Raw genomic sequence first — 67,614 nt, 5'->3', positions numbered from 1 at the left:
CACTTTTGAATACATGTTCTCTATACATTGTGAACTTGATGTTGAATAGCTTCATTCGTTTTCCCATGTTGTGACTTTAATTTGTATATTACTTAATTTCAAAGTTTCCAAACATTAATAGATATCAGGAAATAAAGTTTCCAAACATTAATAGATATCATAAACGTGAATTTCCTTAGTTTTTGAGGCTATGGTTTTTAAATAAAGTTTGAATTTTTTAACCTTTGATAGTTTACAAGTAAAAAGATTGAATATTTTAACCTGAAGTTTAAGATTTCATTGATTTTAATCTCATCAAGACTCTTCAACAATGGATGTAGGAATACTTATAAGTTCTAAACCACTATAGAACTTATGTTTCGTGGTTGTATTTTATTTTCTCAGTTTATTGGCTCTTTCATCTTGTTTACTTTACGTGTGAGTTCTTCAATTGAGAAGAAACTTGTTGCTGCAAGTTTAAAATAAGTTAATTTCCACTTGGAAAGTCCACTCTTTCTTAAAATTACAATTGAATACCACCAACTTGGATAGTGCACATCAATATATAAGATATGGTCATATGTGCAAAGACAATTAATTAATGCTCATGTAGAGTGGAGATACTGGGATCTCATGTGTGAACAAATTGTCTAGCATTATATATACATCAGTCAACTTAAGATGCTTATGTTTTGAGTACACCGAATGGTACATTGTATATGTTTTGAGTACATTGTTGATCTTCAGATAAGGTGGGTTTACTGCACTTTCATAAATATTTTGTGGAATGCGTTTACAATATTTACGCTAAATGTTTACATTTTGATTAAGGAATTTTATAATATTATATTGTTTGTCCATTTTATATCTTTTGAGCATCCATTCATGATATTAATTTGAGGTACAAGTTTGGGTTTTGTGAAATGATTTTTAAACGGGAAACTTTTCAAACGAGTGGAATGAGAGGTCTTGAGAGAAAGATTTTTTGGAAATAAATTATTATTTTTCTATTATACTATGCCACTCACTGAGATTTCTTTATCTCACATTTTATTGTTTTAAATTCATTCCTGTAGGCCTAGGCAGCTAATAGCAGTCTACCTCGCATACAACTTATCGCTTTGTTCCTCCCACAACAGCAGCCATATTTATTCTTTATTTATTTATTATTATCTTCTGGACTTATTTATTACTTATTTGTACTCCTAGACTTCGTTGACACTCTTAGAATGCTCTGATTTTAAATATGGGACTCAGTAAAGACCATGGTACTTATGTGTGTAGTTATGGCGTATAATACAGTAAGTTGGTTGTGGCCTTTATGCTGTCGTCGATTTATTTTTATATTTATATATATTGAGGTATTTTTGATAATGCTTGTGATTGATTGTCCATGTTTCAGGTGAGGTTCTATTGGATGTCCTCTAGGGATTCTTTAATAGGACTTCACCAGGCGGGACCACTCAGGAGATCCTAGGAGGGTTCCCGGGGTGGGTCCTGTCAATAACCCCATAAGTAACATCATTTGGTTCAATCCCATCTTCATCCATTTCATCAATTATCTTAATAGCATCAGCCAATCTCCCTTGCTTAATATACCCAACCATCAAAATAGTTGAGGAATAGGCATCAGGCAGCCCTCATCCATCCAAAATTTCAGTAAAAACCCTTTTGGTACCAACACATCACCTCGTGGAACATACCCACCCATAATAGTAATGTAAGTGACCACATTAGGAACCATTCCCATGGTAGGCATTTCATCCAACAACTTGAGAGCACCATCTATGTTATTCCTATTGCATAAAGCTTTAATCGAAATTTTACAGGTAAACACATTGGGCACCACACCAAACCTTTTCTTGCAATTCACGAACACGAAGTGCACCAAATCATAGTGCTTGTTTTGAACTAATGCATTTAACAGTGTGTTTAAGGATCTCATAGAGAATTGAAAACTGAAGGATTCAACGTGTAGAAAGGTTTTCAATGATGATTTTGGTCGACTTGCAAAGCCGTAATTACAAATGACAGTGATAAAAAGTTCTTCACTACATTTTAATTGAGATTTGTTTAGGCAAGAGAGCAGGGACTTAACATCTTCAAAAGCACAAGCATGTGAGAGACATTGGATGATGAAATGGTAATTGTCATAGTTATGGGAGGAACCCAGGTGGAAGTTTCTAGCATAATGGAAGATTTGGAGGGCAAGGTCAAGATTTTGTCGGCTGGTGATCATTGACAGAAGGCGCTTTGGGTAGAGGCATTGGGGCTAGAACTTGATTAGGGGAGTGATAGTGTATGATTCAATGGATAAGAAACAGACATTGATGGTGACACCAGTAATCAATGGTAGAAGTGAAGTGGCCAATATCTTAAGGAAGAGGATGGGGTGGTGGTGGAGGTGGTAACGATAACACAACATACTAAGTCCCTGGTTCATTAACTTTGCCTATTTCTGAACAATCTATGAAAATCAAACCTCAAGATCTGGAGGGGAAAAAAAAAAAAAGGAAGGACAATTATTATTTAAATCCACAAGCACATCTTAACACGAAGAGAAAAAGTAAAAGGATCATAAGACCTACCGATGCATTGTAGTCAAACATGCTAAAAGTAAATTTAAATGGGTGAATCATTAGAACAAGGCATTCTTATTAGAGAAATGACTTAAGAGTTTTTAAACTTGGACAAGAATTTTCGCAAAAGCTGGACCAAGTAATGGGCAAATTGTATTCACACAATACATTAGCTTTGTGGCATATAAATTAGAAGTCTAAATCCTCCTCCCATGGACAATTAAGTTAATGCAGGAATAAGTAAGAAAAATAACAGGACAGAACTCCATTTAATTTGTAATCTATGATTATGTCAAGCCAAACACCAACCAAAAATGGTGGCAACAAAAAAAATTGAAGCAATTGCTACTAAAAAATAATAAAAATAGAATAGAATAATATGCAAATAAATAAATTTTACATAAGCATAAAGATTTAAATACACAAATCATAGTTGGAGGCATATATTTGTTGTAATTCTGCACCATAGCTCCTCAAGAAAATCATAGCTCCCATAACAGGATTTATAAAATCATTTTCTCTTATGTTGTTGTTGATAAAAGCTTAAGGGATAATAGTATCACAACTAGCATAGTAGCTTGCATACAGAGTTAATTTCCCTATGGAAGCTGAAGTGGATTGAATTTCATAAACATACTCATTTACTCTAGAACAATTTACAAGTCCAATGCAAAATATCCTTTTTAGGAAATAAAAATCTAAAAGAAGTATATATATGCTATTATATGGTTTTACCATGGACTACAAATCTAGTCATCACCACATCTTTCACTACCAACTTAAAACGTAACAATCACGGCCGTACTACCATTGCTTCACCGCATTTATAGTTTTATCTACACCTGTTTCTAGTTCATCACTACTCAGTCTACACTCACCATTCACATAAATCATCTCCTTAACAGTTTTGTAGACGTTTATAGTAATTATAACAACTAATTTGAACCCAAATGTACAATTGTTATTCTACATATGGTTTCTACTGCTAAATACATAAATACCAGATACACATATAAGAAGAAGATATTAGAAAAATATGTTAAATTTTAGTCAAGGAAAGAATTTAACTCTTTGGCCTTAAGACAATTTTCACCCCACACTGGTGCTCAACGGTTTAATAAATGGCGAATGTCTCCTAAGATACGACTACTTAATGAGAATAGTAGCACTCCAACTTCCCGGAAACAACGAGCAATTTTATTTTTCACTCTCTCTCTGTTTTTATATGAATAAATGATGAGAATAAAATAACGAATATTTCTTTCTGTTCTTATGTTTTAGTCATAGAAATAATTGTTATTATAGTAATGATTACACCTATATGAAGAAACTCAATTCTTCAGAATATATGAAGCATTAAAAGTTGCTTCGTTTCCAATAAGAGGCACCTTTCCACTTTGAACTCGTGTTCTTTCACTATAACATTGTTTCTTATTGTTTTATTTATTTATTTATTTATTTTAAAATAAAATTCTAGTATTTTAAGTATTATGGCAACTAAATAAACAAATAATTTTCATAATTTTTATTCACAAAATTCCTACAATCCTCACATGAATAGAAATTAATGCAAGATGACTATTTAGACACTAGAGAGAGTTTAATGAAAAGAAACTACATCAGGATAGATAGCTTTTGGCTTTGAATCTTCCATAGTGAATAGGTATCGAGTTTACTAGTTGTTCAATATGCATAGTACTTTGAATTGTCAACTTTTGATGTAAACTAAGACAATAACCAACAGACAATTCCTTTTTTGCACAAAATTTATTCTCATTGTTGTGTTTGTTTAGGCCTTAAACAACTTGGTTTTCATAAGTGCTTTAAAGAATTACACCTTTTATAATTCTCATAGAAGCGGCCCCACTTACACCTTTTAATATTTCACAGTATTACTTGTGTATCATACATAATTATGTTGTCTCGTTGAACCTAAACCTTGGGATATCCATTCAACTGGGTTGGGTTTCTGTTTATGATGATTCATTAGAATTAAGCTTTAGTCCCATTCCCCTCGATGGTTTATAAACTTGCTCTCTAGACAACCTTTAGTAAGTGGATCCGCTAGGTTGTCTTTGGATTGTACATATTCAATATTTATGATTCCAGTAGAGAGAAGTTGTCGAATATTATTATGTCTTCAATGTATATGTCAAGATTTACCATTATACATATTATTTTGTGCGCTACCAATTGTTGATTGACTATCACAATGAATACATATAGCAGGCATAGGATTTGACCAATTTTGAATATCTTCTAAAAATTTCTAAGTCATTCAGCTTCTTCTCCAGGTTTATCTAAAGCTATAAATTCAGATTCCATAGTTGATCTCGCAATACAAGTCTGTTTTAAAGGCTTCCATGACACAGCAGCAACTCTAAGTATAAACATATATCCACTTGTAGACTTTGAGTCTTTTGTGTCTGATATGCAGTTAGCATCACAATATCCTTCTAACACAGCAGGATATCTTGTATAGTGTAACCCGTATGTCATTGTATATCTTAAGTATTTCAGAACTCTAATTAACGCTTTCCAATGATTTTTATTTGGGTTACTAGTAAATCTACTTCACTTATTAATAGCATAAGCTATATCTGGTTATGTGCAATTTGAGATATACATTAGGTTTCTTATAATTCTGGAGTATTCCAATTGATATACACTTCGACCATGATTTTTAGCTAGGTGTAAAGTTATGTCAACAGGAGTCTTTGCTGGACCTCTATTATACTTATCAAATTTCTCATGTACATCTTTAATGTAATGAGATTATGACAGAACTATTCCATCTAATGCCTTAGTAATTTTAATACCTAATATCACATCAGCTTCACCTAGATCTTTTATAACAAACTTATTAGTTAACATTTTTTTTAGTAGCTTTAATAATTTCCATAGTGCTATCTATTATTAGCATGTCATCTACGTATAAGCAAATCATGAAATACCCTTTTTGAATGCTTTTATAATATACACATTTATCACACTCATTAATTTTGAAGCCATATGTCATCATTACCTTATTAAATTTCTCATGCCATTATTTTGGTGCTTGTTTTAATCCACACAATGACTCAACCAGTTTGCACACTTTCTTTTCTTCTTCTGGAACTGTAAACCACTCTGGTTGTTCTATATAGATTTATTCTTCTAGATCTCCATTTAAAAATGCAGTTTTTACATCAATTTGATGTATTTCAAGATTATACAAAGCTGCTATTGTAATCAAAATTTGAATTGATGTAATTCTAGTCACTGGAGAACAATATCAAAATAGTTCAAGCTTTCCTTTTGGTTGTAACCTTTAGCCACCAGTCTATTTTTGTATTTATCAATGGTACCATCTAGTTTTAATTTCCTCTTAAAAATCCATTTATAACCAACAGTTGAGTACCAGGTGGAAGATTTGCCAACTCCATGTATGGTTTTGCATTATGGAATCAATTTCATTATCAATTGCTTCCTTCCAAATGGAGCTTTAGGATTCGACATTGCTTCTTTGAAGGTTTGAGGTTCATTTTTCGACAAATAAGTCATAAAATCAGGACCAAATGACTTAAATGTTTTAGTTCTCTTCCTATATCTTGGTTCAGCCTCTTTCCCTTCATTTATGTCTTTTTGAGTTTGATTACTAGTAACCATATTCTCATGCGACCTTTTTAGTGAACTATCTATTTTTCCTATTTTGTAAGGAAAAGTATCTTCAAAGAAAGATGCAGTTCTCGATTCTATATGGTGTTGACATGTATGTCAGGAATATTAAATTTATATTTTGTGCATAGCCAATGAAAATACAATCAATAGTTTTAGGTCCTATTTTGACCTTTTTAGGAAAAGTTATTGCAACTTTATCAAGACATCCCCACATTTTCATGTACTTATATGTAGGTTTTCAACTTTTCCATAACTCATATAGTGTTTTATCTAATTTCTTATGAGGTAACTTATTTAGAATTTGATTAGAAGTCAATAAAGCTTCTTCCCACAAATTTTGTCATAAACTAGACATAAGTAATAAGGAATTCATCATTTGTCATAATACCATGTTCTAAACAAAATTCCTTAAAAGGTAATTCATACTCACCTCCTCTATCACTTCTTAAAGTTTTTATTTTCTTGCTTAGTTGGTTTTCTACCTCATTTTTATAATGTTTAAACATTTTAATTGCTTCATCTTTGCTTCGCAATAAATAAACATAACAATATCTTGTACAATCATCTATAAAAGTAATAAAATACTTTTTTCCACCTTTAGTTTGTATATATTTTAAACCACATGTATCGGAATGGATTAATTCTAGAGGTTCTGCACTCCTTTGTACATTTTGAAATAGGGTTCTAGTTAATTTAGCTTCTACATATGTTTCACATTTATGACTAAAGTCAATCTCAAATTTAGGTAATAAGTCCATGTTCATTAATTTACGTAATGCATCATAATTTACATGTCCCAACCTACCATGCCATAAATTAAATGACTCCAAAATATAAGTAGAAAAGTTAACTTTATTATTATTAGTAGGAGGTACAATAGTCATTACATTCATTTTAAATAGGCCACTAGTCAAATACCCCTTTTCCACATACATCCCATTTTTAATGAGTACAAATTTGTTAGCCACAAAGACTAACTTAAATCCAATTTTGCTAAGCAAAGATCCAGAAATTAGATTCTTTCTTATTTCAGGTACATGAAGAATATTGTTAAGAGTAAGTTCCTTGCCAGATGTCATCTTCAAAACTATTTTTCCTTGGCCTTCAACCTTAGATGTTGAGGAATTTCCCATATAAAGATGTTCTCCTGTGTCCACACCATGATAAGTAGTAAACATGATCCTATTTGAACACACATGTCTAGTAGCACCTATGTCTACCCACTACTCTTTGTTATTACAAGCCAAATTTACTTCAGAAATCACAGTAGCAAGGTTCATTTCTTCTATGTCAATTGATAATTTATCATCCTCTGTCATGTGCGCTTGAGAGTTGTTCTTCTTGTAGTTACTTTATGCTTTCCAATTTCAACATTCATTTGCACGATGACCTTGCTTGTTGCACACAAAGCATTTCCCTTTGAATTTCTTTGCATTCCCTTGGCTATTATTTTGCCCACAGTACTTTCTCTTTTTCCCATTTTTCTGTCCATTTTCAATCACATTGGCTTTGGCTTCAAGGTAATGAGTTTTAATCTTCTTTTAAGAGCTTCGATTGTCTTCTTCAATTCTAAGATGTACAATCAGATCTTCAAGACTCATTTCCTTACGTTATTGCTTCAAATAGTTCTTGAAATATTTCCAAGAAGGTGGCAACTTTTCTATAACAGCAGCAACTTGAAAAGACTCACTTAAAGTCATCTTTTCAGCATGTAATTCATGAAGAATCAATTGGAGTTGTTGTACTTGGTTCATAACAGTTTTAGAATCTGGCATTTTGAAATCTAGAAACCTTCCAACCACAAATTTCTTCATGCTAGCATCCGCAGTTTTATATTTCTTATCCAAGCATTTCCAAACTTCTTTGGAAGTCTCAATTGGACTATACACATTATATAGTGTGTCGTCCAAACCATTGAGGATGTAGTTTTTGCATAAAAAATCTTCACGTTTCCATGTATCCACGGCTGCTACAGTTGTCCTATCTGTTTCATTCTTATTAAGGATGGGAGCCTTCTTATTAAAAAATTTAGCCAAATTTAGAGTTGTGAGATAAAAGAGCATTTTTTGTTGCCATCTTTTAAACTCTGCACTATTGAACTTTTCGGGCTTCTCTACATGATTCACATTAGCAAGGATAGAATTTTGGCTTGTATTTGCCATTTGTCTGTTAACAAAATTTACAGACCAAGTTACTTTCAAAAGTATACTTTAAGAATTTTGCATAAAATAAAGTAACCAACATTATAATAAGCAAACTAAAGATTCAATAATCAAAATATATAAATGAATCGGAAGAATGACTACATAGGTTAAAAACCAACAGATTCTAAATCTAATCAATTGAAAGTCATAACAATTGAAAATAAAAAGCAATTTATACAAATGTAATCACCAAGGGACATATATCTAACGTCAATATGTATTAAGTAATAACAAAGCATATAAAGAATAGAATTGATGTAAATAAATTTTCCAGATCTATGAATATATATATATATATATATAAATATAATTTTATCAAAGAAAATCAATTAAAACATAAAACTGAAACAAACAAGAAACCATTGAAGACCTTTAATTCACGGCTCTAATTGATGTCAAACAGTGATGATATATGTATATATGCATATAATTGTTTATGATAAGTGAATCGGATTGCACATTGCCAATTGATTAATAAACACTATACTACTTTATGATAAAAGAATCGGAAAATAAAACAGAAACAAGATATTTAGGTATGTATATATGTGCCAATTAAAAGAAAAACAGAGACGAACATGTTTCAATTGGCAATTAAAAGAAAAATATGGAGTAACACGTTTCAGTTGGCAATTAGTACAAATAAGAATTGATTTAAAGAAAGAAAGCATGAAACCTGAATAAATTAATCAATTTAAAACTATATATATAAAGGCAAATAAAACAAAGGTACGAATAATATATATGTATATATATATATATATATGTATTTATATTTCATATGTGTGTATATAGCCTTGTTTCTTAATTTCACAGATAGAAGTAGTATTAAAAAATTAATATACCGCAAAGACCTTATAAAACTAACTAATTGTAATCAGTTAAGAAATTGAAAAGTCCTGATTATTACATAAAATAAGCAATATATATGAAAGACGTTTGTGTATGTGAAAACAGAGTACAAGAAGCAAGAAAACGTCAATGGTCAATTTAATTAATACATATACCAGATGGAATCAAATAAATTGTATGAATAAATTAATATGCAAAGGCAACCAGTAAAGAAAGAAACTATATGAATAAATTTATATAAATAACAGTACGACAAAAAACTGGAAACAATGTATAACATATGGCACTATTTGAAAACACTATGCAATCAAATTTTGGAACGTGACTCACCCAGGACCACAAAGATATTAGAGAATCCGAGCCAGTAAGTAAAAGTTTGAAAAGCAAATCTAAGGTGCTAAGTAAAAACTGCTAGTTCGTAAAATTAAGAAACAAGTTTATTCACACTGTGTCAGGATCCATTCAAAATTCCTCACCGAAACCCTAGACAAGTCCTGGTTCTAGGGGAACACCACCGAACCTTCCAGTGGAAAATCCAACAGCATCTTCCCTAAGGGTAGGACTTATCACAAAATTTCCTACATAAAAAACACACTTCTATATGCACCACCTTATCCCTCCCACATTACAACAAGTTGTTTCCATAAGTTTACAGCACTTCAAATAAATAACAGGGAATTAGTGCATAATTAAATAAATAAATGTCCGAACAGTATACAGAGCTTTATAAAGATACAAGTAAGCATGAAATTTACTACCACAAAGATAAAAGAAACAATACAAGATAGAGAGGAAAAGAAGGGAAAGCTCCTTGGACTTTTAGCAACGAACAAAGACATCAAGCTACACTCCGGACAATCAACATCTACTAACCTGGGTCTAGGGAAACGAATTTTAAAATGTGAGATGCTAATCATCCCAATGAGTGACCCTAACTACATAATTATAATAATAATAATAATCATAATATAACGATAAGATAAACTTGATTAATTAGTAATAAATAAGTAAATATATAAATACTAAGTATTTTAAATAATATTTTCTCTCAAAGCCCTCACAGCTCACTCAATTGGAAATGTCCCACTTTTAAAACATTTCATAAAACCCGATATCTATTTACCCCAAAAATCAAGAAAATAATTAATCAAATAAATTGAAATATATACAATAAATTAAAGAACTAAACTTATAATGAAAACTAAAAATAATTTCCATAGCATTTATTAAATTGTAACACATTGTCATAAATAGAATAAAACAACTCACAATAAAATTTATATTAGAAATAATCAAGGAAATGTTAAATAAATAAAATGCAATAAATTAAAATGCACAAACAATACAATTGATAATTTAGAACTCAAAATTTACATTGGAACATTTTATAAATCTAGTATTTAAATTAAAATAAGATATCATTAGATAAAATAAAATAAAGTCATAAACAGACTTGTATTGAAGAAATTTGGCGTAAAGACAAAAATAAAGTCAATATATAAATTATAAAATTTATTAATTAAATCAATGAAATAATCAAAGAAACATTTTAAATCAATTTAAATGTCTATTTAAAGTAAAGGATAAAAATATAATAGAATTTACCTTAAAATATAATAGAATTTATTTCAAAACACCAAATCAATTTAAATAGTAAAATTGAGGTACAATGCATTTTAAAACATTAATACGAATAAGTGATGAAAACATAATTAAATACATTTTACTTTTAAATACTCTTAAAAACATTATTATTTTGGAAATCGTATCGGGAAAACTATATGATGCACCAAACTATATACTAATGGCGCCGACGGTACTCAGTGTCCCAAGCACCACCAGACAAGGGGTTAAAGAGAGAAACCGGCATACGATCGCGTGGTGTCCCACAGCACCACTGCTAATAGGGGTCCTGGTCATGGAGGGGGGGGCTATAGCCAATATCAAACTTGCCTACCTTCGGTTCGATGGCAATCACAGGACAATCCCATAAATCACCTGCATGGTTATATTGTAAGCTTGAACTTATTTGTATTTTATTTATTATTTACTTCATTGATTTTGGGGTATAATAATATTGGGTTTTGTTAAAATGTTTTAAAGAGGAGGACTTTTCCAATTGAGTGGAATGGTGAGGATTTTGAGAGAAAAATGTGAATTTTACTTATTTACAATTATATACTTATTTATTTATTATTAATTAATCAATTTAATCATTGTATTATTACTATTATTATTATTACTGTATAGTAGTATATAGTACACTTGGTCACCCACTAAGATGATTAGTATCTCATGTTTTCAAATTCATTCCCCTAGATCCAGGTTAGTTGATGTTCATTGTTTGAGGCGAGCTCGATGTGTTGGTGGGTTGCCGAATTCCAAGAAGCTTTTCTTTCTTTTCCTTCCATTCTACTTTATGTTGTATTAAGTCTATACTTTGAATTCTATAAAAATGCTCCGTATACTATGTGGATGCATTTATATAATAGTGCATTGGTTCCCTATTAAATTTTGAAGTGCTGCAACTTGTGGAAATAAATTGTAGTAAGGTGGGAGGAATAAAATGGTGTATATAGAAGTGTGTTTTGTTAGGACCCGTCCAAAATTCCCCATCGAAAACCTAGACAAGCCCTGATCCCAGGGAAAACTCTACCGGATCTTCCAAGGAAAATCTGGCAGCATCTCCCCTAAGGGTTGGACCTACCACAAAATTTTCTGCACAAAAAACACACTCCTATATGCACCACCTTATTCCTCCCACCTCACTATAATTTATTTCCACAATAATCAGCACTCCAATAAATTAAACCGGGAATTAATGCAGTATTTAATAAAATATATCCAATATAGTATATAGAGCATCATAAGGTACAATTAAGTATGAAAGTTAAACAACATAAGGTAGAAAGAAATATTACAAATAGAAATAAAAAAAAAGAAAAGAGAACTCCTCGAAACACGACAGCAATGAAGATCAAGCTCATTCCAGACGAACGTCTACCAATCCTTGTACTTAGGGGAACAGATTTAAAAATATGAGATACTAACCATCTCAGTGAGTAACCCTAACTATGACACAATTATAATAATAATAATAATCATAATATAACGATAAGATGAACTTGATTAATTAATAATAAATAATCAAATAAATAATAGGTAGTTGAAATATTGTTTTCTTTTAAAACTTTCACAGTTCACTCAGTTAGAAAAGTTCCCCCTTCTTAAAAAATTTTCACAAAACCCAATATCTATATACCCTGAAAATCAAGGATTTATTAATTAAATAAGTAATTAAATAATCAAAATACAAATAAAATAAATAAAATAATTTTAAAATACTTGTATTAGAGGATTGTAATATAAAATTGAAATTCAATAAATAATTCGTAAAATATGAATAAACACATTTTAGAAAATACTAATTGGAAATAGGTGATAACATAAATTAAATACATTTAATTTAAATACGACTTTAAAACTTTGGGATTTGAAATTTATATCTGAAAAATACTTGACGTACAACACTATAGACCAGTGACGCCCTACGATATCCAGCGTCCAGAGCACCGTCTGACAGAAGGTGAAAGAGAGAAATTTGCACACGGTCACTTCAATGTCCCAACAGCACCGCTGCTTAAATCATGATCACGGCCATAGAGGGGGGCGGCTTATGTGCACTATATAAAACTTGCCTGCCCTCAGGTCCATAGCAACTCACGGGAGATATTACAACCTGCGCGCTTATCCACATATACAATACAGAACATCAATACTATATGAATGCGTCTAAAAATCAATTACTAAATTTATTATTAAAATACCAAGTTTTCCAAAAGTCACCATGGGAATTATACCATTTTTCAAACCCACATTCTCTTAAATCCTCATCTTAAATCCATCAATATAACTATACAATTTTTTCAAATGCTATAAAATCAATCAATTAATAATTTAAGCGCATAAACATTTATATTTTGGAAGCACGAACTTGAACAAATAGTTTTCTTGAAATCATTAAAAACCACTATGTCAAAAATAATATTAAAATTCATATAAAATTCAAATACAATTAATTTAATGGAACTCCTTGATTATGCATAATAAATTCAATTAAATAACAACAATAATAATCAAGGATTTTTTTTAATAATCCAAACCTTAATTTAGCATCAATATGTATATATATATATATATATGAAAAAAAAATCACCAAAATTAAGAATACAAATAAACTAAAACTATATATAAATTCCACCATATGAACATATTTTCTAAATATTAAATTAACACAATATAAATATAACTAATCACCCAAAAATAGTTTTAAAGGTGGGTCACTCACCTCAAGCATGTGTATCAATCAAGATCCTCTGCAGGATCAACTCCACTACCCACACGTGCACCTAAAATATCATTATTACACAAAATTGATTAATCTAATATTTTAATCAGATAACTCACAAACGGGTACCCAGGGGAGCGAACACAAACGACTACGCAGGGGAGCGAACACAAACGACAACCAAAATTTACGATGATATACTAAATCGAAGCTTGTGAAGTGAGGATTACGGACATGGTCTTACTTTCCAGATATCGGACCTGTGGTGGCCGGAATCTCATCGGAAAGCTCTCAGATTTTAGGCCCTCGATTCTCGTAATCCATTAAGAATTAGGGGAAAAGGACACCGGATTTGAGTTCAGGAGGTCAGAATTAGTGGGAGAAGATGGGCAGTGTGACTGGGAACTCACCGGAAATCGATTTTCTGACGAGTTGCCATGGTCACCGGAAACCATCACTGCCGGCAAAGCGTTTGGTGGCCACTGGTCGTGATTTTTGGAGGAAAGGTAGATCAAAGGATGGGTGAATGGATGGGACCAACAGTGAGGCAAACGGAGGCCGAGATAGGGAGAAATCTACCATGGAAGGTTTCGACGCCGCTGCAGGAAAATGCCCTAACCCGGGCGCGTTGGCGGTCAACTGGCTGTGGGATTTGGTAGAATGGCCGAAAATGGAAGGGGCAAGGTGGTGGTTAGGCACGCATAAGGAAGAAGGGGCCAGAGGATGATGAACGAAGAGTGGCCATGGATTACGTAGCATGTAGAAGGTGTCGTACGTACCTCCATTACAAGCGTGCATATTTTATTTTATACTATGGATTTTAAGATATGATTTTATGCATTTATTCGTGGTTTTATTATTGTTCCAATGTGGAGTTTTAACAATTGCCTATGCAAGTTAAGAGCGATTTAAGGGTTTAAGTATCGCCAATTGGGAATCCAAGAGTAGGATATCTTTGAGTTCGAAAAGGAGATCCTAAAGGAAGCACGTGATTCAATGTATGCGATACACCCCAAGGGTACAAGATGTATGGAATGCTCACTAGATGACATCATGGTTTGGCACGATAAAGGAAGTTGCAGGATTTGTTACGATATTAACTCCCAAGCAAGCATCGAGATGTCTTCGTATGAGATTCTTTATGGAAGGCAGTGTCGAACCCCACTGTATTGGAGTGAAGTATGTAAGGAGAAGCACCGTACGACGACCAACGTGAATTGGATGCAAGCACCTACGAATGACTACGAATAAGGCGGAAGTCATCCAAGAGAGTTTGGAAGCCGCTCAGAAATCGACAAATGAGTTAAGCCGACGTACATGGAAAAGATGTTGAATTCGAAGTCCGAGATTGAGTTTTCTGAAATTATCTCTGTAGAAGAGAATCGTACGCTTTGGTTGATAGAGAAAGCCAAGTTCTTGTTACATTCGTTCTACGAGGTTATTGGAAGAATTGGTTTTGTGGCATGCAAGTTAGTATTTTCGGGAAAGCAGACATGGCTATGCAGTGTAATTCACGTATTGTTACTATGAAAGGACATCGAAGACCTGTTACGTAAGGAGCGACCAGTGCAAATTTTAAGTCATGAAGAATGCATATGGGTCAATAAGACTACTTTCTCAGTCAAAAGTCTCGTGGTGAATTAATCTAGTCGAGAAAGCGACGTGGAAGCTCGAGGCATAAATCCGCAATCAATATTCTTATGCGTTTCAGTGACGTAAGAAATTTCGAGGACAAAATTTTTGTAAGGGGGGAAGATTGTAACACCCCGTCCCAAAGTACAACGGAAAATTTTCAACTTTAACAGTTGACCGTTGACCTTTGACTGTGACCGTTGACCAGGGGGTCAAAAGTTGACTTTTTGTTCCGGTTGGAATTATAGGTTGACTGAGGTACCGTTACGAAATACACATTGGCACGAGTTCGTAGACTAGTAGCACGTTGAAAACGGAGCTACGGTTTGAAAGTTACGAGCAAAACAAGTTGAGGTCCAAACTGTTCAAAGGGTGCCGGAATTGACTTTTTATTCATGTAAAGTTGAGCTTTGACTCATGCATGGTTGTGAAATACTAGTTGATACGAGTCCGTAGACTAGCGGCACGTCCGATTTGGACATGTGGTTTGGAAGTTATGAACCTGTAGAGTTTTTCAAATACTGCATTATTTTAATATTATTTTTAAACGCGTAACGATGTGCCACGTGTGACTTAATAAATGTGACCATGTGTCACTATGGTGAAATGCCACATGTCAACCATGTTTAATATCAAATTATTTTATTATTGTTGCTCTATGTAATAATATTATTTTTAATATTGTTTAATTAATTTTAAATTATTTCTTTTTATTTCTTTTTCTTTTCTTTTTTTCTTTTTTTTCTTTTCCCCACGTGGGAAAACACCTTCTTATCTTTTCTTTTCCTTTTCTTCCCTTCTTCTTCCCCGAGCCCGACAAAGACAAGAAACACACAGAGACTTCTCTCTCTCTCTCTCTCTCTCCTTTGACTCTCTCCCTCTCTCTCTTTGACCGACCTTTTGGCCGGATTTCAGTTGCCGGACGGCCGGTGAAGTCCACGACCCCTCTAAGTCCATTTCCGGGGTTAGATTGCCCAAAATCCCCACCGTTTGAGAGATCTCTCAAGTTTAAATTCGACCGAATCTTTCCGACCAAATTCCGGCCACCGCCGTTCGAATTGAACTCAATGGAGGTCGGTAATGTGATCCTCATCTCACAAGCTTTCCATAGACATATAATTTGTCAATTTTGGATAACGTTTGTGTTTGACTCCCCGGGTACCGGATATTATTTACCCGAATAAAATATTATTTTATTTGACTGTGTGTGAATTGTGTTCTAGGAGCATCGGTGAGTCGTGGACTTGATCCCACGGTGGATCATGGTTTAATTGCGTGCTCCAGGTGAGTGACCCACCTTTAAAAATATTTTGGGCAATTAATTATGTTTAATTGGTGTTTAATTGGTATTTAAATTATGCTCATGTGGTACAATTTAATTATGATTTTATTGTGATTTAATTTAATTATTATGCATGAGCAAATTATATTTCAGTAATAATCGTATGTGGTTTTAAGTATTATTTTTTCGGGCATAATTGGGTTAAATATTTTATGAAAATATTTGTTTAAATTGGTGGTTTAATTTTATAAATTATGCCCGCGGTATTTGAATTGTTGAACCTCGTATTACGAGAAAATTATGGTTTTATTTGTTATCGATGTTTTCGTACCAGTTTGTTAAATAAAAATATGTGGGATGGTAAGTGTGAAATTTTGATATATTTCCCACGGTAATTTTGGAAAACGGTACAGTTGGTTTAATAATTATTTTAGACGCATTCATACAGTATTGGTGTTCTGGTATATGTATATGTGGTTCAGCGCGCAAGTATTATTATTTCTCCCGTGAGTTGCCATTGGACCGTGGGCCGGCAAGTCTTATATAGTTCACACAGCCGCCCCCCTCCTTGGCCGGGATGATGGTTTCAGCAGCGGTACTGTCGGGACGCCAAAGTGCCGTTTGCAAGTTTCTCTCTTTAATCTCCCCGCAGTCGGTGCTCAGGATGCTGGGTATCGGAGGACATCACTGGTATATGGTGTGGTGCGTCAAGTACAAATTTTTTGGATAGAAATTTCAAACCCAAAGAGTACAAAAATTATTTATTATAATTTATTGCATTTTATTTATATTTGGGGTATTTATTTATTTATTTGTTGTTTATTAAATTATTTGATCCCTTGGTTTTCGGGAGGTATGAATATCAGGTTTTGTGAAAATGTTTTAAAAGGGGAACATTTCCAACGGAGTGAATAGTGAGGGTTTTGAGAGAAAGTATTACCTTTAAATGTTTATTTATTTATTTATGTAATTGTTCGGTATTGATTAATTAAATTCCTTTATTTTTATATTATTAATATTAAAGGTGTTCAGTAGTTAGGGTCACTCATTGAGATGATTACCATCTCACATTTTTAAGTTTCGTTCCCTTAGGTGCAAGGGGTGGTAGACGTTCTTCCGGAGCGAACCAATTCTCCACTGCTATCGTGTTTCGAGAAGTACCTTTGTACTCGTTCATTTCAGTTGTATTATTTCTTTCATCTTTGTTGTATTTCTGTTGGTTAGAACTTCATAAAGCTCTGTATACTATTTGGACACTTATGTTTTATTTATGCACTGGGCTGCTGTTATTGTTGTGAAGTGCTGTAAATTGTGGAAACAACTTGTAGTTTTGCGGGAGGAATAAGGGGGTGAATATAGAAGTGTGTTTTCAGTGCAGGTAATTTTTGGTAAGTCCTACCCTTAGGGGAGGTGCTGCCGGATTTTTCGTTGGAAGGTTCGGTGGTATTTCCCTGGGATCAGGGCTTGTCTAGGGTTCCGGGGAGGAATTCTGGACGGGTCCTGACAGTTGGTATCAGAGCTGTAGGTTCTAGTATTCCTAAGGGACTGTGCATTGTTGTGCATCCCATCCGTGTCTATTCTCTCGTTTTACCTGTTTTAAAGCGTTCTTTCCGTTTGTCTCGCAGCAAATTCTTGGTCCGAGTTGAAATAACTCTAATCTTCGAGGGTGTCAATTAGAATCACCTATCCTAACGGGGAATTCCTATGGCCTAGTCGATGGTCGAGGATTGCCTTTTCTTTTGAAGATCAAGTAGTGGGGGCAGATCCAATTCTGTGAATCTTTTTGGGAATCGAAGTGGTCCTAGATATGGATTGAGTAGTTCTTATGTTTATGGACCGCTAGCATAAAGGAGTAAAGTTAAAGTGTTTCAGCTTACCTGAAGTGGTGCTTCGTGGAGGAGTTAGGAAGTCTTTACGGAGGTTAATTTCTGCCGTCATTGTAAGGAGCTATCGGAGAATGGTTGTTAAAGGTGTATGGCCCAAATGGTTGATGCCAAGGAAGATGGTGAGCGTTGGAACCGCTAATAGTGGGAAGCAATTCGAAAGTATTTTCCCAGCAAGTTATCTGGATTACGACCGTAAAAGTGATATCGAATCATTATTGATTTGGCTTTGGACATCGATTTATTTCAGTACCGCCATGCCGTGCGACTCCATTAAAGTTAAAGGACTGAAAGGGTCAGCTGCAAGATTTGGTTAGTAAAGGTTTTACTAGGTCAAGCTTATCATCGTGAATGGCATTTGTTTCACTCATGGAGAAGAAGGATGATTGCCTAAGGGTGTGTATTGGCTACCAATGACTTAACAAGATCACCACCCATAATTGATACTCGTTGCCGAGTATGAATGTGTGTCGATCAATTTCAAGGTGTCAAAATATTTTTTCCGGTCGATTATTAAAAAATTAAATACTTTTCAAAGTGGTATTTGAAATTAAAGGTATTTTATTCAAGTATTTTTTTTTTGTTTATGTTCGTACATGTATTTATATGTTATATTGTTTGATATTATACTGCACCATACGGAGGCGGCGAATGTGGTCCATGTAGAGCTAGCCCCATAATCATGTTGCCTACGAGTCCAGGGGATCGGACGGCCAATATAGGCAACCACCTTGGTTTGTATTGGTAGCAGAGTGTCGGCGACAGTTGGAATCATGGATTACGTAGCATGTAGAAGGTGTCGTACGTACCTCCATTACAAGCGTGCATATTTAATTTTATACTATGGATTTTAAGATATGATTTTATGCATTTATTTGTGTTTTTATTATTGTTCCAATGCGGAGTTTTAACAATTGCCTATGCAAGTTAAGAGCGATTTAAGGGTTTAAGTATCGCCAATTGGGAATCCAAGAGTAGGATATCTTTGAGTTCAAAAAGGAGATCCTAAAGGAAGCACGTGATTCAATGTATGCGATACACCCCAAGGGTACAAGATGTATGGAATGCTTACTAGATGACATCATGGTTTGGCACGATAAAGGCAGTTGCAGGATTCGTTACGATATTAACTCCCAAGCAAGCATCGAGATGTCTTCGTATGAGATTCTTTATGGAAGGCAGTGTCGAACCCCACTGTATTGGAGTGAAGTATGTAAGGAGAAGCACCGTACGACGACCAACATGAATTGGATGCAAGCACCTACGAATGACTACAAATAAGGCGGAAGTCATCTGAGAGAGTTTGGAAGCCGCTCAGAAATCGACAAAATGAGTTAAGCCGATGTGCATGGAAAAGATGTTGAATTCGAAGTCCGAGATTGAGTTTTCTGAAATTATCTCCGTAGAAGAGAATCGTACGCTTTGGTTGATAGAGAAAGCCAAGTTCTTGTTACATTCGTTCTACGAGGTTATTGGAAGAATTGGTTTTGTGGCATGCAAGTTAGTATTTTCGGAAAAGCAGACATGGGTATGCAGTGTAATTCACGTATTGTTACTATGAAAGGACATCCAAGACCTGTTACATAAGGAGCGACCAGTGCAGATTTTTAAGTCATGAAGAATGCATATGGGTCAATAAGACTACTTTCTCAGTCAAAAGTCTCGTGGTGAATTAATCTAGTCGAGAAAGCGACGTGGAAGCTCGAGGCACAAATCCGCAATCAATATTCTTATGCGTTTCAGCAACGTAGGAAATTTTGAGGACGAAATTTTTGTAAGGGGGGAAGATTGTAACACCCCGTCCCAAAGTACAACGGAAAATTTTCAACTTTGACCATTGACCGTTGACCTTTGACTTTGACCGTTGACCAAGGGGTCAAAAATTGACTTTTTGTTCCGATTGGAATTATAGGTTGACTGAGGTACCGTTACGAAGTACACGTTGGCACGAGTTCATAGGCTAGTAGCACGTTAAAAACGGAGCTACGGTTTGAAAGTTACGAGCAAAACAAGTTGAGGTCCAAACTGTTCAAAGGGTGCCGGAATTGACTTTTTATTCATGTAAAGTTGAGCTTTGACTCATGCATGGTTGTGAAATACTAGTTGATACGAGTCCGTAGACTAGCGGCACGTCCGATTTGGACATGTGGTTTGGAAGTTATGAACCTGTAGAGTTTTTCAAATACTGCATTATTTTAATATTATTTTTAAACGCGTAACGATGTGCCACGTGTGACTTAATAAATGTGACCATGTGTCACTATGGTGAAATGCCACATGTCAACCATGTTTAATATCAAATTATTTTATTATTGTTGCTCTATGTAATAATATTATTTTTAATATTGTTTAATTAATTTTAAATTATTTCTTTTTATTTCTTTTTCTTTTCTTTTTTTCTTTTTTTTCTTTTCCCCACGTGGGAAAACACCTTCTTATCTTTTCTTTTCCTTTTCTTCCCTTCTTCTTCCCCGAGCCCGACAAAGACAAGAAACACACAGAGACTTCTCTCTCTCTCTCTCTCTCTCCTTTGACTCTCTCCCTCTCTCTCTTTGACCGACCTTTTGGCCGGATTTCAGTTGCCGGACGGCCGGTGAAGTCCACGACCCCTCTAAGTCCATTTCCGGGGTTAGATTGCCCAAAATCCCCACCGTTTGAGAGATCTCTCAAGTTTAAATTCGACCGAATCTTTCCGACCAAATTCCGGCCACCGCCGTTCGAATTGAACTCAATGGAGGTCGGTAATGTGATCCTCATCTCACAAGCTTTCCATAGACATATAATTTGTCAATTTTGGATAACGTTTGTGTTTGACTCCCCGGGTACCGGATATTATTTACCCGAATAAAATATTATTTTATTTGACTGTGTGTGAATTGTGTTCTAGGAGCATCGGTGAGTCGTGGACTTGATCCCACGGTGGATCATGGTTTAATTGCGTGCTCCAGGTGAGTGACCCACCTTTAAAAATATTTTGGGCAATTAATTATGTTTAATTGGTGTTTAATTGGTATTTAAATTATGCTCATGTGGTACAATTTAATTATGATTTTATTGTGATTTAATTTAATTATTATGCATGAGCAAATTATATTTCAGTAATAATCGTATGTGGTTTTAAGTATTATTTTTTCGGGCATAATTGGGTTAAATATTTTATGAAAATATTTGTTTAAATTGGTGGTTTAATTTTATAAATTATGCCCGCGGTATTTGAATTGTTGAACCTCGTATTACGAGAAAATTATGGTTTTATTTGTTATCGATGTTTTCGTACCAGTTTGTTAAATAAAAATATGTGGGATGGTAAGTGTGAAATTTTGATATATTTCCCACGGTAATTTTGGAAAACGGTACAGTTGGTTTAATAATTATTTTAGACGCATTCATACAGTATTGGTGTTCTGGTATATGTATATGTGGTTCAGCGCGCAAGTATTATTATTTCTCCCGTGAGTTGCCATTGGACCGTGGGCCGGCAAGTCTTATATAGTTCACACAGCCGCCCCCCTCCTTGGCCGGGATGATGGTTTCAGCAGCGGTACTGTCGGGACGCCAAAGTGCCGTTTGCAAGTTTCTCTCTTTAATCTCCCCGCAGTCGGTGCTCAGGATGCTGGGTATCGGAGGACATCACTGGTATATGGTGTGGTGCGTCAAGTACAAATTTTTTGGATAGAAATTTCAAACCCAAAGAGTACAAAAATTATTTATTATAATTTATTGCATTTTATTTATATTTGGGGTATTTATTTATTTATTTGTTGTTTATTAAATTATTTGATCCCTTGGTTTTCGGGAGGTATGAATATCAGGTTTTGTGAAAATGTTTTAAAAGGGGAACATTTCCAACGGAGTGAATAGTGAGGGTTTTGAGAGAAAGTATTACCTTTAAATGTTTATTTATTTATTTATGTAATTGTTCGGTATTGATTAATTAAATTCCTTTATTTTTATATTATTAATATTAAAGGTGTTCAGTAGTTAGGGTCACTCATTGAGATGATTACCATCTCACATTTTTAAGTTTCGTTCCCTTAGGTGCAAGGGGTGGTAGACGTTCTTCCGGAGCGAACCAATTCTCCACTGCTATCGTGTTTCGAGAAGTACCTTTGTACTCGTTCATTTCAGTTGTATTATTTCTTTCATCTTTGTTGTATTTCTGTTGGTTAGAACTTCATAAAGCTCTGTATACTATTTGGACACTTATGTTTTATTTATGCACTGGGCTGCTGTTATTGTTGTGAAGTGCTGTAAATTGTGGAAACAACTTGTAGTTTTGCGGGAGGAATAAGGGGGTGAATATAGAAGTGTGTTTTCAGTGCAGGTAATTTTTGGTAAGTCCTACCCTTAGGGGAGGTGCTGCCGGATTTTTCGTTGGAAGGTTCGGTGGTATTTCCCTGGGATCAGGGCTTGTCTAGGGTTCCGGGGAGGAATTCTGGACGGGTCCTGACAGTTGGTATCAGAGCTGTAGGTTCTAGTATTCCTAAGGGACTGTGCATTGTTGTGCATCCCATCCGTGTCTATTCTCTCGTTTTACCTGTTTTAAAGCGTTCTTTCCGTTTGTCTCGCAGCAAATTCTTGGTCCGAGTTGAAATAACTCTAATCTTCGAGGGTGTCAATTAGAATCACCTATCCTAACGGGGAATTCCTATGGCCTAGTCGATGGTCGAGGATTGCCTTTTCTTTTGAAGATCAAGTAGTGGGGGCAGATCCAATTCTGTGAATCTTTTTGGGAATCGAAGTGGTCCTAGATATGGATTGAGTAGTTCTTATGTTTATGGACCGCTAGCATAAAGGAGTAAAGTTAAAGTGTTTCAGCTTACCTGAAGTGGTGCTTCGTGGAGGAGTTAGGAAGTCTTTACGGAGGTTAATTTCTGCCGTCATTGTAAGGAGCTATCGGAGAATGGTTGTTAAAGGTGTATGGCCCAAATGGTTGATGCCAAGGAAGATGGTGAGCGTTGGAACCGCTAATAGTGGGAAGCAATTCGAAAGTATTTTCCCAGCAAGTTATCTGGATTACGACCGTAAAAGTGATATCGAATCATTATTGATTTGGCTTTGGACATCGATTTATTTCAGTACCGCCATGCCGTGCGACTCCATTAAAGTTAAAGGACTGAAAGGGTCAGCTGCAAGATTTGGTTAGTAAAGGTTTTACTAGGTCAAGCTTATCATCGTGAATGGCATTTGTTTCACTCATGGAGAAGAAGGATGATTGCCTAAGGGTGTGTATTGGCTACCAATGACTTAACAAGATCACCACCCATAATTGATACTCGTTGCCGAGTATGAATGTGTGTCGATCAATTTCAAGGTGTCAAAATATTTTTTCCGGTCGATTATTAAAAAATTAAATACTTTTCAAAGTGGTATTTGAAATTAAAGGTATTTTATTCAAGTATTTTTTTTTTGTTTATGTTCGTACATGTATTTATATGTTATATTGTTTGATATTATACTGCACCATACGGAGGCGGCGAATGTGGTCCATGTAGAGCTAGCCCCATAATCATGTTGCCTACGAGTCCAGGGGATCGGACGGCCAATATAGGCAACCACCTTGGTTTGTATTGGTAGCAGAGTGTCGGCGACAGTTGGAATCATGGATTACGTAGCATGTAGAAGGTGTCGTACGTACCTCCATTACAAGCGTGCATATTTAATTTTATACTATGGATTTTAAGATATGATTTTATGCATTTATTTGTGTTTTTATTATTGTTCCAATGCGGAGTTTTAACAATTGCCTATGCAAGTTAAGAGCGATTTAAGGGTTTAAGTATCGCCAATTGGGAATCCAAGAGTAGGATATCTTTGAGTTCAAAAAGGAGATCCTAAAGGAAGCACGTGATTCAATGTATGCGATACACCCCAAGGGTACAAGATGTATGGAATGCTTACTAGATGACATCATGGTTTGGCACGATAAAGGCAGTTGCAGGATTCGTTACGATATTAACTCCCAAGCAAGCATCGAGATGTCTTCGTATGAGATTCTTTATGGAAGGCAGTGTCGAACCCCACTGTATTGGAGTGAAGTATGTAAGGAGAAGCACCGTACGACGACCAACATGAATTGGATGCAAGCACCTACGAATGACTACAAATAAGGCGGAAGTCATCTGAGAGAGTTTGGAAGCCGCTCAGAAATCGACAAAATGAGTTAAGCCGATGTGCATGGAAAAGATGTTGAATTCGAAGTCCGAGATTGAGTTTTCTGAAATTATCTCCGTAGAAGAGAATCGTACGCTTTGGTTGATAGAGAAAGCCAAGTTCTTGTTACATTCGTTCTACGAGGTTATTGGAAGAATTGGTTTTGTGGCATGCAAGTTAGTATTTTCGGAAAAGCAGACATGGGTATGCAGTGTAATTCACGTATTGTTACTATGAAAGGACATCCAAGACCTGTTACATAAGGAGCGACCAGTGCAGATTTTTAAGTCATGAAGAATGCATATGGGTCAATAAGACTACTTTCTCAGTCAAAAGTCTCGTGGTGAATTAATCTAGTCGAGAAAGCGACGTGGAAGCTCGAGGCACAAATCCGCAATCAATATTCTTATGCGTTTCAGCAACGTAGGAAATTTTGAGGACGAAATTTTTGTAAGGGGGGAAGATTGTAACACCCCGTCCCAAAGTACAACGGAAAATTTTCAACTTTGACCATTGACCGTTGACCTTTGACTTTGACCGTTGACCAAGGGGTCAAAAATTGACTTTTTGTTCCGATTGGAATTATAGGTTGACTGAGGTACCGTTACGAAGTACACGTTGGCACGAGTTCATAGGCTAGTAGCACGTTAAAAACGGAGCTACGGTTTGAAAGTTACGAGCAAAACAAGTTGAGGTCCAAACTGTCCAAGGGGTGCCAAAGTTGACTTTTTATTCATGCAAAGTTGAGCTTTGAATCATGCATGGTTGTGAAATACTAGTTGATACGAGTCCGTAGACTAGCGGCACGTTCGATTTGGACATGTGGTTTGGAAGTTATGGACCTGTAGAGTTTTTCAAATACTGTATTATTTTAATATTATTTTTAAACGCGTAACGATGTGCCACGTGTGACTTAATAAATGTGACCATGTGTCACTATGGTGAAATGCCACATGTCAACCATGTTTAATATCAAATTATTTTATTATTGTTGTTCTATGTAATAATATTATTTTTAATATTGTTTAATTAATTGTAAATTATTTCTTTTTATTTCTTTTTCTTTTCTTTTTTCTTTTTTTTCTTTTTTTTTTCTTTTCCCCACGTGGGAAAACACCTTCTTCTCTTTTCTTTTCCTTTTCTTCCCTTCTTCTTCCCTGAGCCTGACAAAGACAAGAAACACACAGAGACGTCTCTCTCTCTCTCTCTCTCCTTTGACTCTCTCCCTCTCTCTCTTTGACCGACCTTTTGGCCGGATTTCAGTTGCCGGACGGCCACCGGTGAAGCCCAGCTCCCCGCGACCTCAGCCTCCAATTTTCCCGGCCAGTCGCCGCCGGACGCGCCGGTGAAGTCGGCGGCGGCCGGTTAAGTTTTTCCGGTGATTCTCGCCGTTTCTGACCAACCCAGCCCGACCCCTACCTCTATCCCACCATTTTCGACCCCTCTGAGTCCATTTCCGGGGTTAGATTGCCCAAAATCCCCACTGTTTGAGAGATCCCTCAAGTTTAAATTCGGCCGAATCTTTCCGACCAAATTCCGGCCACCGCCGGTCGAATTAAACTCAATGGAGGTCGGTAATGTGATCCTCATCTCACAAGCTTTCCATAGACATATAATTTGTCAATTTGGGATAACGTTTGTGTTTGACCCCCCGGGTACCGGGTATTATTTACCCGAATAAAATATTAATTTATTTGACTGTGTGTGAATTGTGTTCTAGGAGCACCGGTGAGTTGTGGAATTGATTCCACGGTGGATCATGGTTTAATTGCGTGCTCCAGGTGAGTGACCCACCTTTAAAAATATTTTGGGCAACTAATTATGTTTAATTGGTGTTTAATTGGTATTTAAATTATGCTCATGTGGTACAATTTAATTATGATTTTATTGTGATTTAATTTAATTATTATGCATGAGCAAAGTATATTTCAGTAATAATCGTATGTGGTTTTAAGTATTATTTTTTCGGGCATAATTGGATTAAATATTTTATGAAAATATTTGTTTAAATTGGTGGTTTAATTTTATAAATTATGCCTGCGGTATTTGAATTGTTGAACCTCGTATTACGAGAAAATTATGGTTTTATTTGTTATCGATGTTTTCCTACCGGTTTGTTAAATAAAAATATGTGGGATGGTAAGTGTGAAATTTTGATATATTTCCCACGGTAATTTTGGAAAACGGTACAGTTGGTTTAATAATTATTTTAGACGCATTCATACAGTATTGGTGTTCTGGTATATGTATATGTGGTTCAGCGCGCAAGTATTATTATTTCTCCCGTGAGTTGCCATTGGACCGTGGGCCGGCAAGTCTTATATAGTTCACACAGCCGCCCCCCTCCTTGGCCGGGATGATGGTTTCAGCAGCGGTACTGTCGGGACGCCAAAGTGCCGTTTGCAAGTTTCTCTCTTTAATCTCCCCGCAGTCGGTGCTCAGGATGCTGGGTATCGGAGGACATCACTGGTATATGGTGTGGTGCGTCAAGTACAAATTTTTTGGATAGAAATTTCAAACCTAAAGAGTACAAAAATTATTTATTATAATTTATTGCATTTTATTTATATTTGGGATATTTATTTATTTATTTGTTGTTTATTAAATTATTTGATCCCTTGGTTTTCGGGAGGTATGAATATCAGGTTTTGTGAAAATGTTTTAAAAGGGGAACATTTCCAACGGAGTGAATAGTGAGGGTTTTGAGAGAAAGTATTACCTTTAAATGTTTATTTATTTATTTATGTAATTGTTCGGTATTGATTAATTAAATTCCTTTATTTTTATATTATTAATATTAAAGGTGTTCAGTAGTTAGGGTCACTCATTGAGATGATTACCATCTCACGTTTTTAAGTTCCGTTCCCTTAGGTGCAAGGGGTGGTAGACGTTCTTCCGGAGCGAACCAATTCTCCGCTGCTATCGTGTTTCGAGAAGTACCTTTGTACTCATTCATTTCAGTTGTATTATTTCTTTCATCTTTGTTGTATTTCTGTTGATTACCACTTCATAAAGCTCTGTATACTATTTGGACACTTATGTTTTATTTATGCATTGGGCTGCTGTTATTGTTGTGAAGTGCTGTAAATTGTGGAAACAACTTGTAGTTTTGCGGGAGGAATAAGGGGGTGAATATAGAAGTGTGTTTTCAGTGCAGGCAATTTTTGGTAAGTCCTACCCTTAGGGGAGGTGCTGCTGGATTTTCCGTTGGAAGGTTCGGTGGTATTTTCCTGGGATCAGGGCTTGTCTAGGGTTCCGGGGAGGAATTCTGGACGGGTCCTGACAGCAGCTCCTCAAACTCTCGCCTTCTGTCCTTATGGTAGGCAGGAGGGCAGTACTCTGTGATGAATGCACTCTTAAATTGATCCCATGTGTGCCTCCTATGAGTCTTTTCCATTTTCCACCACTTCCTGATGTCACCCTCTAACATAAAGCCAGAGATCCTAACCATATCTTTGTCAGGGCACTGAATCCATTCTTCTAAGATTTTCTCCATATTAGACAACCAATTCATAGCTGCAGCTAGACCTTGGGCTCCATCAAAACTCACAGCTCCCAATCATCGAGCCTAGTCCACGGTATGATTACTAGAGCTTGCACTCCCTAGAGCTCGAGTCAGTTGAGAGACAAGATTTCTAAGGCTCAATCTGCTTCCAGAACTCTCAGCCGAGCTTTCTCGGGTACTACGTGTGCCCCACCTACGCATCATAGTAAATTCTGAACAAACAAACAAGAATTTAGAAACAAGAACCCTTTAGCATGATTACAAAATGGAGAAATTTACGATGGGATGCACAAAAATGCACAATCCCTTAGGATTACAAGAAACTATGCTTTGATACCAATCTGTTAGGACCCATCCAAAATTCCTCACCGGAACCCTAGACAAGCCTTGATCCTAGGGAAAGCCCTACCGAACATTCCAAAGAAAATCCAGCAGCATCTCCCCTAAGGTTGGACCTACCATAAAATTCCTTACACAAAAAACAAACTCCTATATGCATCACCTTATTCCTCCCACCTCACTACAATTTATTTCCACAGTAATCAGCACTTCAATAAATTAAACAAGAAATTAATACAGTATTTAATAAAATATATCCAATATAGTATACAGAGCATCATAAGGTACAATTAAGTTTGAAAGTTATACAACATAGGATAGAAAGAAATATTACAAATAGAAATAAATAAAAAGAAAGAGAACTCCTTGAAACACGACAGCAACAAAGATCAAGCTCACTCCGAACGAATGTCTGCTAATCCTTGTACCTAGGGGAACAAATTTAAAAATTTAAGATGCTAGCCATCTCAGTGAGTGACCTTAACTACGACACAATTATAATAATAATAATAATCATAATATTACGATAAGATGAACTTGATTTATTAATAATAAATAATCAAATAAATAATAAGTAATTGAAATATTGTTTTCTCTCAAAACCCTCATAGTTCGCTTAGTTAGAAAAGCTCCTCTTTTTAAAAATATTTTCACAAAACCCAATATCCGTATACCCCGAAAATCACAGATTTATTAATTAAATAAATAATTAAATAATCAAAATACGAATAAAATAATTTTGAAATACTTGCATTAGAGGATTGTAACATAAAATTGAAATTTAATAAATAATTCGTAAAATATGAATAAACACATTTTAGAAAATACTAATTGGAAATAGGTGATAAAACAAATTAAATACATTTAATTTAAATACGACTTTAAAACTCTGGAATTTGAAATTTATATTTGAAAAATACTTGACGCACAACACTATATACCAGTGATACCCTACAATATCTAGTGTCCTGAGCATTATCTAGCGGGAGGTTAAAGAGAGAAACTTGCATACGGTCGCTTCAGTGTCTCAACAGCACTGCTCAAACTGCGATCCTGGCCATGAAGGGGGACGGCTTATGTGCACTATATAAAACTTGCCTGCCCTCAAGTCCATAGCAACTCACAGAAGGCATTACAACCTACGCGCTTATCCACATATACAGTACAAAATACCAGTACTGTATGAGTGCATCTAAAAATCAATTACTAAATTTATTATTAAAATACAAAGTTTTCCAAAATTCACCATGTGAATTATATCATTTTTCAAACCCACATTCTCTTAAATCCTCATCATAAATCCATCGATATAACTATACAATTTTTTCAAATGCTACAAAATCAATCAATTAATAATTTAAGCGCATAAACATTTATATTTTGGAAGCACCACTTGAACAAATATTTTTCTTGAAATCATTAAATCCACTATGTCAAAAATAATATTAAAATTCATATAAAATTCAAGTAGAACTAATTTAATGAAACACCTTGATTATGCATAATAAATTCAATTAAATAACAATAATAATAATCAAGAATTTCTTCAATACCCAAACCTTAATTTAGCATCAATATGTATATATATATATATGAAAAAAAACAAAAAACTCACCAAAATTAAGAACACAAATTAACTAAAATTATATATAAATTTCACCACATGAACATATTTTCTAAATATTAAATTAACACAAAATAAATATAATTAAAGGTGGTTCACTCACCTCAAGCACATGTATCAATCGAGATCCTCTGTAGGATCAACTCCACTACCCACACGTGCACCTAAAATATCAACATTACACAAACGACAACCAAAATTCACGAATGAATCGAATCGAAGCTTGTGAAGTGAGGATTACGGACCTGGTTTTACTTTCCGGAGATCGGCCTTGTAGTGGCCGGAATCTCGCCGGAAAGCTCTCGGGTTTTAGGCCCTTGATTCTCACAATCCATGAAGAATTGGGGAAAAAGGACACCAAATTTGAGTTCATGGGGTCGGAATTAGTGGGAGAAGATGGGCGGTGTGACTGGAAAATCGTCAAAAATCGGTTTCCAAATGAGCCGCCGCGGTCACTACAAACGATAACTGCTGGCGGTGCGTCCGATGGCCACTGGCCGTGATTTTTTGAGAAAAGGTAGATCGAAGGATGATTGAATGGATGGGACTGGCAATGAGGCAAACGGAGTCTAGTATAGGGAGAAATCTACTATGGAAGGTTTCAGCGCCGCTGCCAAAAAATACCCTCAATCCGGGCACGTTGATGGTCGGCTGGCCGGAAATGGAAGAGGCAAGGTGGTGGTTAGGTGCGTGTAAGGAAGAAGGGGCCAGAGGACAATGAACAGAGAGTGGTCATGGGTGGTAGATTCTCTCTCTCTCCTCTCTCTATCTCCCTTCCCCGCTCTCTCTTTCTCTTTTCACACGGCTCACACACAGGTTTGAGCCAATAAGAAGCCATCCCATGGGTACCACTATGCACTCATGGGAATGGCTGAGAGCTCAACACATGGCACACGTTTTACACACCAGTACGATAATATAAAATAATGCGCTATTCGAAGAACTTTGTGAGTCCATAACTTTTTAACCAGCTGTCCAAATTAAACGTGCCACTAGTCTCTGGACTCATCTCAATGAGCACTTTACATACACACAAGATTCAAACTTTAATCTTACAAGATTAAAAATTCAAACTTGGCACCCTCGGATAATTTGGACCGCCATTTGTCTTGCTTGTAACTTCCAAACGGTAGCTTCGTTTATTATGTGCTACTAGTCTATGAACTCGGGTCGATGTGTACTGTGCAACGATGCCTCAGGCAATGTGAAATTCCATCGGAACAAGAAGTCAAAATTTTGACCCACTTGGTCAATGTACAAAAATTCCAATGTACTTTGGGACGGGGTGTTATAGTTTTTTGTGTCGAAACATTTATGGTAAGTCCTACCCTTAGAAGAGATGCTGCCGTATTTTTTATTGGAAGATTCGGTGGTGTTTCCCTGAGATCAGGGCTTATTTAGGATTTTGGTGAGGGATCTTGGGCGAGTCTGACAGTACACACAAATACGATTAGAAAAATTGTGTAAGAAAAACCCAAAAAAAAAAATTCCAATGGGATGAGCTTATAGGAACAAAGAAGAATTTAAAGTTGAAACAAATGGAAAATTGTCGTAAGATTGTTATTCGACATATGGGTTTCTACTACTAAATACATAAACACCAGATACACATATAAAAAGAAGATGATAGAAAAACCTGTTAAATTTTAGTTGACGTAAGAATTTGAATCTTTGGCCTTAAGACAATTTTAACCGTGCACTGGTGCTCAATGGTTTAATAAATGGCAAATATCTCCCAGGATACAACGATTATTTTCTAAGAATAGTAGCACTCCAAATTCCCATAAACAACGAACAATTTTTTTGCTTCACACTCTGTTTTTTAGATGAATGAATGATGAAAATAAAATAACAAATATTTCTTTCTTTTATTATGTTTCATTCGCAGAAATAATTATTATTATAGGAATGATTACACCTACATGAAGAAACTCAATACTTCAGAATATACGAAGCATTAAAAGTTGCTTCGTTTCCAATAAGAGGTACATTTTCACTCTGAAGTCGTGTTCTTTCACTAAAATACTATTTCTTATTATTTTATTTATTTATTCATTTATTTTAAAATAAAATTCCAGTATTTTAAGTATTATGGCAACTAAATAAATAAATAATATTTATAATTTCTATCCACAAAATTCCTATACAAATCCCCTAAAGCATCAACGCCAACAACACCAAGCCTCCTTACAGCTATGGAATCACTCTTCGATATCAACATAACTCCATCATTTACATTCAATATTCAAAATATTTAAAGCATATATATAATTCAACAATAAAAAATGATACAAAAATATATATCCAAATAGATGGAAAGAGGAATATTGAAGCAAATTTGAAGGGTTTTCTTGAATAGAGGCTAACATTGTCGGTTAGAATCAGAATCGGAATGATTAATAATCAATTAAAAAAAAAGGAAATCAAATTACAAAAAAAAATGTAAAACGCAAAAAAAAAAAGAAAAAAAAGGAGTATTATCTTTGCCGCGAAATTTTGATACATAAATAATGACTCAATCTCTGCGTCCAAAATGTGTGTGCTGATTGAAGAACTTCTCTGGTCGAAGCTGTTCAAAGTTCAAGGAAAGTGGAGGTTGAATAAGTGTTTAATGAGTATCTCAAGCTACAAAAACATAAATTCCAGAAACAATTCTCAAAATTCAAATTCTTAAACTCACCGAGGGAGGCTTTTGATTAAAATCTTATTTTGATTCCAGTTAATAGCAACTGAAATTGACTTGGAAGGAGACTAGCTATGGTCAATGGCGAAAGGAGACTAGCAATGATGATGATGAAGAATTCTTAACGGAGACAACTAAGAAGCTGCTACGGCTACAGAAGCTACGGTGGCTGGTCCAATGATTAAAAATGTCGGATTCAACTTCATAGAAATATCGGTGGGAAAATTTCAAAACAATTACGGATATACATTTTTTTAAAAAAAATTGAAATTTTAGTTGTAACCATTTAAAATTGCTATCACAGTTACAATTGCCAAATTTTATAAAATATTAAATAAATACATATGGTTTCAATGATAAATATGACAAATAGAAAAAGTAAAACTTTATTATCATCATCATCATCATTTCAAAACAACCATTTTATTTTCATTCAAAAGAGTTTACTTTATAGCATTAGTTAGCCATTTATTTAATTTTTTAAATACTTTTAGAAAAAAAAATAAATAAAAACTAAATTTTCAAACTTATCATTAAAATAATTATTTTTTGAAGTAAGCATTTTATATCTTTTATATGTATATGTAAACAAGGTTTTTATATCTTTTATTTGTATATGTGAACAAGGTTTTTTTTTTTTTTTAATATTATGGTTAATTTAAAAAAAAAGTTTGCCAATTTTTTCGATTCATTGGTCCATATTTGCCAATATATATATAAAATAATTGATCTAGTTATGCTTGGAATTTCCGCTTTCCACTAAAAAAAAGGAAAAAAAGAGCTTGGGTTTTAACCTTGGAAGCCCAACATAATTAATTCAAAAGTCAAAGGGTTTTTTGAAAAATAGCCACCCTACAAATCCAAACTTGAAAAATAGCAAAAAAAATTTTTTTTTTTTAAATCTACCCAACTGTGGACAAAAATACAATTGGCTAAATTGAAAATTATGAAATAGTTTTTCTCTTATCCTTTTCTTTTTTCTCATTTCTCAAACAACATTTTCACTTTAAAAAAAAAAATCTCGCATCTCATCTGCTTTCACTCTCTTTTTCTTATATTTTCTCACTTTTGATACTAAACTCAGGTAAAAATTTTCTCTTTTTTCTTATTAGATGAAACATTGGTGCTAAATGATGTAAAATTGTCCAACTACTCTCGTATTCTTGTATTTTTTTTTCACTTTTGTATTTTTTAAAAGTTTTTTAATATGGTATATAATAAATTAGTTTATGAGTTGTTATATTTGAGTTTAAAAATATCTAGGTGACATATGATGTGAGAATGGGGGAAAATTGTGTACAACTGAAAAATCGTGAAAACCAATAAAATGGAGAAAAATTGGTGAAAAATATGGACCTCCGCCATTTTCTGCCAGTTTGTCAGTTTTCACTAGTCTTCCAATACTTTTCAGGTAGTTTTCAGATAGTTTTTCGATAATTTTCCTCAAGTAGGAAAACATTATATTTGGCGAAAAAAAAACAGAAACGGTTTTTTTAGGATGGTTAATATGTTTATTCAGTGTTATTCATATTTTTATATATTTATTAATTTAGTTTAACGTTATTCATTTAATTTTGTAGTAAAATGGAAAATGATGATATTGTAATTGCGATTTTATACAATGGAATATTTGTACAAAATGATGGTGTTAATTAGGCGTATCAAAATGGTAAAAATATAATGGTTTCCGTCGACAAAAGATGCACAAATTTAGAGTTAAAAAATGAGATTTTCAATTCTATTGAGATAGACCAAAATGAATATTTGCTAAAGAGTATTTATTGCATGTGTGAAAATAAAGAATTTAAGGTGACACGGTCAACTACACAACTATATGAGGTTGTGTGTTTGGAAAATACTTGTAAATGGCAGCTGCGTCGACCAAATCAAAAAATGAGGAAATATTTGTTGTGAGAATTTTTGATAATGTACACAGTTGCTCGTTAGATATTGTGCATCGAGAATATAAGCAGGCAAGTAGCTGGGTTATCAGGCAATGTATCAAATCTAAATATAAAAGGATTGCACATGTTTACAAACCCAAAGATTCAACATGACTTTCTGCAAAACAATGGGGTGAGTATAAGCTACAACAAAGCATGGAGAGATAAAGAATATGCACTCAACAGTATTAGAAGATTTCTGAAGGAGAATTTTGCTAAGTTGTCTGTCTACTATTATAAGTTAATGTCGAAGAACCCTAAGACTCTTACACGTATCAAAACAGATGATAATAACCATTTTGTATATTTCTTTATGGTGATTGGAGCATGCATTAAAGGATTTATATCCCACATAAGACCTGTATTGGCTGTTAATGCGACTACTTTGAAAGGGAAATACAAATGAGTACATGTATATTGCAGTGGGTATGGATGATAATAAGCAAATATATCCTTTGGCTTTCAGCATTGGAGATGGAGAGAACGAGCAAGCATATACATGGTTTTTCCAAAACCTCAAGAAAAACAAAATGTATCATTTTTTTTCTTTTCTTTTAATTGGTTATTGATTTTAAAAGTCAATACGTTATTTGTTAAATCCATATTCATCTTATATGTTAATTATCATTAAGATATATATAGGGTTAATTGAATTTAATATATATATATATATATATTACGTCAAACCCTATTTTAAAGAAATGTCACTAATACTTGTACCATTGTATGAGACTTAAAGATTTTATAGGTAATAAATTCACCAGACTTCCATTCATTAAGTTCATGACATATTGTGTCTCCACTTTTATTTCTTTTACCCCAATACTAATTTGTTCATCTATTGAAAATTGATTTTCCAACTTGAGAAAATTAGTTTCCAACAGGAGTAAGTATTTTCTGACAATTCCCAATGGAAGAAAAAAGTTTTCGACAGAAGGAAAATGATTCGCTTGGAGGAAATTTTTTCCGTCAAGTGGAAAATTTTTCAGAAGCTTGAATTGACCTATATCTAAGGGGTTTGTGCAAATTGGAATTCTAATAAACATGCCACATTTTCTAGAAGATAAATTAGTTATCTTTACATCAAAATCCATCATTATCTTCGTTAAATGAATATCAAACCCATCATTATCTTTACATTTAAAAGGCTAATATAAGAAAAAAGATGCATCTATAAACATGATGAAATTAACAAAAATAAAGTAGTAGAAATGATATTTTGTTGTTCATGAATCAACCACCCAACTCATATGCTTAGTTCCTTGTTGCAAGCCTCATGAGCATACTTCCTCCTGAAGAACACTATGTCATCTTGTTTGAAACTCAATGGTAAACATAATAGATGGAATTGGTTCAGTTGCAGTATAGTACCACATTCATGTTGCAAAAGTGTTAATTGCTAGCCTGCATATATGATCTGATACTCGTATAGGACCTAAAGGTTCTGGTATATATGTATATAGATAAAGATGTGTCAGCCAAAAAAAATTTAAAAAAATGTCTTCAATTATTAGTAATTTTAAATAAAAAAAATACGTTATACTATCCAAATGATAGAACTACAATAAATATTCCCACATTTCCTAAAAACAAATTCCAATCAAAATTCTCACAAATTCTAAATGGAACAAACAAATTCTCAACCCAAAAAAAAAAAAAAAAAAAAAAATCCCAGTTACCTTCCAAATAAATATATCACTGCACCTTTTTGTCGGAATTTAGCTTTCTCTGCATCAATAATAGACTCCACCAACCTAACAACATTCTCCAACTTCCCTTCAGCATTTACAACAACATAAGCAATGTTTCTAACATGCTTCACTTCCTCTCTAGTCATTGCAATCCTGGCAAGAAAAGCTTCTTTAGTCTATGTCTTCCAATCAATCAACCTCTCAAACAAGCTTAGCTTCATTCGGTGCCATAAAAAAGATAAAAACCACAAAGTTCCCAAGTATCCTTCTCAATGTTTCAGCACCTTGACTATCAACTCTAAGCTGGCTCTGTCAAATATAAAAAAGAGTTTATCAAGTTGAGAGTTAGATGTGCAAGATAACACAAGAGAAGAGAACCACCATAAGAATTCTATCCTTTGGATAGGATTCTTTCTCAGGAAGGATAAAATTCCTATACAAGTACATCTCCATTGACGAAGATGACTTTTTTTTTGGTTTTGTTAGTTTCCATACGGTACAATTACTATGGGGTCACTTGGCACCAACACTTGGTCACCACCACCATTTTTATGTATCTTTTTTTAGTCCAAAAGCAACCGCTATAGCTAGCTTTTGTCCCCAACCTAATTAATAAGCTAAAATAAAAACTTTACATCAAATATCATATATATATTGGATTGTTCATCAAATCATGGTCTTCAATTTTTATTTTCTTATTTTTTTCAAATTGCCTATGTTATAATTTTGCAACCATAAAAAATTAGTGGAAACAAGCCAACTCCACTATAAATCTAGATAGTAACTAAACAACAATTATGGTTTCTAATCAGCTGCATGGAAAAGCCATGCATCTCAAACTTTTGAATGCCCAGTGGCAATATTGTTGAAAAGTTAACTCCAAGTGGAGACCAAGATCTAAAAGTTAGTAGGGAAAATCTCAGTTAAACAAACATTTTTGCACTAGAAAGCAGATAACAGAAAGTTCTAATGGGGAATAAGAAACGAAGAAGAAGAAATTAACCTTTTATTTTTTCATTGTTTCTATACCCTCCCATGGCCTTGAAACATACATGTTGATTTTTGAACTTAATAATTGTTTCTCATGGATTAGTATTACAGACTAAAGGGAAAATCTAAAAGAAAACTCAAAAGTGCTAGACATGACAAACCCAATAAATGACTGGATACACAGAGAGAGCACTAAGGAGGCAAGAGAGATTGAGCAAAAAATTCAGCCATGGAAGCCAAGCCACAAGAGCAATTGATTCGTCCTCGCCATTGATACAATTTGCGACTTTCTGAGAAGGTTTTTCTATTTCTTAGTTGATAGATCTAGGGCTTTTTATCTTTTATTTCTTATTTTCAAAAGGGAAAGTAGAAAACAAAGCCTTAGGGACAGTAGAGGAAAAAAAAAAAAAAAACCAAAAACGATAAGAGAAAAAAAGAAAAAAAAAATAGAGTTTTCGTCGAGGAAAAAAAAAATTATAAAAGAAGGGTATTTTGGTCTGAATGTATTAAAAGTTGGCTAGTGTTTAAAAAAAAAATTTTTTTGTCATTTTTCAAGTTTTGATTTGTACGGTGGTTTTTTTTCAAAAAAATCCAAAGTCAAAAACCTTATGATTTCAATGAAGCTCGAACATTTTATAATATGGCCCAAACCTAGTAGCCCAAATTCCCTAGACTCTTACATTCTCTTATCCATATATTAGTCTTAGTTGTGTCTGCATAGGTTCTTGCAGGTTGTTGGCAATATCGGCTATGATGTTCGAAAATATTGTCGGATCTCGCCTATTTAATTCTCTATTTTTGATGATATCAATAATATTGTCCATTCTTACTAGTTTCATCGACAAAATCGATGAGGGGGAAGATTTTCATTATCCTCACTATCGGTGTCGGCGATGGTGTTGTTTCGATATTGTTGATGATATTTCAATAAAGTCCACGATATTTTCAGTGCCATTAGATAGAATACATGTTGTTCGAATAAATGTCTGGCTTTTAATTGAATTGGAAAGTTAAACGATCCAAGGTTCATTATGTGGGTTTTTCATCTATGGCTGGTTAAGAGGTATTTTTCAAACTAACCATATAATTTTTATTTTTTTTTAATATTGAAGTATGGGAATACAAAACCCGAATCATTGTTCAAAAAAATTAAAAAAATAATATCTTATCTTTTTTCTTTTACTAATAGGGCATCAATTGCAATAAAACGCATATGTAGATACTATATTAAAACGCCAAATTATAGCAAAAATGTACATGTATATATATTTGTATGTATATATATGGTGAAGCTTATATTATATCTGATTTATTAGTTTCAGTATTAATTTATTTTATTAGTGATTCGATGATTTCAAAGAATGTAATTTAATCCAAGATGTTTAAAAAAAAAAATTAATTTCACAAAAACAATTAATTAGATACATAGAATTTATTAATAATTTAGTGATGAAAATAAAATTAAAAATTAAAATATTAAATTTTTTTAAGCTTTCATATTATAACCAACCGAGTCAAACTAAGCTCTATTTTTTCATGAACGAGCTAAGCTAATATTAAATAAAACGGTTCAAAATTTTTGCTAGATTCAACTGAACTTTTTTGCTCCTACAATTATTTGAATCAAGCTCGAATTCCATCTCTATGTTTAATCCTGTGAGAAGATGTACTAAAAAGACCTTGCAGTAACGATTAGAGCTTTTTGGATTTTTTTTTTTTTTAACCGAATCACATGCAATTAATTGAAAAGATAAACCTTATAATGGATTTGATTTTTGAAGGTCGGGTCAGATTGATATTATTTTTTTGGGTAATAGGCTTAGATTGATATGTATCTTTTTTGGGTAATAAGCTCATATCGACATCTGGAAATGCACGTTTATAATACTTCTCCAATTTGACCCAAAAAGTAATTATAACCAATTACTATGTCTGTAGGCTCAAACATATGCTTCTCTCATTTCAATTGAAATGTTAGACAATTTTCAATGGCATTGCAATTGGCAAGTTTTAATGTCAAAATATAACATAGAGTTAGTTTTTTACTCCTTCAATAAGATATGGTAAATTTTATTAATGGTATTTTTTGTGTCAAATTTGGCATTAAAAATGCAATGACAAATTGCAATGCCGTAAAATTGAAAAGCAAAAAATGCAATTTGGCATTAAACCGTAAAATTGAAAAGCAAAAAATTATTAAAAAAAAAATAAAATCAAATGGTAGATATATATGAACACGTATGATGGTAGGTAAAAAACAATATATTGACATGTAGAAGAATGGTTGATGAAAAAGTTTGGGTAAATCAGCAATTGATCCACAAATTATATTGCCATTTATAAGTTGGTCCCTAAACAATTTCTTTTTTTACATTTTAGTCCTCGATCTCGTTAAAACATTGCATCGTTAGTCCATCGACTTTATTTCATCCAAAAATCCAATTTTAGATGCACGTGCAAATCTTGTGGTAGGGACCAATTTGTAACATAGGATTAAGTTTGAGGATCAATATATAACCTTGACATAATTTGATGATTAAATATATAGTTAACTCATTATCACATTTAATCCTCAAATTATGTTAGGTGTTATAAACTAATCCTCAAACTATATTTTTTGTTACTAATTGGTCTCTAAAAGGATATGATTTTGGAGAGAGGGACTAACCGTGCAATGAAGGATATGATTTTGGATAGAAGGACTAACCGTGTAATGTTTTGACGAGTTTCGGATCTAAAATGTTAAAACAAATTCTTCATTGACTAGCTTATAAATGGCGATATAGTTTAGGAATCAATTATAAAATTTGCCCAAAAAAATTTGGTGTACATATTATAATAGTATGTAGAAAAAAAAATTTAATATATTAAAAAAAGGTTATAGATAAAATTTGGTTTATAATTGTGATTAGAATTTAATATTAACAATAATGTGATTAAATAAGCCATATATTTACCAATGTTATTTTATTGCATATGCCATTAGAGAGGCAGTGTTAAAATTTAGCATTAACATTGACATTTACCATTAGAGAGTTTATGCCAATATTAAATTTTGGAAATGTCAAGTACAAAATAGTATTTATCATTGGAGATACTCTAAGAATATCTTCAACAACTTTATAAAATGATAGAGCATTTTCAATGATGAATGTAGATTATTATTTATATGACATAAAAATTAACATTGTCTCTATTTATGTAGTATAAATGCACAGTCTATTAGATGGTGTGAATATAAGTCCCATATTGGCAAGACATGATAATCCTAAATGGTATATAAGAAGTTTACATATTGAGTTAAATTTTAAAGTGGAGCCCTACATTTAACAAGTAATATCAGAGCTCCATGTTGAGATAGTCTTCTTCACAAATCAACTTCAAATAAGTTTATGAGCATACCAGGAGAATGCCCATGAGCCAACAAAAGCAAAATAAGGTGTATAAGAGCATTGCCATGTCAGCAAACCCAAAAGAGTTAATACCATCATTTTTGTTCGAAACCTTGAAGCTTATGATATGTATAGTTTGGCCCAAAAACTTCTGAAAATTGCACCTTGACTCTAAATTTTTTGAAATTTATATTTTCAATGTAGAAGAATCAAATCCACTGTTTTGATTATTTCAGATGCATTAGTAAGCTCGGTTTTTGCTAAATTTAAACTCCAATTTTTTGATTAAGCCATTGTAGAGCAAATTGTCAATTGAGAAATCACCATTGGGAGCTATGACCAAGCTCATTGCCATTAATTATACATTTTGAAGACCTTGAATTGAAGATCTCCTAAGTTGCAAGGATTTGTTTGATTTCTTAGAAGCAAAAAAAACAAAACCTTGATCCAATTAAAGTAGCAAAATTGAAGAAGATGAATAGGAAAATGATCAATGAAATACAAAAATGGATCAATCATAGTGTCTTCAATCATGTTGTGGAGGAGATAAACATATATGCCCTTTTGAAAAAGTTGGAGGATATGTACTAGGCTAAGACCATTAGGAAATAAGCCCTGTTGATGAGGCGATTAGTGGCTTTGAGGTGAATGAGTGAAACTTCTATTGTCAGGACCCATCTAGGATCCCTTTTTGGAACCCTAAACAAGCCCTGATTCTAGGGAGATCCTACCGAACCGTCTTATGGAAAATTGGACAGTATCTCCCCTAAGGGTAGGACATGCCTTAAAAATTTCCTCCAAGAAAATGCTCTCCTCTATGATACCACATTTTCCCTCCCACCTTACTACAATAATTTCACAATTTGCGATACTTTGATATTAGACTACATAAAAGCATTTACTCAATAGAATGAACTAATGAGTAAAATCCAAAAATATACCTATAAATGTTCACGTCCATCCACACCACCCACTTGGTGCCCTACATTTCAATTCATTTCCAATATTAATCGTTTTACAGATATACCAATGCTTAATATAGAAAGAAGAATAATAAAACAACGCCACATTTACCATAATAATAGTAAGCATTTTAATGATAATAATAGTGTTAATATAATTTGTCCAAAAACTCACTTGCCAAGGGCTATCACATACTTGCCCGAGGGCTTATATACTTGCCTGAAGACTTTCCCACTTGCCTGGAGGCTTCCATATAATACCAATAATAATAATAATAATAATAATAATGATAAATGATAATAGTATGAAAAATCTAATAATAATGATAACATGAACAATAATAATAATAATAAAGATTAAATAATTAATAATCATAAAAAATGGAATTAATACTAAAAATAATAATAATAATTAAAGTAACAACAATCACAACTATGATTGTTAATAATAATAATTAACTAAATAATTAAATATAAATAATAATAAGAAGAATATAACAACCTTAATAATAATAATAACAATGACATTAAAATCAATTAAGAATATTATTAAAGTATCAAATCATGAATATATAAAGTAACATAAGATAAAATAATATTTTAATATTCATAGCATATAATGAAATATGCACACTCATAACGGAGGTACATATGATACCATCTAACATGATGCGCGATCCATGATTCCAACTGTCGCGGGCACTATACTACCACTACAGACCAAGATGGTTGCCCATATTGGCTGTCCGATCCCCTAGACTTGTAGGTAGTATAGTTACAAGCCTAGCTCTACATGGACCACATCGGATCGTCGTCTCCATATGGTGTGGTATATACAAACACAATATAATATACTAGAACATACTTATATATGTATATGAAAAGATACTTGATGCACCATACTATATACCAGTAATACCAAATGGTATCCAGCATTTTGAGTACGGTCTAACGGGAGGTTAAAGAGAGAAACTTGCAAACGACGCCACTGCTTATAAAATGCCATGGCTAATTGGTCGACCATACTGGTGGCTTATGCTCACTGTGCACAATAATTGCCATGCCTAGGACCCATAGCTCCCATAGGATGGCCACACATATATGCACACTAATCTATAATAACAACCATCCTGTGGCCAAGGGCAGAGACGGTTGGTGCTCGATTTGTATTAAACTTGCCTACCCTCACTAATCCGTAATGACAACCATCCTGCAGCCAAGGGCGGAGACGGTTGGTGCTCGATCTATATTAAACTTGCCTAACCCCACAAGAACGACCATGAATGAAACTTGCACGCTTAATAAACATCCATCCTATGGCCAAGAAGGGGGCGGCTGATACTAACTGTACATATATACTTGTCAAACCTTAGGTCCATGGTGCCACAGGATAATCAAAATATAATAAACAATCATCCTAGCCCTGGAGGGGGACGGCTTATGCGCACTATATAAAACTTGCCAACCTTCAGGTCTCTAGCATCTCACAGGACGACAATACGAACTTGCGTGTTTATCAGTAATACAGTACTGGTAGGTGTATGGTGCATAAAAAATAAATAAAATTTATAATATTATAAAATTTGAATTTTTATAAAATTAATCAGTTTACATAATCCATCTCTACCACCAGAAAATCTAGTTTATGGATAAATTAATTAATTAATCAATTAATTAATGCATAAATATATTTTCAAAATACTAAATTTTAAATGAATATTTTTCTTTAAATCCCTAGAATCAATTTACACCAAACAATATAAAAAAAAAAAAAAAACATAAAAATTCATACATAACTAAAATCACATAAATGCATTACTTATGCATCAAAATTTCAACATTTAAATCAGCAATAAATTTAATAAATATGAAACCATAATTTATAAAATTAATCTCTTTCACAATAATTCAATTCCATAAATAAATAAACACATAAACATATATATATATATATATATATCACGGTAATTTAATATAATCAACTCCTCAACCTTCAAATCGATTCATTCCAAATATCAGTAGAGCCACATACAATTTCACATATAATAATAGTATATAAAGATACATTCTATTAGATGTCAAAACCTCATAGTAAAATTAATAATAATTTAACAGCAATTTAAAATTTACAGCTTCCCAGCTTCTTGAAAACATTAATTCAAGACCACATTCATTCAATTCAACACAATCTGGCATCTTCAATATAAGTAATAATTATTTAAATATTAAACAGATACACTTTTCAGATTGCCACATTAAAATAATAATATTTTACTCAAAAATGGCATCATTCAAAATACTCCACCATAATTCGAAAATAAGGTACCAAAAGAAAGCTAATGTGACAAGGAGCACATTTCTAACCTTCATTGGCCACAACCTCGCAGGTGGTGGCCGGAATTTGATCGGAAAATTTTGGCTGAGTTCCCTCTCCATATATCTCACAAATGGCTTAAAGTTTGAGCAAATGGAGGTCATTTTTGGAACCAGAGAGTTGAAAACTAGGGGGGAAAGACCGATCCCACGGTCAAGAACTGCCGAAAAGTGGGCCAACTAGAGGACCGCCAATCGCCGGCTTTGGACGGTCAATCCTGATGTGTTCACAGGCCTAATGGCCGGAAATTTGGCCACAACATCACCTAGCCGTGGGCTCGCAAGCCCACAACCATGTGTCACCGTCCAGCAACTCAAACATGACCAAACGGCCGATCAAAGGAGAGAGGGAGGAGAGAGTCAAAGGGGGGGGAGGGGGGGAGGGAGGGAGGGAGAGAGAGAGAGAGAGAGAGAAAGGTCTCTGTGTGTGTATCTATTTTTCTCCTCTTTCAGGCTTGGGAAGAAGAAGAAGGAAAAAGGAAAAGAAAAGGAAAGAAAAAGCAAAAGAAAAGGAAAAGGAAAATAACAAAATAATATAATATAATGTAATAATATTTTAACAAGATGACATATGGCATTTTTCTAGACATGACATGTGGCACATATCAATTGGTGACACGTGGTGTAATTTAAAGACTTCTTTGAGTACTCTACTGCTTAGTAAAATCAGTCCTGGAAAAAAATAAATGTAGTACAGATCCATAACTTTTCAACCATAGGTCTAAATTAAGCTGCCACCAATCTACAGACTCATATCGACGAGTACTTTCATATAAACATGGGTCAACAGCAATATGTATGTAACTCAAAAGTCAACAGTGAACTTGTTGACCAACCCGGATCGTATCTTGTTTCGCTCATAACTTTAAACAGTAGCTATATTTTTTACATGCTACTAATGTAACATCCCACATCGGTTGGAGAGGGGCACGAAGCGGTCTTTATAAGGCTGTGGATACCTCTCCCTTCAAGATGCGTTTTAAAAAAACCTTGAGGCCGAGGGGGAGAGAGGGAGTGAACCCTGGGCCAAAGAGGACAATATCTTGATACGGGTGGTACTGGGCTGTTACAGTTGTAACACCCCGTCCCAAACTGCATCGAAATTTTTGCACGTTGATCGAGATTGATCGTTGACCGAGTGGGTCAAAAGTTGTAACAGCCCAGACCACCCGCATGCAATATTGTCCGCTTTGGGCCCAGCCCGCACAGTTTTGCTCTTCCCGACCCCATTACAACAATGGGTCACGAGAAAAGGCCTTGCAAGGGAAAGGTATCCACACCCACTTATATGGCATGCTTCGTTCCCCTTTCCAATCGATGTGGGATGTTACAATCCTCCCTCCTTAGGGCCCAGCGTCCTCGCTGGCACACCGATCCGGGTCCGGCTCTGATACCACTATAACAGCCCAGACCACCCGCATGCGATATTGTCTGCTTTGGGCCCAGCCCGCACGGTTTTGCTCTTCCTGACCCCATTACAACGATGGGTCACAAGAAAAGGTATCGCAAGGGAAAGGCATCCACACCCACTTATATGGCATGCTTCGTTGCCCTTTCCAACCGATGTGGGATGTTACAAAAGTTGACTTTTTGTTCCAGTTGAATTTTCTAGTTGACCATGGTACTGCAGCGAAGTACATAATGCCCCGAGTTCGTAGACTAGTAGCACATCGAAAACGGAGCTACGGTTTGAAAGTTATGGGCGAAACAAGTCGAGGTACAAACTGTCCAAAAGGTGCCGGGAGTTGACTTTTTATTGTTGTAGAATTTTATTTTGACTTTTGTATGGTTGTAAAGTACTCGTCGATATGAGTTCATAGACTAGCGGCACGCTTAAATTGGACATCTTGTTAAAAAGTTATGGACATGTGAAGTTTTCCGAATACCGTAATATTTAATTATATCTGGCTTAAGTGCATAGTGACACCACGTGTCGACATCTGAGAGGTCCACGTGGGTGAACAGTGTCACCCACAGTGGCTTTTATTTGGCAAAACGACGGGGGAGGAGAGAGAAAGAGAGAGAGGAGAGAGAGAGGGAGAGAGAAAATCGCCGGCCATCGGAGTTGTCAAATTTTCCGGCCGATTCTTGCCACACGCGCCAGCCAGCCAGGAGCGCCTCCCCATTCCCGACCAAACCCCAAAATTTCACAGCCAACCGACCGGCGACGTGCTCAGATCGGGGCTTTTTCGGGCGGCGGCGCCAACTCCTTCAACCACCGAGATCTCCACATTCCGGCCTCCATTCTTGTCACCGACGGTACCTTTGAGACCCTCTCCCTTCAGGCTACAAAATCTCCAAAAATCTTGACCATCAGCCACCGCACGCGCCGCCGGCGGTGACGGTTGCCGGTGACCGCGACGGCTCGCCTGAGAAATCCCTATTCCGGCGAGTACCCAGTCCCGTCTCCGGTCCCTCCCCACTGATTTCGACCCCCTGAATCCAAATCCGGGGTCCTTTTCCTTCAATTCGCGATGGTTTGAGAGGATCGAAAAGTTGAATCCCGAAAACTTTCCGCCGAGATTCCGGCCACCACCGGTCCGATCTCCGGGAAGTAAGACCGGATTTGTAATCCTCGTCGCTCAAGCTTCGATTCGGTATATTACTCGCCAATTTTGGTTGTCGTTTGTGTTCGTTCCCCGAGTACCCAATTGGGTGTTACCCGATTAAAATATTAATATAATTGGTTTTGTGTACTGTGGATATTTTAGGTGCACGTGGGGGTAATGGAGTTGATCCTATGGAGGATCTTGATTGACATACGTGCTTAAGGTGAGTGACCCACCTTAAAAACTATTTTTGGGTGATGATTTATATTTATTTGGTGATATTTGAATATTTGGAAAATATATGTATGTGGTTGGAATTTTATAAAATTGGGTATTTATTTTATAATGTCAAATTTCGGATGTTTGGTTATATGCATACATATATATATATATATATTTTGATGACATGATTGAATATTGGAGAAATTCAAAGAATTTATGATTTAAATTCTGGATATTACTGTTATTATTTTTACCGAGAATTTTCATGCACAATCAAGGGCTTATGAAGAGAAAATATATTTAAATATTTTTTGTGAGCCTTATATATTATTTTGGAGGAAAAAATTGATTTAAAGGATTTGAAGAAAAATATTGGTATGATGGTACTGTATGTTTTAAAAAGGTAATTATGCATTTATAATGTGAGGTGGTTGATTTCATGGTTTTGAGTAAACCATATTTCTTTTCTGTATTGATGATTTATGGTGAGAAATGCAAGGAATGTGGGATTGGAAATTTTTATAACTCCCATGGTAAATTTCGAAAATTTTGGTAATAATAAAAATGGGCTATTGGTATTTATTTTCTTTTAATTATTTTAGACGCACTTATTCAGTACTGATGTTCTGTACCGTACATGAGATTGTGATTAGCGCGCAGGTTTTAGTCTCCCGTGAGTTACCTATGGACCTGAGAGCAGGTCGGTTTAGTATAGTACACATAATCGCCTTCCTCCTAGACCGGGATGACAGGTTTTAGCAGCGGCGCTGTCGAGACGCCAAAGCGACCGTATGCCGGTTCTATCTTTAACCCCCGCCTGAGGGTGCTCGGGATGCTGAGTACCGTAGGGCATCACTGGTATATAGTGTGGTGCATCAGGCTATTTCGATTTAAAATTTTAAGCTTATTATTTGGAAATACTATTCAATTAAAATGGTTAAGTTATTAAATTTTGCCGTTTATTTCAAACAAATAATTTTTTATGGCATTTTTTTATATGATTTATTAATTATTATTCAAAATTTATTTTATTCCGGATTATTTTTCTGAGTGCATTGGATTCCAAAAATTGTTGCATTTTATTGGTAATTATTGATTAAATATTTTCATATAAATTGTGGAGCTCTATAATATTATTTGCATGATTTTGCATTTTAAATGTTGATATTCCATTTAGTTATTATTTAATTAATTATTTATTGGCTATCTTGATTTTGGGAAAATATAATTGCTGGGTTTTGTGAAATGTTTTAAAAGGGGAACCTTTCCAACGGAGTGAACCGTGAGGGTTTTGAGAGTAAATATTATTTTCAATTAATTATTATTTATTTACTCATTTATTGTTAATTATTCAAATATGCTATAATTTTTGTTACTATTATAATTGTACAGTAGATAGGGTCACTCACTGAGATGATTAGCATCTCACGTTTTAAATTCCGTTCCCTTAGGTTCGGGTTGGTAGACGACATCAGAATCAACTCGACGTTTGTTGCTTTTGAGTTTCAAGAGTTATGCTTCCTTGTATTCTATTGTATTATTGTTTCCTATTCTATGTTGTATAACTTTCACACTCATCTGTAACTTTGATGCCCTGTACACATACTGGACCTATTATATTAATACTGCATGAATTTCCTGTTTATTTTATCGGAGTGCTGAAAGTTGTGAATTAAATTGTAGTAATGTGGGAGGAATAAGGGGATGTTTCTAGAAGTGTGTTTTCAATGCAGGAAAATTGTGGTAAATCCAACCCTTAGGGGAGGTTCTGCTGGATTTTCCATTGGAGGGTCCGGTAGGGTTTCCCTGGGATTAGGGCTTGTCTAGGGTTCCGGTGAGGAATTTTGGACCGGTCCTAACAACTAATATACGGATTCGGATCGTTGCATACTTCGCAACAGTACCTCAATCAACCTAGAATTCTATTTAAATCAAAAAGTTAAAGTTTGACCCTCTGGATCAACGGTGGTCAAACCCGATCAGCCTTGGTCAATGTGAGAAAATTCTGGTGTACTTCGGGATGGGGTGCTACATCTATAGCCAAGAACACTTGTAAAATTTAGCGCTTGGTAAGTTAGCTATCTATGGTGGAATTACAGCTGGGAGATGAGGAACAGGTGCTTGTGCTTCTTAGCTCTTTTTCAAGTAACTAAAAGATGTTGATGGTCTCTCTGAGCAATTCGGCCATAAACGGCAAACTTACTATTAATATCATTACAGATGCTCTATTCAATGATAAGACCAAGCTAAAGGACGTAAGCAATGACCAATCACTTGCCTCCATCACATAGAATCAGGGAAGACAATAAGGAGGTAGTCGACGCAGGGGAAAGGTAGCAGTACAATTAGTCAAAATTTTATAAGTAGTTAAATATTAAAACCAATTCTCATGGGAATGATATTCTTTTATTGCTCCATTACTTGATACAACCCATATACTTATGGAATTTTCACTTCAAACCGGCTGATCTTGGGGTGGGCAAAGTGATGGTTAGGCGCGTGTAGCATTTATCCATTGGAAAACAGATCAAAACTAATGAAAACCACGTCTGTGAAGGTCAAGTTCATGGTGGGTCATGGGTATCCAGCTGGATCTGGTTTGGATCACATGTTTCCTTGGAATTTTAAGGTTCACTCCCCCTAAGACACAATTTCCAAGTATTTATAGGTCTTTGGGTTAAATAAAGGCAAAAACTATTTGGTCAAATAAGGGCAAAGCTAAGTATGTTTTTGACATAAATTAAATTACTAATAAATAAAACTTTTAAAACCATAGCTTTTTAATTGAAAATCATAAATAGGCATATCACTAGTCTGTGAACTTATATTGACAAGCCTTATGCAATGGTTCAAGAGTCAAAGCTAAAGTTCATCTCCTAAAAAAGGTCAAATTTGATCCCATTTAAGGTCCAATTTAGTCAAACTTAGTCAAATTGTCTAAAATTTCAAATTTAAGTTATTTTCATGGAACGAATCATTACACGATTGCTTAAGTTTACACTGATTATATTCCTTCATATATTTCAGTTTTTGTTGATGTTTTAATTTATATACTTTATAATATTTATACAAATATTAAATTTATTATTGTCAAAAAAAATATAATAATGGGTAGGTAGACTTGTTACTTATAACACTAATTTTTCCTTAAGAATGGAATAGGTAGATTTGTCTAATAAATTTTTTGATATTATTTGTTAAATGTGAATTTTGCATTTTTATTTGTTTAATTTTGTAAGGTAATTAAAAGATAAAAAAATAAACTATAAGAAAGGTTAGTTGAAAAAATAAAATTTATAGCAGTTTAAGGTTTTTGATTTAATGCTATAGCCGATTCTAAACATCAATAACATTTATTAATTGCTCCACAAAAATTTTAAAAAATTGAAAAAAATAAATTTAATAGATTTTTGCAAAATTTTTCAAAACTTGTACGAAAATTATGAATTTTTTAATTAAATTATGAAGTAATTAATATGGATATTTTAATAAAAATTTCTATGAAAATTATGAAGAAATGGATTAAATTTTCATAAATATTATAAAAATTTAATCAATTTCTATTTGTGACCCAAATTTTCTTTCCGCTAATCAAAAACAAAAATTTTACTACTTTTTCAAGTTTTTAAACCTTGCATACAATAATTCATTGAAATAGTTAAACTACCTCACTGAAAGAAACTGAATGTTAGTTGGTTCCTTGGGAGAGTTTTTCAAAATACATATTACTACAATAATTCATTCTAATAACACTAAAGAAAGACTCCCCTTTTCGCGTTCTTTTTTTTTTTTTTTTTTTTTTTCATGACTTTTTCAATTTTTTAAACCTTACATACAATAATTCATTGAAATAGTTCAACTACCTCATTGAAAGAAAGTGAATGTTAGTTAATTCCTTGGGTGAGTCTTTCAAAATACATATTACATGCAATAGTTCATTCTAATAACACTAAAGAAAGACTCCCCGAGACTTTTCATGTTCTTTTTTTTTTTTTTTTTTTTTCTTTCACGATTTTTTCAATTTTTTAAAACTTGCATACAATAATTCAATGAAATAGTTCAGCTACCTCGCTGAAAGAAATTGAATATTAGTTAATTCCTTGGGTGAGCCTTTCAAAATACATATTACATATAATAGTTCATTCTAGTAACACTAAAGAAAGACTCCCCGAGACTTTTCGTGTTCTTTTTTTTTTTTTTTTCCCTGTGCTCGATAAAGAAATAACTACGGAGAAAATTTTTCAATCGATTAAAACGTATAATAAGTGGATCAACTTTTTCTCTTTTTATTTATTTATTTATTAATTTTTATGCGAGAAGGAAATGTAAACAAAATATGGATCAACTTGATGAGTAGAAAATATAAACAAAATGACCTAATACGTCACAGCATCTTTCTCTTTTCATTTATTTATTTAATTTTTATTTCCGATACCACTAGTGGATCAACTTGATGAGTATAGAATAAATAAAATGACCAAACACGTCACAGCAACTTTTTCACTCTTTATTTATTTTTTATTTCCGATACCACAAGTGGAGCAGCATGATGAGTATAAAATACAAATAAAATAACCAAACACGTGCTGTGACTTTCTTTTTTTTCTTTTTTTTTTTTTGGGGGTTTCTTTCTTTGGCGTGCGAATACGAGTCTCATCTCATCCCACGTAGGAAGGAAACAAAGCAACCCTGAGTTTTGGAAAAGTAAATTCAAAAAAAAAAAAAAAAAAAAAAAAAAGACATGCGGAGTAAGTGAGAAAATAAAGAGACAATTCTAATTTTTTGTTTGATGAATATTTGTTGAAATCTATTTCTTTGAGTGAAGTTAATTCGTAAGCCTCTAAATGTTATCTTGAAAAGACCATTGATTCCGTTTTTCTTCGTTTATTCTGAAATATCTTTCTACATAAAATTATCGACGTCTATTCGCTGCATTATATTTTTATTATTTGCTTTCTTGTCGCTTGCCTATTTAATTGCAGGAGGCGGAAATTGGTGTTATTCCAGTGTGAAAGTTAATTTTTGAGTTCTTCAAAGACTAGTTAAGAGAAGAGAATGGACTCACACAGATCCAATATTCGGCCCCAAGAGACAGATATCATCATCATAGATCATCGGCTATACAAGGCAGCAGCTAAGGGCAAAACTTCTGCATTTGAACAATATAAAGATCGTCTTCATCGCTTACTGACTCGAGGTAGGAATACAGTCCTCCATATCCATTTCAAAAACAGATTATTACTCGCTGAAAAACAAAAATCAACCAACTTTGGGTTAGAGATACTGTTAAGATGTTTACTGCACTTAATAATACCGGAAAAGACATTGATCCTGAAACAAAGTCAGCCAAATTTCTGAAAAAGATCCTTGAGATGTGTCCAACATTGTTGACGCAACAGAACCATATCGGAGAAAATCCACTGCACGTAGCAGCAAAATACGGGGATATTTTTGCCGTGAAACTATTTATTGATCAATGCGCAAAAAGTGTTAGAGTTGGGCCTACAAGTGTGAATGATTTGGGTTTTTGGTTGTTGAGTTTTATTATAATATTTTTTTTTATTTAAATCAAATAATATTTTTGATAATAGTGGGAGAGAATTTTAAAGGAGAATAATTCTTTAGTGAGAGTTTGAAGGTTGCACGTACTAAACGTTCTTTTCAATTTTTTTATTTTTGGAAGGAAATACAGAAAAAAAAAAAAAAAAAAAAAAAAAAAAAAAAAAACAAAACGTGTGGTAAAGTGAAGGTACACAGTGAGTTCGAAGAGAAAAGCTTCAGAGATGCTGAATCTGAAAGCTTTTGCAGCCGTTGTATCCTGGGAGACGTTCGCTACAAAACTCCTGCATTGGTGGGTGTAAAACGTCTTAAGGACACTGTGGTATCACACAGGCCTCGGTCAACCTTTCTAGAAAGTAGATCAATTTCAAAGACCTACAAGTTCTAAAATGCTTTATTTATTTTGTATTTATTTTTATTTATTTTGTATTAAATTGTCTACATGTATTTACATATATTTATCGATGATATTTTTCCAACAATCTTAAGACGTTTTAATAATTTTATATATGTAAATATAATGTGGAAATTTAAGTTGTCTATTATGTTATTGTTTGCTGTGTGTATATTGCATTTTTATGCTTATATATATAGATTGATTAAATATTTCCATGTGTGTTTCACTGTTGAAACAAGAGAAGAAAAAAAAAATTTATTAAACCCGTGGGTATAAAAATTTATGGGTAATTATTAATTTTTTGTTTTTGATAAAAAATCTTTCCAAAATTGAATTGCTCATAAATTTTTAAACCTTTTGGTGTATTTTTGGTAATTTTTTGGCCACTAGAAGAGTGGAAAATAGAAGGAAAATTGTTGCTGGGTCGTATGACCCGTTTACCAGAGAAACTGGGTCAAAACGACCCGGTTGAAGATTGAAGAAGAAAAGAAATAGGGTTTAGGCTGTATCTGAAAGGCTGGGCCGGTTTTTCTAATTTTATTGGGTCAGGCCCAGTTCTAAAGCCCAGACCAGGTTGGAACAGGCTACTGTTCAACCCAGGACCCAGGCCCGATTGAGATCAAGGCCCAAGAGAAAAGGTCCAATGGCAAATGGGCTTGCCATGTGTCGCCAAAGCAATGAGCCACGTGTTGCCCAACGGGTGGAACACGTGTCGACCTGACACAAATAACACGTGTCTCCTTCTTGGATGGCCACGTTTCATGCTTTGGACAGTCCACGTGTCGACTTGCTACAGGTGACACGTGTCTGTCTATAGTATCGACACGTGTCGTAAATAGTGCCAACATGATCGCCGTGGCATATCCACGTCATCAAAGTTATGACATGGCACGGTGCCACGTCAGCATGGTTATAACGTGGAGGTGACACCTCACCATGATGATCATGTGGCGGGGCACCACATCAGCGGTCTGATGACGTGGCATGGTGCCACGTCTGCCGAGCGATGCTGCGGCGTTGTGCCACGTCAGCAATGTGAATATGTGGCGGTTGCCATGTCAGCGGCAGGATGCCACATCAGCCCTAGTTGCCACATGGCAACAACCATGCAGCCGTTGATGCCACGTGTCATGAACAGTACCGATAAATAGTATCGTGAATAGTGCTATGAATAGTGTTTTTGGGTGTATACAGTAATTTTTTGTGGTGTATTCAGAAACCCTAAAAATCACTTTTTTGTGTGATTTCCTTATGGAAATTGCGTATAATTAGTTTGTTAATATAGAAAATAACAACTAATTGATTTTTGTTTTGTGATGTTACAGAAATGGCAAGTGGAGACAACAGGATTGTGCCCACTCAAACTTCTGGAATTTAGATGCCTCCTTCTACTAGTCATGCAGAGAAACATGAGAAGTTTAATGGAGCAAACTTCAAAAGGTGGTAGCAGAAGATGCTATTTTATTTGACCACCCTGGGATTTGTGCAGTACTTGACTGAAGATGCGCCACCCAGTAATGAAGAGAGTGATAAGGAAACTCTCATGGCGGTGGATGCATGGAATAATTCCGATTACTTATGTCGGAATTATGTCCTGAATGGCCTGTCTGATGCCCTGTATGGTGTATATTGTGGCACGAAATCAGCAAAGGAGCTGTGGGAAACACTGGACCGAAAGTACAAGACCGAGAATGCGGGTTCAGGAAAGTTTATTACAGGCTGATTCTTGGACTACATTATGGTGGATGCAAAGCCAATAATGAATCAAGTACATGAGTTGCAAGTACTGATTCAGGAAATGCTTGCTGAAGGGATGATAATGAATGAAGCATACAAGTGGCTTGCATGATTGAGAAACTACCTTCGAGTTGGAGTGACTTCAGGAATTATCTGAAGCACAAGAGAAAGGAGATGGATATGGAGGCTCTTATTAGCAAGCTTCGCATAGAAGATGACAACAGAAAGTCTGATAAGAGAACTTCGAAGGCCGTGTCGAAGGCTAATGTTGTGGAGCATGGTCAGGGCTCCAAGAATAAGAAGCAAATTGGAAAAGCTTCTAAGCTATGGCCAAAAGGAGGAATCTCCAAGAAGGCCAAATTTCAAGGCAGGTGCTTGAACTGTGACAAGATGGGTCACAGAGCTACTGAATGTAGGCTGCCAAAAAGAAAGAGGAACCAGGCACAAGTGATGGAGGACATCACTAAAGAGGTTGACGATATTGACCTAAGTGCTGTGATATCTGAGGTGAACTTGGTGGGATCTAATCCTAGAGAGTGGTGGATAGATACTGGTGCGACCCTCCACGTGTGTTCGGATAGGAGTATGTTCACTTCCTTCAAACCAAAGAAGAATGGGGAGAAGCTGTTTATGGGTAACTCCGCTACCTCAGAAATCCAAGGTAAGGGCAAAGTAATCCTGAAGATGACCTCGAGGAAAGAGCTGACTCTGAATAATGTATTGTATGTTCCAGACATTCTCAAGAATTTGGTATCTGGATCGCTGCTGAGCAAACATGGTTTTCGCTTAGTGTTGAGTCAGACAATGTTATTTTGTCTAAATTTGGGATGTTTGTGGGAAAGGGCTATGTAGTTAATGGTTTATTTAAACTAAATGTAATGACTGTAAAGCCTAAAGAAATGAATAAAGCTAGTAGTTCTTCTGTTTACTTGCTTGAGTCTTTCATTTTATGGCATGGTAGACTAGGACATGTTAATTTTAATTCTCTGCGGAGATTAATTAACTTAAATCATATTCCCACATTTGAAATTGATTCAAATCATAAGTGTGAAACTTGTGTGGAAGCAAAATTAATGAGGTCATCATATCAAACAATTGATAGAAATAATGAACCTTTGGATTTAATACATAATGATATATGTGATTTAAAATTCGCACCGACTAGAGGTGGTAATAAGTATTTTATCACCTTTATTGATGATAGCACGAAATACTGCTATGTATATTTGCTTAAAAGTAAGGATGAGGCTATAGAGAAATTTATTCTCTATAAAACGGAAGTTGAGAATCAACTCAACAGGAAAGTTAAAGTGATCAGAAGTGATCGTGGTGGAGAGTATGTAACTCCTTTTGGAGAGTATTGTGCTCAACATGGCATAATACATGAAGTTAGTCCACCATATTCGCCACAATCAAATGGTGTGGCTAAACGAAAAAATAGAACCTTGAAAGAAATGATGAATGCAATGTTGATAAGTTCTGGAGTACCTCAGAACTTGTGGGGGGAAGCCATTTTGTCGGCAAATGACCTTTTAAATAAGGAGCCTTGGAAAGATAAGGTAAAGACACCCTATGAAGTATGGAAGGGAAGACAACCCTCCTACAAATATTTACGAGTGTGGGGGTGTCTAGCTAAAATAGTTGTACCTACACCTAAGAAGGTGAAGATAGGTCCCAAAACTGTTGATTGCATCTTCATAGGATATGCACAGAATAGTAGTGCATATCGGTTTCTTGTGTATAGGTCAGAAATTTCTGATATACACAAGAACACAATAATGGAATCGAGAAATGCATAATTTTTCGAACACATTTTTCCATATAAAGTGGAAGAAGGACCGAGTACGTCTAAACGAACTTATGATACTATGGATGATGTTAATCATGATAGTGATCAAGAACAAGAAACTGAGGTTGAGCTTAGACGTAGCAACAGAGTAAGAACGGAAAATTCCTACGGTCCGGATTTTCTTACTTATATGCTAAAAAGTGAACCTCAAAGCTTCCAAAAGGCCATAAATTCTCCTGAAGGGAATTTCTGGAAAGAAGCGGTTAAAAGTGAAATTGATTTCATCCTGCAGAATCACACTTGGGAGTTGGTAGATCTTCCTCCAGGTTGTAAACCTTTGGGTTACAAATGGATTTTTAAAAGGAAGATGAAAGCAGATGGAACAATAGATAAATACAAGGCAAGGCTTGTAATTAAAGGATACAAGCAAAAAGAAGGCCTTGATTATTTTGACATTTATTCTCTAGTCACGAGGATAAATTCCATAAGGATGGTACTGGCAATCGCAACATTGCGGGATCTTACAGTACATCAAATGGATGTAAAAACAGCCTTTCTGAATGGAGATCTAGAGGAAGAGATCTACATGGAGTAACCTGAGGGTTTTACTGCTCCAGGACAAGAAAGGAAAGTCTGTAGATTGGTAAAGTCTTTATATGGACTTAAACAAGCTCCAAAGCAATGGCATCAAAAATTTGATAATGCCATGCTAAAAGATGGGTTCAAAATAAATGAATGTGACAAGTGTATCTATGTAAAAGATACAGAGAATGGATATGTTATTCTATGTTTGTATGTAGATAACATACTCATAGTAGCTAGTGACGACAATATGGTCCGAACTACAAAAGCCATGTTAAATTCTAAATTTGACATGAAAGATATGGGGCTTGCAGATGTGATTTTAGGTATGAAAATCACGAGAACTTCGAATGGAATCATTCTTAGTCAAACTTATTATGTAGATAAAATACTGGCTAAGTTTAGTAATGATGATACTAGTATAGCCAGAACACCCATAGATATGAGTTTACACTTATCCAAAAATAAAGGAGAAGGTGTATCTCAAGTAGAATATGCTAGGGTGATTGGAAGTCTGATGTACTTGATGAGTTGTACCAGACTAGACTTAGCCTACGCAATAAGTAGACTAAGTAGATACACGAGTAATCCAAATGAAGATCATTGGAAAGGGATTGTTAGAGTACTAAGATATCTACGATATACTCGTGAATACGGACTGCACTATACAAGATATCCTGCTATATTAGAAGGATACAGTGATGCAAATTGGATATCAGATATAAAGGATTCAAAATCCACTAGTGGCTATGTATTCACATTAGTAGGTGCAGCTGTGACATGGAAGTCCTCGAAACAAACTGTGATAACTCGATCCACTATGGAATCCGAGTTTATTGCTCTAGATAAATGTGGTGAAGAGGCAGAATGGCTACGCCAATTTTTAGAGGACATTCTGAGGTGGCCTAAACCTGTGCCGGCAATAAGTTTACATTGTGATGGTCAATCTGCGATTGGCAGGGCACAGAATATTATGTATAATGGAAAGTCTAGACACATTCGTCGTAGACACAATTCCATTAGACAATTAATCTCAACTGGAGTTATCTCAATAGACTATGTAAAGTCAAAAGATAACATTATGAATCCGCTAACCAAAAGGTTAAATAGAGAACTAGTTGAGAAGTCATCGAGGGGAATGGGATTGAAGCCCGTGAATAATGTCAATACGATGGAAACCCAACCTAGTTGACTGGAGATCCCAAGATCTAGGTTCAATGGGACAATTCAATTGTAAATACTAGTATGGATCACTGTGGGGGGTTAATCCTCTGCCCATTCCTATGATGAAACAGTGATAAAAAGAGATTAAGCATAAAAGTATGCTTTTAATGATTCCTATAAGTGTGTGTTTAGTAATCTAGGCATAGGTATGCTGATTATATAAGAAAGAGGAATCACCTATGTGAGAGAGAAAAGTGGCCGCTTCAAAGGAGAATTATTTAGGGCACATTTCTTTAGAAACTCTCGCGGAACCAGGGAGGTGTTCAGGGCCAAAATGAACACAACAGTGAGAACTGAAGTGTATCAGGAAGGAATCATGTGTGGGCTATGTTGTCATTTACATAAAAGATGAAATGGTTCAAAGATATCGCTTCTATCATAAGTCAGTAAAGAAAATGTAGTCTCTCAAGGGAAGGTTCAAAGAGTAACATCTACCTATCCTATGCAGGGTCCGAGTGTAGAGCTTTACCGCTAGAGCCATGTTTGTATTTTTAAATCAAATCATTCATGTGGGGGATTGTTAAAGTTGGGCCTAGGCCCACAAGTGTGAATGATTTGGGTTTTCGGTTGTTGAGTTTTGTTATAATATTTTTTTTATTTAAATCAAATAATATTTTTGATAATAGTGGGAGAGAGTTTTACGGGAGAATAACTCCTTGGTGAGAGTTTGAAGGTTGCACGTACTGCAACGTTCTTTTCAATTTTTTTATTTTTGGAAGGAAGTACAGAAAAAAAAAAGTATGGTAAAGTGAAGGTACACAGAGAGTTCGAAGAGAAAAGCTTCAGAGGTGCTGAATCTGAAAGCTTTTGCAGCCGTTGTATCCTGGGAGACGTTCGCTACAAAACTCCTGCACCGGTGGGCGCAAAACGTCTTGAGGACACTGTGGTATCGCACAGACCTCGGTCAACCTTTCTAGAAAGTAGATCAATTTCAAAGACCTATAGGTTCTAAAATGCTTTATTTATTTTGTATTAAATTGTCCACATGTATTAACATATATTCATCTATGATATTTTCCCAACAAAAAATAATATTGGTAGTAGGGTTGATCATCATGTAGACAGTGAAAGCAGTTTCTGTCGGGTCAGCAAGCAGATGTTGTTGAGGATGAAGACTAAGGCCGGAGACACGGCGTTGCATGAGTCAATACTAATGGGGCTTAAGCTTAACAAATACACGGATCAGTGGTCGAAACATTGTGAATTGGCAGAGATTTTGTGTAAAGAAGATCACAGTGAGGTCATGTATGATCCTAATGCAGCAGGCGAGACTCCTCTGTATCTAGCTGTCAAGGCAGGATTTTTTTCTGTGGTAAAAAATGGGTTGCAAAACATAGATGCACAGACAACATCTACTTATTATGGTGGCTACGATGGCAAAACTATTCTGCATGAGGCAGTAATATCCGATTTTTTTGGTATATATATATATATATATTTAAGATTATTTATACATATGTTTAAGATTTAGTTTCGTATGATTTTTAATTTCATATATTTAATTGTTTTAGAAATCGATGCTATTCTGAAAAGAGGGAAAGAGTTATGCAGAGTAGCAGATGATGAAAAAGGTTGGGTTCCATTACATTATGCTGCAAACCTGGGAAAAGAAGTTGCAATTAAGAGGTTGTTAGAATGCGATCCATTTGCAGCAGGCATCAAAGACAAAAATGGTCAGATACCACTTCAAGTAATAGCTGATCCCAAAATTTGTCGTTCATTTATAAGAGAAATTATATCATGGTCTCCAGATTGTTGTGAATCATTATTGGTCGATGAAAAATTTTATCATGATCACCATGCTGCCACCGAGTTCGACAAGATCACAAAACAAGACTGACGAAATATCAAATACTTTGGTCGCAATTTTATGGAATTTCAAGGAGAAACCAAAAATGCTTTCAAGATTTGGACAAAGGTATGTATATTAGATGGTATATGTGCGACTAATATCCAAACTACAAAAACTTTATTTATTTATTACTATTATTTTTTATCAATATTTATTTATTGTTATTATTATCTTTTATGAATTTAGTCCGGTAATAATGGAATTTTCTCTGATCAATACAAACAAACTAGTCAAATACGCAAAGACAATGTTTAAATTAAATAGAACATATTATAACTTCAAAAAAAAAAAGAAAAAAAAAAGCTATGAGTTCTGTATGGTTGGCTTTATCAAACTAGTCAAAAGGACATGTACGATTCAACTAAACAGCAAAGAAAACAATAATTTAATGGGCAATGTGAGTAAGAATTTTGTAGTTCAAAGGATATTTAAATTGCAAAGGGAATCATTAATTTTTAGGGTGCCAAACCATATTAAATTATATTTGTACATATCAGGCCGGCTCAACCGATCTGGGGCTATGACAACAATAAAATGGCGAGTAATAAAAAACAATAAGTATTCAAAATTTGTCTTGTCTGGTTGCTTTGTTTGTTTAATAAATTTTGACAGGAAAAATTGCTAGCTAAAATATTAAAATGACAGTTATTGTCACATTCCTAATTCATATAAAGATTGTAAGATAATAAAAGATGGGAGAATGTTTAGAAAAAAGAACAATTTTGATAGAATAAAATTAATGTGCATTTACAATATTTAAAATATGAGAAAAATTAAAAGTTAACACTTGTTTTGAAAAGTTAGTTAGAGATAATTATTTATTTAAATATTTGATTGATTCTAACGTAGAAGTTAAAAAAATATTAATATGTCCCTACATTTCCAAAAAGATAAAAAACAATACTACTATATTTAACATAACAAATAATTTTTTATGTAAATAATACATATAATTAATAAGAAAAAATTTTTTTAGGTGGCCACCCTCTTTTCATCGTGGGGCCCTAGGCAGAAGCCTTATTTGTCGTACCCTTAAGGCGGCACTGGTGCATATATATATATATATATATTCTTTAATTTCTCTATTTTACATTTCCATAACAAGTTCAATTTGATGTCTTTCAAATAAAAAAGAGGGAAAAAAATAATAACAATAATAATAATAATAAAATAAGTTTCATTTTACTGGACATCTGTACTTGTATATATAATTTTCATCAAATATTGCAGGCGTTCAATGATCGTAAAAAGCCAGATGAGGAAAAGTTGTTGGACAAAGAATCAACTCTAGTGGTGGCTGCACTCATTGCTACTGTGACATTCGCAGCTGGTTTTACTTTACTAGGTGATTATTTGAGCGGCGGTGATAACCTGCCAAGCAACGCAGGCTCACAACCGGGCGCTGCTGGAAGTGCAGTTCTAAGCGAAAATGCAGCATTTAAGGCATTCCTTATATCGGATGCAATAGCCATGGCGCTTTCTAGTTGTGCTGTATTCATCCATATGTTCTTGGCACTCAAAAAAGATCGGACAAAGGACTCGTCATATTTCTTGCTCGCATTCAAGCTCATCATAGTGGCCATGGTCATGGTGATTGCGTTTATGACAGGCATTTATGCGGTCTTAGGATCTTCGAATGCATTCGCCATTGCTTCTTGCGTCTTCATCAGCTTGTCTTTCTTGCTTTGCATTCTCAATCTCACTTTCGGATATTTCACTGACTATGTTTATTCTTTTCTTGGCACATGCGTTTACTACATTTTACTGCCCATCTTCGTGATCTTCTTGCTCCTCATCATCGTACCCATCGAATATTTTCATCATAACATATACAGGAGAAGACGAGGAATTTTAGCTAAGGTATGATTTTTTATTTATGCTCTGATAAGTTGTCTTTTCTTTGTTGTTTTTTGGGTAAAAAATATTTTGCTCCCTTAAACTATTGTTTATTTTCCCAATATGCCCACAAAATTTTGAAAATCACCATATTGCCTTTTGAAGAATTACATATATATATATATATATAAATTTCTGTATCACTTCGGTCGATTAATAACGAACACCTCAACAAGGAACATTAAAAACGCTTTTCACAAAAATAAAAAATAAAAAATAAAAAATAATAATGAAAAGTAAAACAAAAAATAGAAAAGAAAAAAAACTAAGCGGGCTGTCCTCGAGGAACTGTAAGTATTACATTTTAGGTACATTAATTAGCTCGTTTTATTATGTTATTGTCACGCGTAGTCCCTGGTACATAAACATTATTTCGCAATTTGGTATTAATGATTATAATTATTATAAATATTATTATTCTTTTGGGCTTTTTACACAATAACCTCCAATGTCTGTTGACAGTTGCCGCTTTAGTCTTTATTTCATTTTTCATACAAAATTTTTTTTAAGTTTATAAATTTTTTTTGATAAATTATTTTCCATAAAATATATATAAGAGATTTTTTTTTTCCCTAATATTGCGGTTGAGAATTGGAATTTATGTCATTATCGGAGGAAGTATAGCTTTTACTATAGAAATATCTCCATAAGGATCACAAATCACTGATTTAAAATTTGAAAATCTTTACAAATAATAAAAATGTAAAATTTGTTTATGAAAATAATTTAAAATGGGTAAATTACACTTCATTTGCTTCCAAAATTACATTATTTTGTTTAGGAAGCCGTATTTTCTTTTTTTATTTAACATTTGATATTCTCTATTTTCAAAATCTTACATTTTAATCCACATCTTTTAATTTCATTAACATTTTTTCATTTTTAATTTCAATTTCTTAAAATTAATTTGTGAGATTAATTCCAAACCTAAAAATCTATACGGTACAGTTTAAACAGATCAATACATCAGCTTTTAATCCCAAACTACCACTGGATATCGTCGTCGAGCAGTGGTGTAATCAAAGCCATTTTGATCACCGAACATGCCGATGAACAATGACGGTGACGACGCTTCTAACGACTCTGTAAGCGTCTGTGCCATAGAATGATGGTATGGCGTAGACCATATAATCCTAACTGCTCAGGCAAGCAATGCCAAGCAGTTGTCATTATGCTGGCTTTTAAATTGTGCACAAAATAATTCCTGCTTTCTTTTTTAATATTATTGAATTGAATACTTAGTCAAAAAATGGTTCCCAATCTTGTACTTGTTATACGGTCAAATCTTTTATTTAATTCCTCAGTGCTAAGGATTTAAATTTACTGGAAGAGAAAGTGTTTTCTATGATTTTTAAATTATTTTATTTTATTTTTTTTGGGGTATATCTTTCAGTCTCTGAACAATGTTAAATTTTTTTAATAAATTCCTTGAAACAAAGCAATAAAATTTGACTACTTTTCTCGAATTTTCAATTGTTATATATATATATATACACATTTTACTTTTGCTTTGGTTTTGTCACTTTAACCATACAAATAAGTTGAACAGAATTTGATTTTAAAAAATGAAGAAGACTCCTTAGGCCCTCATTTATTCTACATAGAAATTTTATGTTTCTTTCTCTTTGTTAAAAAAATTCTCAGGATTCACAACCAGAAAATTCCACTGAGAGCATAGAACAAGAAAGTGATCTACCTCCAAAATCCAATGATTCAAGAAACCTGGAAACATTACCCGAGTGCAAAATTATCAAAAAGGGCCAACAACTTAGAGGCTGAAAAAGGCGATGACGCGGTCTGGTCCGACGAGCATTTGAGTAAGATAAAGTTTTTTATATGATATTCAGAGGCCGATAAAGGTAGACTTGAGTTAATATTGATTTCATGATTTAGGAACCTTCTGTTTGAAAAAAAGTTAGTGTGTATTAATTAATATGTTATACCAAATAATATATAAACACAAAAGTGATTAAATTTTATTCAAGCAACATAAAATATAAAAAGATATATCAATAAGGTAGAGATTAAAGAATAACCAATATTATAGTCGAGGCAAGAATTTGATTTTTTAAACTTTAAACAATTTTTGACTCTGCTGGTGCTAAACTGTGTTATAATGGCAATTGTTTTCAAAGCGATTATGACTCCCTTATCAGAATAGCAGCATTTTAAATAACAAGACTTGCACCAAAAATCTCTTCAAGACTCTCGAAGTAGCTTTGTCTAGGAAATTCACCGAAGCTCCTACAGAACATCTAATAGAATCTCTCTTAAAATATGAACATCCTTAAAAATTTCTACATCTTGCGTAAGACACAATAATATATATATATATACACATATCCATATCAACCACATCAACAGCAGCAATCACAACTACAAACATCCACATATATTATGATACTTACTATTTTCTTGGTATGATTATATTGAGAAAGTGGTTCCTAAAGCTAGTTGCTTGTGGTACCTTATTTGAGTAGCATTAGAACCTTACGTTTTTATCGAGTTGAAACATTTGTATTTAAGCAACATCATTTAGATTATTATCATTTCAAATTTCCAAGCATTTGCGGTATTTAAAATGCATATTGTTTTCGGTCACAGGGTTTAACGTATATTTAATTGCTCACTGTTTTAGCCAATAGAGCTACACTTTTTGACTACATGTTCTCTATAGATTGTGAACTTGATGTTGAAAAGCTTCATTATTTGTTTATGGTAGTATCGTTTTCCCATGTTATGACTTTATTTTGTGTATTACCTATTTTCATAGTTTCCAAACATTAATAGCAATCATAAACGTGAATTTCCTTTGTTGTTGAGGCTATGGTTTTGAAACCATTGATAATTTAAAAGTAAAAGATTGAATATTTTAACCTTTAAGTTTTAATATCTCATTGATTTTAATCTCATCAAGACTCCTCAACAATGGATGTAGGAATGGTTATAATTTCTGAACCACTACAAAACTTATGTTCGTGGTTGTATTTTATTTTCTCGGTTTATTGGCTCTTTTATCTTGTTTACTTTAAGTGTGAGTTCTTCAATTGAGAAGAAAATTCTTGCTGCAATTTAAAATAAGTTAATTTCCACTTGGAAACTCCACTATTTCTTAAAATTATAATTGAATACCGAACTTGCTAGTGTATTTTTTCTTCAAGCTCTAACGAAGCACAGTTTTGTATGATTCACATACTTGACTAGACACATAATAAAGAACTGATTAAAATCGTATAGTCAATAAGTTAGCTAATGTCTACAGGTAGTGTCTACAGGCAGCTTTGAGGGTTCCACTACCTTAAATAAAAGAAAATATAAATTTTTAAATCCAAACTAAAACGTACTCACATGAAATGATGAATAAAAGAAATCAATTGAAGTAATATCTTATCATATAGGTCACAACTCGATACCACCAACTTGCATAATGGACAGATATTTATAAAATATGATCATATGTGCAAAGAGAATTAATGCTCATGCAGAGTGGAGATACCGGGATCCCATATGTGGACAAGTTTTCAAGAATTATATATATACATCAGTCAACTTAAGGTGCTTATACTCGGGTCTTTCGTTAAATATTTCCTTCACAGAAACATAAAATGAATTCAGAAGGAGTTAATTGTTACAGATAATTGTTTACTGAAAAAATAATGATGACCTCTACATTGAGTTTTGGAAATGAAATGCCAACTTACACGTATAGTAAGAAAAATATTTGCTCGATAAATTGAAAGTTCTAAGTTGAGCTTGTGTTGGGGTTACTTTGGGGATCCACTTGGCATGCTTCTTTTCCAGAAGCCAAATAATTCAATTAATGAGCCAAGCTTAAAAAATTGACAGGCCAAATTGACTTTGGTCTTGTAAATAGGTACTTAGTTAGTGCCATACATGAGCTTAACGCATTCACTACACCTATACAACAATGCTAGCAATACAGCAGACCATCAAAACGTACCCGACATTGTTATGGTACAACCTAGGCCAATAAAAGTGGCAGAAATCAAGCCTTACTGCAGCAGGACTGTCAACAAGATGATAAAGCAGCAGAGGGTCCTATTAGCTCAGATCAGTTACTGTCCTAAATTTATTGAGCAAAACCAAAAATATAGCTCCACCTTTATTAGGAGGTTTACAATGCAGAAGAGGAGCTTTAAAAAAAAAAAAGAAAGAACTGTTAACTTGGGTGGCCATACATCACCCACATAGAATATTAAGCTCCTTGAATAATTTGAAACTTTTGGCAAGTCTTACAGAAATGCTATATAACCAAGAATCCATATAATACCCCAGAAAATTAAAATCTAGTCACTCTGACCTATGTTATGCAGAAGTTGCAACATGTGACGGTAAAGATTGTTTTGAATTCTGAAAATTTATTTGTTTGTTCTAAGCCTCAGTAACATCTTAAATATGGCTGTGCTACTTTGATATATAGATGTAGATATATTCTCTCCATTTAAATTCAAAGGAAAAGAGATCACCTTGCAATCAGACTACCAACATCCAAACATAGGAACATCAGATGTTGAATTAAGATACAGTTCATGACTGATTTGTTTTTAACAAGGTTACCTAACAAATATGGATAGAAGATAGCAATTCATCTCACAAAAAACCCCTTTATAAATATCCAGAATTCATTTTTATTAGCACTTTTCAAATCAATTTCTTTTATTTCGTAACATTGGTGTAAAGATATCAGATTTTAATAAATCAAATAATTCAATAACACGATCCTCCTATGCAATTAAATTTTTTAAACAATATATTCTGATTCCAGCCGTAGAGGATACAAATACAATAACACCAAAAGTGAATAAAAGAAGTGAAAACGAAAAGGAAAATGCTAAGGTCGTTGAAAGCATATTAGTCATAATAAAATAATTGGCATTCCCTAATAAAATAATAAGAAAAGGAGCGAAAATGATTAATAAAATAAATTTGACATCAACTAATAAAAGAGAACCTGTGGTGGGTAAAGGTCACCTTATTACGTGGACATCAAGGTACTGTCTCCAAAGATGTGTCACATTGAACAACTCCATGTAACTTCATCAGACAGTATTTGGTCAAGAACACTTGCCCCCATACCCAAATCTCCAACAATTTTATAAAGGAAGAGACCCCAAGAGACGTTATCAATGACTCCACTTGACATTGCCATTAAAAGAAACTGTGTGACTTCTCCTTCCTTTTCGCATGCATAGAGCCCGTTAATCAAAATGGCATAAGTAGACTTGTTGGGGAAACATCCTTTATCCAACATCTCCTTTAGAATTCTAATCCCCTCCTGTGCTTCACCAATATTACAAAACCACTTAATTAGCATATTGTAGGTAAAAGCATTAGGGGCACAACCATTTTTCACCATATTATCCCACAACCTGCCTGCCTCATAAAACTCCCGCTTCTCACACATTCCCACAATTAGTGTGTTGTATGTAAGGACACTTGGAATTGAACCCTTTTCGAATTGATCAAGTAACTTTCTGGCTTTCCATATCTTCCCCTACTTACAAAGCCAACGTATAAGTGTACTTGTAATGGCATTATCAGGGGTAGAATTCTTCTTCAAAAGTCTTTTCCACAACGGACAAGCATCCTCCACCTTCCCTTGTTCACATAATATGTCAATCACCTTGCAACAAAGCGCTGAGGTTGGTATATACTCCTTCTCAAGCATATCATCCAACAACTTAAGTGCTTCACCAGACTTGTTTTCCTTAT

The 67,614-nt window shown here is 34.2% G+C and overlaps 2 protein-coding genes and 1 pseudogene across 2 annotated transcripts; 1 reads left to right on the top strand and 2 right to left on the bottom strand.

Annotated features, from left to right (window-relative positions):
- Positions 1-7,828: 7,828 nt before the first annotated feature.
- LOC132803270 (uncharacterized) lies at positions 7,829-36,503 on the bottom strand. The gene is made up of 2 exons (XM_060815863.1): positions 36,346-36,503; positions 7,829-8,384 (listed from the first exon to the last, which is right to left on the bottom strand). The coding sequence occupies exons 1-2, from the start codon at positions 36,501-36,503 to the stop codon at positions 7,829-7,831; spliced, it is 714 nt and encodes a 237-aa protein (XP_060671846.1).
- An 18,048-nt stretch (positions 36,504-54,551) lies between these two features.
- LOC107433536 (retrovirus-related Pol polyprotein from transposon TNT 1-94) lies at positions 54,552-63,660 on the top strand (the record flags this gene model as incomplete). The annotated part of the gene is given in 10 exon segments (XM_060815862.1): positions 54,552-54,630; positions 54,633-54,805; positions 54,929-55,331; positions 55,334-56,331; positions 56,452-56,764; positions 56,879-58,010; positions 59,178-59,551; positions 59,645-59,823; positions 61,216-61,845; positions 63,526-63,660. Coding segments are annotated over 10 exon segments (4,416 nt in total), but the record flags the coding sequence as incomplete, so codon positions are not given.
- A 3,253-nt stretch (positions 63,661-66,913) lies between these two features.
- The window catches only part of LOC107433534 (pentatricopeptide repeat-containing protein At5g16420, mitochondrial-like), a 7,435-nt pseudogene continuing 6,734 nt past the window's right edge, over positions 66,914-67,614 (bottom strand).

The sequence above is a fragment of the Ziziphus jujuba genome, chromosome 3 (assembly GCF_031755915.1).
Source record: "Ziziphus jujuba cultivar Dongzao chromosome 3, ASM3175591v1".
Classification (NCBI taxonomy): Eukaryota; Viridiplantae; Streptophyta; class Magnoliopsida; order Rosales; family Rhamnaceae; genus Ziziphus; species Ziziphus jujuba.
Note: the sequence above shows the minus strand (reverse complement) of the source record. Positions and strands in the feature narration are given on the sequence as shown.

Coding starts and splice junctions, on each gene's coding strand:
- LOC132803270 (XM_060815863.1), bottom strand. CDS start 36,503: ATGACTAGAGAGGAAGTGAAGCATGTTAGAAACATTGCTTATGTTGTT. Junction 8,385..36,345: donor GTGATATATTTATTTGGAAG/GTAACTGGGATT, acceptor TTTTGTTAACAG/ACAAATGGCAAATACAAGCC.